At 38.4% G+C, this 68064-nt stretch overlaps 1 protein-coding gene across 2 annotated transcripts; it reads left to right on the forward strand.

Annotated features, from left to right (window-relative positions):
• Positions 1–9313: 9313 nt before the first annotated feature.
• On the forward strand, positions 9314–45230 carry ZNF366 (zinc finger protein 366). Of its 2 annotated transcripts, XM_030467535.1 has the most exons (6): positions 9314–9430; positions 24580–24649; positions 28720–30045; positions 31997–32188; positions 37547–37721; positions 40174–45230. In XM_030467535.1, the coding sequence occupies exons 3-6, from the start codon at positions 28750–28752 to the stop codon at positions 40707–40709; spliced, it is 2199 nt and encodes a 732-aa protein (XP_030323395.1). In that variant the 5' UTR covers positions 9314–9430; positions 24580–24649; positions 28720–28749; the 3' UTR covers positions 40710–45230. The 2 variants fall into 2 exon arrangements, with proteins under 2 accessions (XP_030323395.1, XP_008501709.1); XM_008503487.2 differs by lacking the exon at positions 24580–24649 and having other exon boundaries at positions 9349–9430; positions 40174–45226.
• Positions 45231–68064: the final 22834 nt, after the last annotated feature.

A 68064-nucleotide genomic window follows, 5' to 3' on the forward strand; every position in this document is an offset into this window, starting at 1 on the left:
CATTCTAATTGTCCTGTAGTTTCAAACTGAATACACTTTTCTTTCTTTCTTTTTTTTGTTTTGTTTTGTTTTGTGTTTTTTTTTTTTTTTGTGTGTGTGTTTTTTTTTGTTTGTTTGTTTTAACATTTTTCTTCTAGAAAGCGGCTGTACAACATTGCTTGTACACAGCTGCTGCTTTGGTTACATCAGTCCCAGACAACAAGCCTCAACAATGAGTGGAACAACTGATGAAATATTTTAACCCTTAAATATTCTGGAGAAAAAGAAAAGGCTCTGTCCAGGTAAAAATTTATCAATATAGATTTTTTTTTTTTTAAGTGCATATTTGTTTATAAACTTTGCTCTTCAGAAACCTGTATCTTTCCTTGCCTATATTAAGCTTACCTCTGGCTTGATTTTGGCAAAGTCAGAACAATACCAGCTGATACCCAAAAAGGGCAAAGCGAACTTTTAGAACACGAAAACCTACAGAAATATAAAGGAACTTTAAAAAATGCTCGAATTTGAAATTACCTGCATTTAAAATGTAACCTTGTCTTAAGAAGTGACTTGGCTTTAAAGCACACCAAAGCTTGATACCAGCACTTGAGTCTAAGGTTTGTAAACTGAGTTAACAAAAATTTATGTGAGTTTCCTGATTTTTCCTGACTGGGACAGGGAAGCACAACATAACTGAGAGCCCAAGCAAACATGGCCTTTGTTGCCTTCTGCATGGCTGGATTTCTGGATTCATTTCTAGAACTTGGGCATGGCAAAGAGCTTTGTGTATCTACCTCCCCCAGCTGGTTTCGGAAGGTAGGATTTGATGGGCAGTAATGTGATGGTGACCCTGATTTCAGGGTGGGTGAGGAGAGCACAGGTCCATCTCCTGGGTTCTGCAGATGGATTGGGCCACTTTTGTGGAGTGCAGGTGGAAAACCTGCTTCCTGTTCTACCTGTGTGTTGGAAAGGGCCTTGTCTGAAGAAAAGCAAAGCAAGCAAAGAAAATTTGAGGCCCTATAGAAGGTATGGATGCAAAACAGGTATAGTAGTAACATTTTTTTTTTTTTGATTGCTTGGCTGCAATGTGACAAGGGAAGCATGCAAGGGCTGAGGCAAATATCTGGGACAAATTGGCTTCTCATGTGAATATTCATAAAGCTTTACTGGTAGTAGTTTCATACTGGTACATTTTAAACAATTTTTTGCAGTCTACCATGACGACCTATTTCTGATCATAATGGGTGCCCTATTGATTCCATGAAATTCCATCCTGAATAGGAGAAAGCTTTACAGACTGCCAGAAGCTCAATGTTTCACTATTTTCTGTCCTTAGAAGTGGGTTTTTAAAAGGAGTTACATTTTCATTTTGAATGATCAATTTATCTGTATTTAAGCATAACCTATTCCTAAAATCAGAAGGGCTATAACAGAAGGATAAATATTAAGCTACAGAGCTTCTACCGAATATCCATAGATTGCTAATTTTAACAAATATGTTTTGGTACAAAATACACACCTGATGTAATAAAAAAGCCAGATGGTGCAGCTCACCAGAGGCAGATTAGAGGCTGAAAGGATTTGTCTAGGAGTCTCATACAGACCACTTCTACTTAATATGCTTTTGTATTCCAGTAAGTAATCATATAAGCATAATCTATGTGTTTGAATGTTGATTTTAACATTTCAAGTCACAAGCTGAACACATTTTAAAATCTGGTGACTAGGACTTGGCTAGGGAATCACAGCTTAAGCAAAACACTCAAGCATGGACATTTGCTGAGGAGATGAAGACAATGGTTTTGAGGAAGTAACTTCAGCAGTTGACTCTTTACACAGTTTCCCTCCTTTAGGCCTTGTGGCTGCACATCCTCACTTCTTCTTTTCAATGAGGATTGGGGAATTCAGTACCTTGCAAGAACTGGGTAACATTTAGGGAACCACACTGTTGTGTTTTATTGTAAGTTGCTGTAAAGCTCATAAAACATTCCTTCAGTAACTCATAGTTAGGGAATAATTTAATCATCCAGCAAGTCAATTTTTTTATGGTGTAAGAAGTAGGACTATTTTCTGCAACCTATAGATCTGGAGTTTTATCCAAAACATATTAACAAAATTTACAGATTCATTAGGCAATTCAACAGAATGCACATTTCTCCATAATTTGACAAAATATAATTGTTTCGCTTTAGCAAACAAGGATATAGAAGAAAAAGACTGCAATATGTCAATATGATAGTGTTCACTTAAGGCCATGCTTTTCAAAAGTAGTCATCATAACTATTTGGCTTATGCTGACAGTTTGCTTGCACCTCTGCAATAGCAAGTAAAATCATATTTTAATAGCTTTGAGCCAACATAACACAACCAGACATGAGAGAAAGTAATGGAGATATTAAAATAACTAATTTGAATTATTGCCATTAAATTCAAATTTATAGCTGTTGTAAAAAAAAGAAAAAAGGAATGGGGAATATGGAATGTGAGAAGAGCTTTAACTCTGGTTAATCAGGAGCATTGAAAGAACAGTTTCCACTATGCTGTTCTTGCCATATGGGCTAGGCAATGGACATGCAATGTACTGAACATTGGTTTTAGAATACTTTACCTGAGATCTGCCCTCTCAGAACACTATTTATCTTATTGAAAGAGTACTCAACTCTCCTAAAACTCTTAAGAAAGATGTTGCAAAGGCTGAACCCCGCCATACTCAGTTTGTTTTATTGTTTCCAGCCTGCCATAGTACAATGTGGATGCAAGGAATCACCATGTGGGCAACAGTTTGTCAGAGGCTGAAATTCTCCCTCAGTCACGCTGCTTAGCATGGAAGAGAGCTCATAAGTGATTATAGCTGCTAAAAAATATATTAATTTTTTTTCTTAAGTCACCTTCTTTGAGTGTTTTCTTCATTCTCTGCTGAATCATATTCGGCATTTTTTACTGAAAATGCTGTACTACAGGAAGAGATCCAAATCATGAGCTATTCCAAGGACGATCCTTCTTTTGCCTGCAGAAGCTTTCCTGATCTTAACTCTCCCTCCACCCTTACAGAATGACTTGATTTGTATGTTCTTTAAAGATCACATTCTGATATTTTTCTTTGGTTACACAGATCCTGCAGATATTCTGATAGTGTTGTGGAAACTGAATTTTGATTCTGTTCTCCTTCACTCAGGTTTAGGGTCTGTTCCAACTTGCTTCGTGATAATTTTCGCCCACGGAGAATCTGTGTCCTAGGTTCTGAACCAGAATCAGTCCCACACAAATCAATCTTGACTTTTATTTCTGTTCTCAGTAGAAAATTCTAAATCCCCTCCTGGGACCTTCCCTCTCCCATGTGTGGGACATTTAAGGCTCCAGGTTTTTTCCAGCATGACTCCAGAACTGTTCGGGTTTTTTAGCACAAAGAAAATCAAGACATAACTAGAATCAGGCATTCAGTTTCTGACTTGATTTCATTATCAAAGCTGACCTAAGCTGACTTTTCATTAAAATAAGCCATTACAGTAAGTCCAGCTAGGTTTGCAACATGCTCACTGTCTAGGCTAACAGTTGGAAAAGACAGGTCAATTGCTATGAGTAGCTGCTAGCTCATATATGCATTGGAGAATACTAAAAATAGCACAGAGCTCTTCAGTGTGTGCAGTCACCATGAAAAGCAGACATCCAGACTGGCCAAGAAGAGGTGTATCATAAATCTGCATATGCATTTGTCTTGCACACAATTCAAAACTCTTGGCTGGGAATGGACATTAATCGGGAGATGAAGCCTACATAGCAACTCTGAAATTTTATATATTTATGTTTTAGTTTAAGTTTTCGCTCATCTCATACTCAAAGACAAAAAATTAAACAGGAATAACGTCGTAAGTGCTCTAACAATTTTCCATTAGAAATAATTTCATTCAGAGACAACAGAAATCTGGATGTATTGTTATTTTTGCAGTGTGAAAGAGGGTTTTAATATCTGTAATTTTATTTCATTGAAAAGTGGAGAAAAAAAATTATTGCAAAAAAACAATTGAAGAAGGTTTTCATTATGGTCTAAGGGAAAAGTGCATCCAAAAATACCCCATAGATGCAAAATAATATGCTGGACTTCATAAGATTCATGCTGATGTATGAGATTAAGATCATCTTCACAATTTTATAGGGCTGGGTGGAACCAGTCTTCCTATGGATTACAAAAATCTCAATCTACAACATATATTTTACATGTGGAAAATTAACAAAAGCAATATTGCAGTTGAGCATGAGAATGATGTCACCCCCAGCTTTGACAGGTATTTACAGCATTGTCCTGAGGCTGCTGGTTCACTACCACAGCCTGAATGATGTTGCTGAAGTTATTAAGAAAAAGAATAGAGAAGAAACCAGCTGCTTATATTATTACTACTGTTTTAAGCCATCTGATTTGGAGCCTCTTGGCCTTTCATTGTACAGATACAACTTCTGTACAAGGACAGGTGCCAAGCAGCAGAATGACTGTCTTGTACCAGGGTATGCTTTTAGACTATAAACCAAAGTGGGCAGCCCTGTTGAGCAAAGGGGGAATATACAGCTAAAGAAATCCTAGTGTCAAGATTTCTAGTGTAGTCTGAGTTTTTTCCTGTAAATGGGTTTTTTCCTGTGCTTTAAATTATAATCAAATTCTTTTTTTTTACAAAATAATATCAGCCTCTGCAAAAGCGTATTATTAAAACAAAAAATAACTCCCCCCAAACAAACAAATCAACCCCCACCCCAAAACCCAGCAACAACAAATTCCCCAAAAAACAACCCCCCCGGTGCCTCAGACCCCCCCCAAAAAAAAAACCCGAAAAACAAAAAACCCCAAAAACCCCAAGAACCAAACCCAAAACCTGTTTAAACTTTTTGAGGAAAACAGAGGAGAATATGCAAACATTTCTCTTTTTTTGTATTTTCTGTAGTGAAATATTTTTATGGTATTAAATGCCCAGCTTAAGTCTCTCAACCTGTTAAGTAATATTGGGTGTTACAGTACTCTAGTACATGCACGTGCTTAATCAAGATCACCAAAAAAGACCAGAACAAATGCTGGATTAATATCTCAGTCTAACTAAAGGTAAAACTGCAGCTTTTGTTGTTATCAAATGAAAAGCTTGGACAAACTACCAAGAAACTTGGTGAATGATAATTGAAAAAAAAAAAAATAAAAAAAAATAGTAATACCCTGGCAAATCACACATGCTAGAGGTCTTCAAACACACACCAGATTACAATGTACTGACCAAAGCCAAGTTCTTGTCTATCTCTGACTGACCTGAAGAGGGCTCACAAACCTGCTCACATAACTTTCCATATGTTAAAAAGATGAAAACACATCCTCTTTGTGATACCATCTCATTTTAAAATATGTTTTGATGGCATTGTTTTATTAAAGGCATTTGTGATGATTACATACAAGGTACAGGAAAAGCTTGTCTTCAAATGACTGCAGTCAGTGTCATTTACCAGAAATTAGTTTGGCTCAGGATAAGTTATAAAGGCCACCTTAAATTGTAATAAAGTGTTTATTGCCAGGAAAGCACCCCTCTTTCATATAAATTCCGACTTTTCTCTCCACAAAGTGACTAGCAAATGTGGCTGGTCCAAAGGTTGTAGTCTGCAAATTCTAATAGTTTGTTGAAGAGGAGATTAGAGATTACCTGACACAAAAGTAAAAAATATGTAGATATTTTTACAGAGCAGTAAATATAGCTGTCCGAGCACATCGTCATGAGAATACTCTAGACATGTTATGGTCATGAAAGACAGATAGTAGAAAAATCTTTGGCGTATTTTCTGATATCCTAGTGGTTTCCAATCTGAGAAACTAAATTAAGTACATATAATATGACTGCAATTATAAAAAATAAAAATAACAACTATTGAGACGCATTACAGTGAAACAGTATATACAAGCTTTATATGTAGAAATGCAAAAAATCACAATGTATAGGACTTAATCTGGTAATTAGAGATGAATTATCTACATGCTGCAGGACAGAAGAGGAGTCCTTTAGACTCAGCTCTACTTGTCTCTGGTCCCAGCAGCATTCTGTCAGCTCATTCCTGAACAGTCTTTGGTAAGCATTCAATGCAGAAAAGAAATCAGGAAAGCACAGTGCAGGATGAATTATGGAAACCAATTTAGCATCCTTCAGGTGATTTTTTTTAATTTTTTTTTTTTTTTTTAATGAGGACTGTATTGTTTTTACTCAATTACAATGCCACATATATACTGTTATCCAGAGGGAAACTTGATATTTTTTTTCAGAGACAGCTCAGATGTATATGGTCTTAAAGCAAACAAGTAAGCAAGTAACTGTCTCTGTTTTCTCCCTCTGGTCTTATTTTCTCAGAATAAAGTGGAATACTATTGCTGCTTCTGTTACTCATGTGTTTTCTCACATCTTTTCTGGGTAGAGGCTCAGATTATTTTTAGCATACTGAACTTTTAAATTTCATTCTTATTTTTAACATATAGGAAAGCATCCATGCTGTCGTTGGATAGCACCTTGTGAAACACAGTTTACTCTCTACCGGAGTTTAAAAAAAAAAAAAAAAAAAAAGTTAAAAAAAAAAAAATCAAGACCTTAACATATTAGATGTCAGTCTGTTTGGAGAACTAATCTGATCAGACTGGTACTAAAGAATCTTCTTAGTCGTCAGTATTTACCCTGACTATGATCACAAGAATGTTTTTATCCTGGACATTCCTTACAAGAGATAATGCACTGGACATGTTAAGCAGGACTTCCAGGTCCATTGAGGTTATTTTGAGGCTGCCACTGTAACTTTCTTTTGTGCTGTTTTTGTAAGAAGCACAGTTGGAAAAGGTAAAAAAAAGATAGGCTAACACTTCTCTCAGAAATCTATTCTGAAAAATTGATTAACTTATCCCTTAAAAATTATAAAAATTATAAATAGTATTATTTGTTTTGACTTGATTTACATGACTCTAGACACCAAAGATTTGAGCCGTACTTTTTTTTTTTTGGTCACTGTTTGCACAGGCGATGACCTTGCAAAGTATTTTTCTGGCTTTAAAATCAGTTTCTGTGCCTCTTCCTCCTTGGGGTTTGATTTTCTGGCAGCAGGTGGGAGAAACTAGCAGAAGTAAGAGTAAGTCAAGTACTACCAGGTCTGCGTGGAGTAAAGCAAAATTGCTTTCCCTGTCCTTAGATGGGGCAACCAAGTCCTGAGCACCTGGGTGGAAGAAAGGATGGTCCTGAGGTAGGATTAGCAAAGACCACCCTGACCTACTTGCTGAATAAGGGGACTCCCACAGACTCCTTCAACCAGAACAGCAAAACCTCATAATTTGTGGAAGATTCCACATGGATGTTTGTGGTCCTAGTTTTGCAATCCTCAGTAAGGGAAATCTGCCATTTGAAGTATGGGATATTGGTGACAGTTAAGCCCTTGATAGGGAGCTACACACTTCTATCAAATACCATTAGTGACTTACATAAGAATGTTCCTAATTTTGTCAGTATAAATTTTTGTTTAAACTCCTACAATATGTTCCCAATAGAGAGAAGCAGAATGGTACATAATGGAAGCCTTCAGGGTCTCATTAACCTGGCACACCTGACAGATAAATAAATAAAAGAAACTTTAAAATCCTGGAAGCTGCAAATATCTTGATAAACAATTTCAAAATAAATAATTTTTTTTTTTTTTAGCTTTTAGATTTGCCCCAAAGGACAATACATTAATTTGGTGGCTTTCCATGCTTCTTTACTTTCCTTAGGTTTGGTATAAAATAGAGATCTATGTGGTTAGGGCCTCCATTCCCAAGTGACTATCAAGGACTTCATTTACTGTACATACCTGTGTTGCATTTTTTTTAATTTAAAATTAATCCTCTGGTTAAGCTTTCATTCATTCCAGAAAACACTGGTGATGCTATAAGGCCAGAGATCACTCTTAGCATCTACATTGCTCTGTCAGCTACTGATGTCTCTGATAAAAGCTTTCAGTTTTTGAATATTAAAATAAAAGTTTCTCCAGCCAAAATATTGCTATACATCTTCTGGACACAGAAATAATACAGGTCCTAAAGAAATCCTTTCTCTGCATGCAGATGATCAATTCTTCTTATTATATCATAAAGGAAATAATAATCTTTATGGGATAGGGTGCCAACTTGTCCTTCCGTTAACACTGAATTTACAACAATAACTCAAGTTTACTTCAGCAGGATTCATCAAGCTGTTGGTCCTAGAGCAGGGTCTGGATACACAAGTTATAAAAAAGAGTAATTTAAAAAGGTTTTTTTTAATGTTTTCACAAAGCTCAACACAGAACTGCAAGTCAATGAACAGCCCCATCTTCAGTATCACATTAAAAGACTAACTGAAAACACACCCCCAGAGGCAATGTGAAGGTCTTCACTAGCAAGAATATTATAATGAAAAAATATGGGTAGAAAAAATAAAGAGATCATCTAATCCCTGAGTGGGCTTCAGACAACAGACAAAGTCAGAAGAAAACACACAAGTGAGCAAAACCATGGCGTACTCCAGTGGATTAACTTATCCCAAACATAACTTCAGTGAGCTGGCCAGACTCTGGTAGTCATAGTATGTTTAATGGGTAGAGAAAGAAACCAACTAAAATATAAAAACTGTCCTAGAACATAGAACATTTGTTTTGTTCAGATATATTAGGGTGCTTTCTGTAATGCAATTCATTGAGATAAATTACTTATTGCTGCAACTCCAATATTGAACTATGATCCTTACAATTTTTGAGACTCTTTTCATGCTTTTTTTTTACTTCGCAGCATTCTATAGGTATCTAATGTGATATTTGTGTTATTTTCTTGTAATCACGGGAGAGAAGGGTTTTAGGAATTTTTGGACTTACATCACCTTGGAAACAAGACATGTACATACAGTAAGATCACTCCTTCTCTAGAGTAAAAGCTGGCATCATCTCCGCAAGCTTATGGCTAATTGTTCTGAATAAGATATGGATGTCTTATTCCTACCCACTACTTAGGAAATTAATTTGTTTTAATGTATTTGCACATAGCAACTATAAAGTAGGTTTTATGAAGCCAATAATGCAGATATAATACTTGAGGAATTCCTTTTAGTTTGGATATATTTATTTTTCCAAACATTTTGTTTGAGAGAAAATGAGATTGCTATCTGCTGTTTCCTTATTTTTTTGCAGGAAAGCAAAGGGTTGTTGACTTCCTCTCCCCTCCCTTCCTTCCTTCTTTCTGAAGGTACTGTACTCATCTGAAAAAAAGAGAACGAAATGATTGTTCCTGTTCTCTTTCTTAAGTCATTTGAAACACTGTCCCTGCTAGTTTTCTAAGTTTACTGCAATCTCTGCACGGGGGGAGGGAGAGAGAGGGAGAGAGAGACAGAGATTACCAACATGAGAGCAGGTAGAAAGTTTAGGGCAAGAATCCTTCCAGCTTCAACAACTGGTAAGTTAAGTAAAAATGCTTTTATGGTTAACTCTTTAACAGTACAATATATGTGCTTTTGTATTAAGAAAAGGCATTATACAAGAATCACATTTATTTGATAAAAAAAACCTATAATAAGCATCTGCATTGACAAGCCGTATATTTACGCTTTAGATACCTATAGTCTGTTTTTTGGATACTGGTGATAATAGCATACAGTTAAACCAACACAGGCAGGAAACTGTTTCCCAGTGAGGCTGATAATACTCATAACATGATATGCTATGAATTTCGCATAGGTAGATTCTGCTACAAAAATCCTGTTACAGGCTTCATTAACTTTATCCTGAATGTCTCAGCAAGATTCACAAGGCCGTTGCTGAAACAAAAAGAGAAGCTGTGTCATGTGCAAACTGATGTATTTAATGTATCATCTGCCACTACTGAAGTTTGCTTCAACCCATCAACCTGTGCTATGGTTGAAGAAAGATTACTTGGGCTTTTTTTTTTTTCCTTTTATGTAGTGTTGTTTATGATTACACATGTTTATCTCTACTCATCTGTGTATATGATTAGTCTAGGAACAGTGACATTTAAGACTTGGTAAATGCAGTTCACACTTGAAGAAAAAAAAGCAAAAAATGATGTCTAATATAAAATAGCATCAAGGATGGACACCAGCATCAGTAGCAGGATGGATTCAAATGTTTAGTTGTTGTTTGAATTGTTGCAGGTACCAGTAATATTTTTCATGTGGGCATAAATGTATGAGTGATCAGTAGTGGCATGTCAAGTGAGCAACTGGATGCTAGAGTGTGTTTCAGATATTGGATCCGAGAAGTCTCCCCCATGCTTTTATGAAAGCTGAATGCAGAGGTGGGTAAAGAGGTAAAGATTCAGGATAGGTGTCCACTTGCTAGCAGAAGGAGAGCTTGGTCACCTTCTGATCCAGGATTTCTTCAAGTTGCAGCTCTCTTAAGTGCAGGGTGCTCTGCAGAGTGCCTGGAGCCTGAAGAGAGCAGCTCCCAATGGCTGGCAGGCAGCTCCAGCTGCCCTGCTCCCTCTCCCTCTGGGGCACCTGGGCTGTGCTCCCACCCTAGAACAGCCCTCTGCTCCCATCCCTCACTGAATCAACTAGCAAAAAGGATTTTCTTTGCTCTCTATCTTTCTGCAAGTTCTTCCATACGAAGGAGCAATCCACCCCAAACTCAGCCCGATTTCTGGGTAAGTTGTAGATTTCCTTCACTTTAGAAGCAGCTGATGGGTTCTGCCAAAGGACATGGAAGTAATTTGTTTCTCAAACTCTGTAGCTTAAATTTGCAGCTTGGTCTAACTTGGTATCAAGTATTCGGTTTATATCGTTATTCTTCACCCACAAAGAATCCTCTGCTAATAGCAAGTAAATGCCAGGTGTTACCTTGAAAATTACTTGCCACGTCTTTAACTTTATGTTGTGGGCTTATGTTTTACATGACTAAATTCTAATTCAAAATTAAAAAAGAAAAAAAAAAGCGTTTGGACAGCTATTTTGGCAGTTACACATCAAACATCTATAGAACCACTTTCTACTCCAGGTGAAAAGTAGAGGAATTTCCCATACATTAAAAAAAAAAAGTGCATACGCTCTGTATTTGTAGTGGTATTTTGCTCAAACTGCAGATTGTTAGTCTTGATTGCTGTCATCTGTATGTTTAGATCTCATTAGTTCAGAAGTTCAGTTTACCTCATAGGCAAGAGCCAGTCGCAGCCTTTAGATACATGTTTTGTTTCTGAAGATACTACACAATACGTTATTGGTTTGGGCTATGTATACAGGATATTCTTCCTCTGAGAGATTGTCTGAATCACATTATTAAGAATGTATATGTTCATAGTAATAGTAGGTGGCCAAAAGCAGTACAGGCTATTCTTAGACCCATGTCCCATTAATAAGTACAAAGAAAAAGTATTATTAAAGGAATGCTTAGTAATTTAGCAGTAAGAAAAACAGACCTTGAATTTTGAATGTCATGCTTAAATTTCAGCTATTGGGATAACTGTTCCTTCAGATAATACGTCTTTGTAATCATTTGGAGTTAATTTCTTTTTACATTCTGTAATATACTACTGATACAGCTGTAACATTTAATATTACAGTAGTTTGTAACACAATTAATATATTTCTTGAGATGTCAGGACAATGAGATTTTTGGCAGATGTGTTATCCTTGTCTGGCACTGCTGAGGTATTCCTGAGCAGCAAAGGGTGTACTCTGAGGCAGGATTTAGTATAGATTTACTAGTAGTTTATGGTAGAAATTAAATGTTTGTGAGATAGATTTTCAGTTATTCACCTCAGAATTACTTTTAAAAAACGCAGCAATAAAAAGAGAGAGGCTCTGTTTATTTTTATTGCAATCTTACTGTTTCTGTTGTTAAGAGCCATGTTTATGTATATAGCATATAGAAGTAAATGGTCAGTCAGTGTATATATTTTCCCAGAGAATTAGTTAAAATAAGTTTAAAAGTATTTCCATTTAATTTATTCTCAGTTATAATGAAATGAAAGTATAGGCAGATTTTACTTTTTGTTCTGAAAATTATAAAAAAGATGGCGAAGATGTTACAGAAATAAATTTTAGACCGTGGAAATCCCAATGTAATGGGTCTGATGAAAGAAAGCATAGAAACTAATGGAAGTATTATGTAAATGTGCATCACCTTTATATATTTAGGACTATTTTTTTCATGGTGAAAAATGAAGACATGCATTTTGGAAGCAGAATAGAAGTAAGTTATATTCCTAGCAAAATTTTGGCATCTCTAATACAGATTTTTGAGCAGAAGGGAATTTGAATCTTTGAATTTTAAAGATATTGTTTTTGTTCTCATATCCTTTTAATAAGTACATCAATAAAAGCCTGGCCTTACGACTCTCTGTATATAAAGCAGACAAACATGGACTGGAAGGCACAATGTACATCTCACAGATTAACATTTTAGCGTGTTCTTATGTGCCATTTCTAGTAGCAACTGATAGATATCCTGGTTTTGGAATGGGAGAAGGATAGGGGGATGTCTCATGGTAGCAATATGAAACAAGCCTCATATACAGAGGCAGAAGACTATGGACTGTCCCATAAAGAACTTATATTGTTTCCAGTCCTAGATATTGCAAAGCCTTGATAATGAAGAAAGGCCTCTGTATGAATGGATGACCCCACTCAGCCAGGCATGTAATCAGAACACCAGCCTGAGAAATAAACACAGTAAAAGCTGCAAAAAGTAAGAGTTTTTCTGTGGCCATGGTTTAAAGACCCAAATCAGAAAAAAGGTGTGTGAGTAAAGGCAGCTTCCTATTAGTTGATAAGAAATGACCCATAGCTTCTGTGCACTAATGCCAGGTTTCTCAGTAGTAACTCGTCCAACGAGACAAACTTCTCCATACAAACCTTACAAAGGCTGTGTTGACTGCTACAGACAGTTGTGAAATTATTCATTTGTTTGATGCACGGATCTTATAACCCAATTTACTTTAAAAATAGACCACCTAAACCAAATGAGCATTTTCTTCTTAAATGCAGTAGTTTTCCCCCCACTGGTTCAACATCTTAGAAGAGCACTGACAAGGAAGGAATGCCAGCTTGGAGAAGACAGAGTAATAGAGTTGTAAACATTATGAAGCCTTTAAAAGGAATGAAACAAGTACTTGGGATTATCCTCTTTCTGCTGAAGCCAATGAAGCTGAGACCATTGTCCTCCATTGCTATTAAAATGCAGTGGAATTTTATGGACAATATTCAGATTTTCATCCAATGAAGAGGCCTAAGTTAATATGTTTTGGTTACTTAAAACACATATTGAACTGCAGGCTGGATGTCTGATTTTACTTTATTTATATCTGTGAAGGAATAGTCCTTCTCGGACTCCTAAAATACTACGATCCAATGAAGAATATTTTATTTTTGTTATAGGTCTTTCCAATGTTAAACATTTTGTGACTTGTTTTTGTACAACAAATACCTTTATACTAGTGTTATCCTGATCTTCATAAGCAGAACACAGTGTTATCCTTTACAACACATTACACATCATTTGTTTAAAAGAGTTCCAATGTCACTGGAAGAAATTATGCTAGGTAATCGTATATGAAAAGAAAACATATTTGTCATTTGAAGGTTTCTCTAAGGAATTATGTGAATATTTGCCTTGATTTTTTTTAACTTTCACTCCTTATTTCCTTCTTTAGAAATGATGTTAGAAAGACACATTAATTATCTGAATGAAAAATGAAAAAAAAAAGAATTATCAGTTTGTTTTCCCTCTCTAGCTAAAAAAGCCAAAACACTGACATACTTCTCTTCTATGCTTTGGGTGTGCATGTGATTTAAAGGAAAAAACTCAAAGTAACTGTGTGTTACCTGAAAATCTATTTTTTCCCTCACAGTATTCATAAAAGGTGTACCTGGAAATATCCACCTTTCAGGTACCTATGCTCATCAGTAGCCCTGGAGATCAGAGAACACTGAAAAATACAAGTGTTCATTGACTGTGAAGGTTCATTTAGCTACAAAAAGCTACAAGGTAGACTGAGTCTCATACATTGATAGTATTGGTTCTTGTTTATAAATGAGAAAACCACAGCTGATTTGAAATTTAAAGCAAGGCTATGAGAAGGATTGTACTTTTTTTTTTTCTTCTTTTTTTTTTTCCTTGTTACTTGTGGAATATGGCTGCAAGGAATGTTAATGTGTAGCAAGCAGGCATTACCCATGCAGTCTGAGGGTGGAGGAGAATGTTTGGTGGCTCTGAGATGGAGCACGTGGTGTTCTCAGGGAGATGCCTCTTCTGACACCAGGCCCATCAATAAGCTACAAGTGTGATGTCTGAGAGGGACAAGATGACTTCCAGTCTTCCTCCTCACTGGTTAGTTGCTATTCCTGACTGTGAACAAGCCACTCATACTTTAGTTTTCTCTGGTTAGGGTTGTGATGGGTTAGATTCTGGAGCTTTTGTTTCATGGAAGGCTCTATTCTGGGTCTGGTACTAGAGACTGTAAGCTGGAAAGAGTACACTTAGGCTCTCACCAACACCAAATACAGTACATTTAATCTAAATACATAAATGTACTCTAAAGACATCAAAGAACAACACATTGGAATATAGTTACTATTGCAGGTTTAGTCCTCTCTATGAGGTTCACTCTTAAGCAAGTAGTATTTCAGATACAGGTAAAAATTATTTGAAAGGGGAACGTGTTTCACACAGTAGTTCCAGGCAGCACAGTATTTTTCTACCTGTCTACTTATTCTTGAAATTCTTAGTATGAATGCATGTGTAATGTAAACAATATCAGGAGGTGAAAAGAAAAAGAGTGACCTGTTTTTAAAAGTGTCAGTTTCTAATGAACATCAAAACTTGTTTGAACTGCCAGATAGGTAGCAGCCTACGTTGGGCTGGATCCCTAGTGCAGGTTTCTGAAGCTATGGAAAGTGTCCTGTATCTGCTCAAAACTATTTTCCTGTGACAGGAATTCCATAAGACTGTAAAGGACCTCCTGGAATAGCAAGTTGACAACAATGTAATACGTTTACCAGAAATGAAACCCATCCATTTCTATAGCTGCAGGAAAATAGCATTTTTTGCACAGTACCACAGCAAAGTATCTCACCATCATGGATGTTATCTCAGAGAGTTTTTTTGCATAATGCTGTACTCACAATGTGAAGTCACCAAGGTTTCCAGAATAATTTTATATGTCTGTATGTAGTATTTTGTCAGGGTGCTATGGAAGCAGTCACAAGCATCAGAGAAATGATGCTGACTGACTCCTCCTCCACTGTATTCTCATCCCTCTGCCTGAAAAATCAAAATAGCAATTAAAGACTTTTAATCTGAAATGCATTAATTTCTTTCCTCGTGTCCCACAAAAAGGGAATCCACTTATGCTTAAGACACAGGTAAAGAAATGCAACTGAGCAGATGTCACTGCATTCTGTGGGAAAATGATCAGGACTTGGGATTTCCTCTAATGAGTGTAGTGAGGATTTATTTAACCAGCTCATTCACTACAGGACACAGAAAAAATGAGTGAGTGCAGGCCCTGGGTGTGGTGAGGACAGTAAGTCAGAACAGTATTCATACAATTATTTATCCTCTGGGTAGCCTTCACCTGCCCATATCACAGCCGTGTCTACCATTCCTCCCCAAACAAAGTGATAATTTCTATAAAATTTTCCAGTTTTTTATATGTGACACTTGAATTTTTTTTTTGGGGGGGACACAATCACTGGATAGAATGATTTGTGGGGTGGAAATAGAGGGTGGGGACAGAGAGAAAGAATTATATTAATATATAGGGGGGGTTTCCATAAGTTGGTGAGCTTTTTTCAGTAGTACATAAGTTTGATATTTGGGGTTTTTTTGTTTCTTTTTGTTGTGATTAAGATCTGAACTGAGCATCCAGAACAAACATTTGGTGAAGGATTAGTACTGGAGTGGTTTGGGAGATATTTAGAAATTCAGATTTAAAATTATGTTGAGTTTCTTCTCACATTTTTTTTCTTTTCTTTGGTAAAAAAGTATTTTCTTTTGTAGAAAAATTTTGTAGCTCTAGTTTCAGTTCCAGTACTGATGATGACATTTGGCTAAGTCTAAGCTGACATTCCTACTCCTTATGTTAGTTTATTGAATTCTATAAAACTGGTATTTTAAATCTGTTTCAGTTTAAAATAATTAACTTCGGGATTTTTTCCTTGTTAGATGATTTACATAAAGACTTGTTTTGCAGTTAATCAAAGTCACAAAAGCAATATGAAATTTGTTTTAAAATTCAGATTTTCTTTAGTTGTGTCGACAGAGTAATATTTATTTTTAGATCTTTCTGAAAGTTAACAAAATAAAAGCAATATGCAGGCTGCATTTTGGGGATAAGATAGAGAAAGCATTTGCTTTTTGCTCTTCAGTCAAGGAGAAGACTCAAGTTTGGCATCAAGGAGAATATTCAAGTTTGGAATCACAGACGAAGGGCAAAGCAAGAAAGGAAGTTATCTTAATTTACTTCCTTACAGTACTTCATATGATTAAAGGCACCATTTTATTCTAAAACTGAAGAACACGTTTCTCCTTAAAAAAATAAACTGATTTTTAAAATTACCCCCCACTTGAATGTGATTGTGAGATGTGAAGGTGATAATTTCTCTGAACAAGAAGTTCATATTCAATATTGTTTCAATGCTTTACCACAGATTTTATGTTCTGGCAGTCTGGAAAGCAAATATATCAAAAGCAGCTTCCTCCAGTGCCCCAGTAATTTGCCCTAAGATCCATTTTTAACTCATTGCTCATGATTCTTAGTTTTTCCTATTTGGATATCAACGGAATAAACACAGTGGTGTCCTAGAAATGGCACTGACATCTCTAATTCCTTTGCTGTGTTTCCTATTGAACTTATCTTCAGAGAGAAAGATCTGAGTCACTACTGAGCCAGCTTAATTGCAAGTGGGTACCAGTGGTTAACAGGGATTAATCAGTCCTTTCAGCCTAGCAGCTTTCACACCAATTCTGCTCAAACTTCAGCTAAAATAAAATTTACTGTTATTTCCTAAGTGATTAGGAAAGCATCATCTGGTCATTACTTCTAATGAACTGGACACCACAAGAACGATTCACTAGCAGATATATTTTTCTTAATTCTTTCAGTTTCTGGATGAAATCCTCTTCTTTCAGTTCTTGTAGGATGTAGCATGTCTTACTGGAACACACATTACCTACCAGTTTAGCACACCTCAGTCTTGTTATGAGTTTTTTATTGTGTGAAATGAAGAACTAAATGCAAAATAAATACAAACTAATAATGTTAAAGTAAAACTAGACTTAGTAAAACTAGACTTTCATATAAACCCTGATCTGTTTCAGAGGCTTTATGTGAAAACTCTCCCATAAAATCCTTTCTTCTTTGGTCCTTTTCCAAGCATACATGTATATTTCATCTACCAATTCAATTTTTTTTTTTTTTTTTTCCCCCCAGGTATCTGAGGCTTTATGCATGCAACACCTGAAAGGTGCAATTAAATGCTAATGGTGTAGGAGACTGCCAGCAGACTGTCTTGCAGTGGGCTGGCTGAAAGTCCGAAGGTGGCCCTTAGCTACCTTTAACTTAACAAAGAGATGGAAAGAGACCAAACCATCTCTCTGGCCTCCATAGAGGTGATAAGGAAACTGGGACTGCAGTAGGAAGAAAAGCTCAACCTATTTCCTTTCAAAAGGTCATGAATGCCAGTGAAAGGTTTGCTTTCAAAACAACAGCTCAAACAGGACAGCATGAGGGTTATGGAAGGGCATACATTTTCAATCATTCTAATTTGGGGTGTTCTGCATAGCTCCATTGTTTCTTCTAAAATAATACTGATGTACAGCTCAAACTCCCTCTGTCTCCACTTCACTCTAGAGTGTTAAACAATTGTGTTTTGTAGGTGAGAATATAATGTCTGAAGTGTTCTTTCAAGGACTCCAGGGTCTCTCCAATACTACTATTTTATTAGTCGTCCTTCCTAATATTATTTAATAGGTCTCCTGTTCAACCTGTCTCATATAATATCTGCATGGTGGGAGAAAAAAAAATATGCTAAAACTGCATGAGTGTTATTTGATAATTTTCCAGAGGAAAAGCTATTTAACACATAGTATGCCTATGGTGCCAGAACTGTACTGTTTTAATTTGCAGTGGCAGACATGAAAGTAGACTGAAAACAAGGATGGAGTGATAGGATTTCTCTAAACAGTGATTAAAGTGTCTCTAGATATTTTATAAAGGCAGGGACAGATCTATAGTTCCAGCCTTTGACATGAGTGCTCCTTATCCACTTAAGAAAAGGAGGAAATTTAACTTATTGGCATCAGCTGATAATATCCAAATCCCAAACCTTGTTCTTAGCTACTCCTCAGATTTTCCATCATAATTTCAGTACAATATGGATGATGCCAGGGAGAAAATTGGGACAGTTACTTAGGATCAACTACTGCCATTGTTTATTTGAGTAATTAACTGAGCTGGCCAAACCATTGTTAATTCCAATAACTAGTGAGGGCAGGATCAAATTGCATTTCCATCCAGTCTGCTGGCACCAGTTAAGCTTTGCACATTTGAAACTCTGCTACTATGTATGGTCCCAATGTCATCACTGTAGCCAGTCTGGTTCTGTCAGCCCTGAACTATGGCCAGTGTATAGCTATATAAGAATATGCAGAATACCTATGCCCATATACTCTAGGAGACCCAGTCCTGTAAGATTATTTATGAGAAACTGAATACTCATAAATGACAAAATATTCACTGCAAAACACAACAGCCATGAAGTTGGAGACTTTGATTCATTTTCCTCTATCCTCCTGAGGAATCTGGACCCACAGCTCCAGCCTCTTAAGGCAGTGCCCAAACTAAATGGGCCATTATATAGACAAGAATTGCAAGTGCCAGTGGGCAGAGAGCAAAGAGAAGTCCCAGGGATAGTGTAGTCAGCTGCTGCAGACTGCATCCCCCTGGAGGTAGGTCTGGGTTCCCCTTCAAGTGTCATCTCCCAGGTTTATTGAAATTTAGAGGCACTTCACCCTCCTGAGTGACTGCATTAATGGTTTGGCTATAGTGTCAAGTTCCTTTTAGTTCATTCTACCTTGTAATCCCTCGTCTGCAGAGAAAAAGCCTCCAGAAGAAGGGACTGAGGGCCCAGTATGGGTGAGTGCTGTGGGCACAGATGAGGCAGGGCTGCACTGTGAACCCAGAGACAGAGATCTTCCAGCAATCATTCCCTCTCCCCTTTGTCCCCACCCCAAAGCAGCCTTGACTTCCCTGTTGGTGCAAGAGAATCAGGCAGGTGGAGGTGCTCAACTGAGGACATGCAAACTTTGTCCCCTTTACACACTTTCAGACCAGTGCCTTGAATGCTCCCACCATGTGTTAGCTGTGGTTTGGAGTCACTTTGTGTAAACAGCTAACTTCAGCACCTGAGGACTTAAGCATCCACTTCCTTATCCAGATTACCTTTGTGTTGCTGACCATTTTAGCAGCTAGAATAGTGAAGCAGAGGGGATGAACAATATATGGAACGGAGACGTGAAGAGGGAAGGAAACATAAGATAAATAAGAAAATTAACAAAAAAGGAAGAAAGAAGGGAATAAAAAGAGAAAGGAGGAAGTAAAAGAGAAAGGAGAAAGAAAGGGTAAGAAAAAGTGAAACAAAAGGCCAAAACAGCAGCAAGGTTAAACTGTAGGTAAAGGACATTTCACATGTACATTGTAATGACTGGCCACTATTCATGATCCCTAAGTACTGCTAGGAGCATCACCAGAAAAGCCCTGTTGCAGGTTCACTGTTAGGGCAGCCACACTGCTCTGTGGCCTTCACCTACTGTCTTGTAGGACAACAGAAAAGTTACAAGAATGATAGCAAAGATTTTACTACAGTAAGGACAGGACACACATAAAAGCAATACGAGGGGCAGCAAACCATTTTGATAAACGGGAAACACAGTATTCATACTGGAGAAAAGGAAATTATCTACAACTACCTCACTACAGCACCAGACAAATTGTTTTTAATCTAATCAGTGTCACCACTAAGAAGCAAATTATGCCATAGACTATTCTGTAAACACTATCTGATGCCACAGATAGTGCCTCGGCTTTGTCAGGCTGGGGGGTGGGGCTGCTACAGACTTTCAGAGGGAAAATCTCAGGATCTAATTTAACATTTTCAGTTATTATCAAAACAAAAATGCTCTATAAGCTATGGAAAAGTGAGTGTGCATTCACTTTTACGCTTCCTCCATTACAAGAAGTACTAAAGTAACTATACTCCTCTTAAAGTGTTCATATTATCTTGCTTCCTGAAAAATGAGTACAAAATCAGGATCCAAGATGAAATCAAAAGCCACTCTAGGCAGTACATGCAAGTGGATATTTTTCCTAAACTTCTGTATTTCCCAGATAAAATTAAACAAAAAGTAACGTAAGTTAAAATATTAGTATTCGGGGAAAACAAAGAAAATGCAGGGAGGGTATTTCTATTTCACAGTTTTCTAAGACCCATTACTTCTCTGGTGTCATTGCCCAGACAGTATTAATGCAGCTACACTGCACAGAAAGCCCTTCAAGCAGAAGGAATGTCTAAAATGACCAAACTTCAAACATAAAGGAAATTAAACATGCCAAAACAGAGACAGTGAAGTAAATAATAGATATATTATATATATATGTATATATAGAGTATATTTGAAAGTTCGTTGCTTGTTACATCTATTTACTGTGTTATGTTAAGCTGCTTAAACATGTCAGATTTTTAAATCAATTTTATATTTTAGGTGCATAATTGCATGGTTTCCATTAAGTTACCATCTGTTAGCTTACTATCTCAGAATCAGTTACTTATTCCCTGTGTATACATCTTTGTTAAAAGTATCAGATTTTGGTCACAAATGGTGCATATCTCAGTGGACAAGAGAATCCATAACAAATGGTGAGGAAAATTGTGAAGGATTAGTCTGAGAGTTTACTAGAAATCTTGCCATTAGACTCACTGAGTTTTGGTTGTGTCCCCGAATGTTACTGCCAGTTTTCAATAACCAAGTATTTGCTGAGAAAAAATCCCACACTTGCTGATGGAAACAAGTTTTATCCTGAAACCTGGTACCATCAGATGAAGGTGGTTTCCCATGGAGAAGTGAGAAGACACCAAGCTCCTCAGTACTATTATACTAATATAGGAAGAAAAAACTTGATCTGGTGCACTTCTCCTTTTCAGTTATTCCAGATCGTTATAATGAACAATTGTTTCCAATTCCAATCCTATTAATGATGGTAATCTAAATGGGGAAGAGAAATCTATATGGCAATATATTTGTCCTGATAGTGTTCTCCATTTAAGCAGACTTATCTGTCTTACAAAAGGCATGGGACAAGAAGCCTTATTTCAGAAGACAATTAAGTTAATGGTGAAATCATGAACTTCATTTGACATCACGTCTACATAGAATCATAGAACTGCTCAGGCTGGAAAAGACCTTCAAGATCAGTGAGTCCAACCTTGTCCTAAGCCTATTACCCTATTTCTGATGACCCACCACTAAATCATGTACCCAAGCACCACATCCAGATGACTTTTAAACTCACTCAAGGATGGAGACTCAACCATCTCCCTGGGGAGCCTGTTCCAGTGCTTAACAACTCTTTCTATAAAGTTTCTCCTGATAATGTCACACACGCATGTGTGACAGAGAAAACAAGTGTTTGTGGAAGTAGTATTGGAAAGGATTTGACTCACAAATGGCTTTTATTCCCATCTCAGCACTGCTTTTTTAAGGTTTTCCCAACATTTGTGTCTCTGTGATCAGTATATGCACTCATTGATTTTGGGTACCTTCCCTAAAGCCTTTTTTATTTTTTTCAGGTAGTCTAAATTTCTGTCTTCTCTTGGTTCCACACTGTGGCAGAAAAAGAGCTCTCTTAATTTAAAATACATATCATCATTTCAGTTATCTTCAAATAATGTATCATAAGGACTTCAAAGATGATTTGGGTGTATTACAGATATACAGTTTACATACAACATGTACTCAATTTATATACTCGGCCTGAGTTTATTAACATAGAGTCATCATATGTTAGTTAAACCCATTACTGAATAACAACTCTTGAGTTATTGAGTGAATCTGTATTGAAATAACTCAAAATCTTTGAAGTATATTTAGAGCTTCTGCATCATTCAACAAAGCAGCACCTACAAAGAAAAACCTGCCTGTAAAATTGACATAGATTTTACAAATATGAACATAATTATCATCTATATTATCAAAATCCTTAGTCAAGACAACCCATGAACCCAGCAAAACAGACAAGGTAATATTGAAAATGGAATGTTAAAAATATCCATATGATGGCTTTCCCAATAGAAAGCAAAATGGGGAGAAGCAATGTTACTACACAGCTTCACTCACACACTGGAGGCAGCATAAAAGGCTGGAAGGAAAGAAAAAAGGGGCTTATGGGGGTTTCATGGTTCCATTGAGGGAAACAACTGGGGAAAATTGTGTGTAGGGATCATACATGTTTCAGCTGAAAATACTTGGTTACCAGTAATAGACACGTTCACAATTGTGTAAGCGTTTCTGGTATCTTTAAAGCCTGAGAAATAACTCAAAGCAATGTAGATTCAGTATGGAACACTGCTTCACTGCTGAAATGAGCTTAATTTATCATAGTAAGATCCCTTTTTTCAGATCCTGAAACTGAGACCGACTAAGTAATGAATATGTTGCTTAGTTAAACATCTGTAAGACAGAATCCATTTAAAACCAAAAACTATTTGGAAGTTTGCACTGAATGAGGGAGATCCCATGAAACCATTTAAGGTAACCATAGCCACCTCTATAATAACAATTACAAAATTAGCTACTGAAAAAATCCCCAGCCAGCTGTTCACTAAGACTGACATTCTCCAACTTTAGCTCAAGAAATGTTTTGGTATGTCACTTTTCACTGATCTTCTCCACATCCAACGCAGAAAGAGCTGTTAGATTTCTTTCCTTGTACATGTCCACGTTTCAGTCTCCAAGAGGAAAGTAGTAATGTGCTCTTACAGGGCACAGTTTCTACAGTCATGTATGCTCAATTGTACATGGAATTCCTCTTCCAGGTAGGAGAAGTGGTTCAACCTATTCAGCCTTTAGACTTCCCACACTTTTTTCTGTTTCATCTTCTAAAATAGCAAACAGAATTGCAAACCTCGTTACATTTTTTCAGAGGGTACATATTACTTTCACTCATTTGGTCTCATGTCTGTTTTTAACATTGTGTTGCCCAACAGAAAAAACAGAACTGTAGTAGACATTTTTTAAGCTTGAGAAACTCCAAAACTTCACATTTTAATGGCTGTGCTTATTATAAGTCTATGGACAAAAGGCATTTTTTAAAAGAAGCAGAATCTTGGTTCTACAGGTCTAAAGAAAACTGGGTGTTGAGTTTGGTACAGAATATTAAGTGGAGACTGTAACAAAGTATTTTCTTGTAGATAGAATAACGTGATTTTCATACTTTTAAAAATCCTTTTTTCTGTAGAAATATGAAGCTTGGAAACAAGAAAGTAGCAGTTAACAGTTAACAGAAAGTAAAGTTAATAATTTTTATACCTGCTACATAGGCTTTATATTTTGAAAATACCGTAATGACTATCTGAACTTGCTATAGTTTTCTATTCTTTTCCTTTTCCTTTCCTTTTCTTTTCTTTTCCTTTTCCTTTCCTTTATTTTCTGAAGAGCATTTGTTCTATTTTTCAAAATACTGCATTTCCAAATATACTTACTTACATAAAGAAAGAAACTGTGAGGATTCGTCTTTAAAGAAGAATCTCTTTTAAAGAAATTAGCTTTCTCAGAAGCTCTGGAGTAAAAGGTTTAGGGTTTTTTTTTATGTTTAAGTGTTAATACAGCATGGAAACCTTTAGGTAAGTGAGCTTTCCAGATGAAGTTTTCAAAACTGAGGAGCTAAAATACTACTGACAAATGATAAACTTTTAAATGTCTTTCTAGGTTTAAGCTAACCTCAATATTTAGAACCACAATTGCAGTGCTACATAGAATGACATTTTAAATAAATAAATAAATACATTTAAAAGTGCTTATATAGGAAACACAGAAGATCACTAGAAGATATTTAAAATTAAAAAAAAAAATTCAATTCACCTCCTTGTATTTATTGTTGAACGTTACAAAGAGTTCAGCTGCTCCAGTGAGAGAGAGAACAAAATTATTTTGGAATTGTGCTACTAAAATCTTTAAAATTCCCTACTGGAAAAGGACTTCTTAAGTACTTCTTGAATGGTGGTCGTATCCATAGTCTCTTCTATTGTTCCCTCAGAGCCTCCATTTTTATGGAATTAAGCTCATGCCTCCATTCCACTGAGCAAGACTTTCTACCCACATGAAAGGAGGTGATAAGAGAGGCTACATTTAACCTTTCCTCATTTAATTTCTACATCATGGGGTTTGGTATATTTAAGAGAAAAACCAACAGCAATGTTATACATATTCAGACTGAATATCTGTGCTTTCCCTCCCCTTTTAGGTGCTCTTTTTTTGGATTATGTAGCACCTCTCTGATGTGCTCTTCACTGACTGTTTAAATACTTCCCCTTTTAGGCTTGGTCCCGTGATGTGTGTAGCCATGGAGAGTGGAATAAACCCATGCACTCTGTGAAAGCAGCCAAAGGTTAGTAGTGCAACAAATTACATCTTTCTAGTAAATTCAAGCATTTCTGCAGCCTCTGCCATGATTTTGTATTATAGAAAGACTGAAATTTTGCATAAAACAGGCTGTTGAAGAAGGAGGTAACAGGCAGCCAAGAGGCAAGAGGGCAATTAGACACAATTCACTGTCACTTCTGTGTGTTTTTGGCAGCATTTCAATAGTCTAACAAAAGAAGTAAATAACATAGGTTCTCAATTGCTATGGGCCTTTCTGAAGCATTCTGAAGACTTTAATTGCTGGGAAAGAATCATATACACAAGCTGGAAGGTATTTGAAAGGAGATTTGGGTCTACAGGTATATTTTACATTCAGATTATGAGTTTAACTTTGCTTAAAATCTATTTTGAAAATAAATCTTTTTCCCTTTCAGAAATAAGTGGAGCCTATTTCAGAATTCAGAAAATCCCCTGTTCCCTTTTGAATAATTCAAGTCCTTTTCCTCAAAGAATCTTCTAGGTTTAGCTGTTCCTTATTTTGCCCAGGGATCTAGGGTGACAAGAAAACACAGCAGAATGCATACTCCCAAGCAATCCTCTCTGATGGAATAAAAACACACATATAATACTTATCTACACATACACACAAATGTAGTGCATATCTACAATGAATATATATATATGTGCATTGTTTCAAATCAGTGAGCTAAGGACAGAAAACCACATCCAGATATAATTATTAGATGCTTCTCCAGTTCTAAGCAATTTTTTTAGCCTTTTCCAGTATCACAGGTTTTTCTAGAATCATTAGTTCGAAGTTCCTAGAATTCTTGCTTCAATTACTACTCTTGATCCTTTTTTCTAAAGGGATTTTTTTTTTGTCAGTGGGCCTTTTGCTTCACTCAGTATCTTAAATAGAATTCCACAGTCTACCATGTTAGAAGGAAGTGGTCTGTTTGCAAGCAGTTTTTAAGATGCCTTCTGTTCACAGCCTAACTAAGTCACAGAGATGTTTTTTTGTCTATCTTTAGAAGCAAATTTATCCAGCATGTAGCTTCCTGAAAAAGAAAAGAAGAATGTCTTAAGTACTCCAATCAGCTTCATGCTCTCCACCAAACATTTCCAAGAATGATGTTATAAATAGCATCAGCATGTCACAGGTGACATGGGGAAAAATGTGTAGTTTTTCAACCTAATCTCTGCCTGTTTGGATAGATGAACTTACACAAATACACACATTCAGAAAAGTACATCCTTCAGGAGGACTAGAAGGTTTTTGAGAGGTTATGCAGGGAGAAAATGATAATGGCCAAAGCCTGCTAGAACTTAATCTGGCTTCTCAGTAAAATGCAAAATGTTTCTATAAATACATTAACAAAATGATGGCTAAGGAGAATCTACATCTTTTGTTGGATGCAGAAGGAAACATAATGACAAAGGATGAGGAAAAGGCTGAGACACTTAATGTGTTCTTTGCCTCAGTCTTTAGTAGTAGGACCAGTTGTTCTCCGGGTACTCAGCACCCTGAGCTTGCAGACAGAGACAGGAATGACAATGAAGCCACCATAATATACAGGTCATTGATCTGCTACACCACTTATATACAGATAAGTCTGTGAGGATGGGTGGGATTCACCCAAGGATACTGAGGGAGCTCGAGGTAGCGCTCACCAGAGCAGTTTCCATCACTTATGGGCAGTCCTGGTAACTGGGCAGGTTCCAGTTGACTGGAGATTAATACATGTGACCCCCATCTACAAGAAGGTGAATCAGGGGGACTATAGGCCTGTCAGTCTGACTTTGGTGCCAGGGAAGATTATGGTGTAAATAATATCCAGTACCATCATGTGGCACATACAGGGAAAAGTGATGAGGTCCATTCAGCATAGGTTATGAAAAACAGGTCCTGTTTGCTACCCTGATCTTCTTCTATGATGAGATGACTCATTCAGTGGATGAAAGAAATTCTGTGGATATCTACCTAGGCTTCACTAAAGTCTTTTACGCCATTCTCCCAGGAAACTGTCTGGTTGTGGGTTGAATGGCTTCACTCTTCCCTAGGTAAAAAACTGTCTGGATGGCTGGGCACAAAGAGTTGTGGTGAATGGAGTTAAATTCAATTGATTGTCAGTGTAAAGTGGTGTTCCCTGGGGCTCAGTGCTGGGGTCAATTCTATTTCATATCTTTATCAATAATTTGACAAGGGGATTGAATGCACCCTCAGTAGGTTTGCAGATGATACCAAGTTGGGTGAGGATTGCTGTTCTGTTCAAGGGTAGGAAGGTTCTGCAGAGGGACCGAGGCAGGCTGGATCGATGTGCTGAGGCCAGTTGTATGGGGTTCAATAAGGCCAAGGGTTGAGTCCTGCACTTGGGTCACATCAGCCCCATGCACTGCTACAGGCTTGAGGAAGAGCGGCTGGAAATCTGCCCAGAGGAAAAGGACCTGGGAGTGCTGGTTGACATCTGGCTGAGTATGAGCCAGCAGCTTGCCCAGCAACAGCATCCTGGTTTGTACCAGGAATAGTGTGGCCAGTGGAAGAAGGGAAGTGATGGTGCCCTGGTGATTGGCACTGGTGAGGCTGCACCATGAGTGCTGTGTTCATTTCTGGGACCCTCACTACAAGAAGGACACTGAGGTGCTGGAATGTGTCTAGAGAAGGGCAATGAAGCTGGTGAAGGGTCTGGAGAACAAGTCTTGCAAGGAACAGCTGAGGGAACTTGGTGTTTAACCTAGAGAAAAAGAGGCTGAGGGGAAACCTTATCATTCTCTACAGCTACCTGAAAGGAAGTTGTAAGGAGGTGAGGTTCAGTCTCTTCTCCCAAGTAACAAGCAATAGACCAAGAGGAAACAGCCTCAAGTTGTGCCATGGGAGGTTTAGATTGGAGACTGGGGAAAAAAACATCTCAAAAAAAAGGTTTATTAAGCATGGGGACAGGCTTCCCAGGTAAGCGGCTGAGTCACCATCCCTGAAGGTATTCAGAAGAGATGTAGATGTAGTGCATAGAGACATGGTTTACTGGTAGACTTGTCAGTGCAGTGGTAGGTTCACAGGTGGACACGATGCTATAAAAAGGTCTTGTCCGGCCTATCTTATTCTGTGATTCTAAAGAGCCAAGGGAAAAGGCAACAGCCTTATTTAAGATGAGCCAAATTTCATAAACAATATTTTAGTTGAACCCCAAATTCAGGAGAGGCTCCCTGTATGACCAGTGGAATACAAAATACCAGAAGAAAATTATCTGTCTGCTTTGTCACACTGAGCATTTTTTGGTCACTGTTATTCTGGAGACCTGGGGGGCTGCTGACATTATTTCTATATTTAGTTTTATTGTGGAGATTTTGCCCACCTGTTTAGAGAGAAAAAAACCCCTAGATTAAGTCTATAAACTGACTGTAATTTGGAGAGCTGTCAAAGGTCTTTCCTCCCCCAAATCTGCCAGGTAAATACCTCTGGGTTTAAAACAAAGAAAATAAATTACTCTCCACCTTCTTATTACAATACAAAGTGAGAGAAGCCAGGAAACACACAAAACCTGATGGTACACAGTGTCCTTAGATCACTTGGCCATTGTTTTCTCTCACAGCAGCACATGTTAATGATACAAAGAACTTTAACATTTTTTGGCTTTGGCTTTTCATGTCACAACCATAATAAATGTGCACATTATTGTTTGTATTGCTATATCCTTTAGAAGCACCGCCAACCTCTAGAGCCTGCACACGCACATCCAAGAACAGGATTTTGCCCACAAGTATCTTGGCTGAAGTAAGCTAGGCAGAAGCACTACTATGCAGATTCAGCTGTGAAGTTGTGTGTCATGGTACAGCGTGTTTGTGTTGCAAAGATGTTGAGTGTGTCAGAATTGGTTTAAAACGCTAATTCATTCACAGGAAGATCAAGGATTCTTTGCTCTTCATTAACCAATTTAATTCTGCTTTAAAAGGCCTTCATTTTATAGGGCCCTAAGACAACCTTAGTTGTATTTAGTTAAAGACCCCAACAACTTCCAGAACAACAAAGCAGACAACAGAATGTTGAATCCAGGAGTGCAGGAAGATATAAAGAGATTTGGTTTTTTTGTTTGTTTTAAGGAGTTTGGGCAACACAAAAAACCCTCAAATATGATGAAGAACGAAGAAACAAGTTTTAATATGGACAGCGCCAGAGTCTCTCCCTTCTCCCACTGCCTGCAGCCTCTGAGCCCCACAAAGCCCCACAGAACAACCCCATTTGGTGGAGAATTCAGATCACAACTCTCAAATTTCCGCTATGGCCCTCCTCCTCTTGGAGACATAGAAACATTCCAGGGGTCCTTGGAAGGAGGGTCTCGGAAACGCAAGAGCATGCCAACAAAAATGCCTCCTGCTGTTGCCCTTGAGGGTTCCTCATCACCACTAGATAGACCTGAAGATAACAATGACATAGGCTCTTCCAGTCTGCCCTTGGTGTTCCAACAGCCAGCACAGCCCAAGTACAGTTCCCAGATGATAGACCTCTGCAACTTTGGTTTCCAGTTCTACAGAACTCTGGAGCATTTCGGAGCCAAGCCCATTAAGCAAGAAGCAGTGAAGCCTAACACGGCATGGCCCAGTAGCCCAACATTCATGCAATCTCCTTACCCTTATTATCCTAAAGTCCACCCTGGCTTAATGTTCCCTTTTATTGTGCCACCAAACTTTCATTTCAGGAACCCCTTTCAACCAAAAAGACCTCCAGAAATACCCTTCAGAAGGTCTGAAGTAAGAGAAAGTGGTGAAAATAAGCAGAAAGTGGAAAGAGTTGATGTCAACCTGCAGATAGATGATAGTTACTATGTTGATGTGGGAGGTGAACAGAAACGCTGGCAATGTCCCATGTGTGAGAAGTCCTATACATCCAAGTACAATTTGGTCACCCATATCTTGGGGCACAGTGGCATTAAGCCACATGCTTGCACACGATGTGGCAAGCTTTTCAAGCAGCTGAGCCACTTGCACACACATATGCTGACACACCAGGGCACTCGTCCACACAAGTGCCAGGTATGTCACAAGGCTTTCACTCAAACCAGTCACCTTAAGAGACACATGATGCAGCACAGTGACATCAAGCCTTACAACTGCAGGATCTGTGGCAGAGGTTTTGCTTACCCCAGCGAGCTGAAAGCACATGAGTCTAAGCATGAGAGTGGACGAGAGAACATCTGTGTGGAGTGTGGTCTGGACTTCCCAACCCTGGCCCAGCTGAAGAGGCACTTAACAACCCACCGTGGCCCCATACAGTACAATTGCACCGAATGTGATAAGACCTTCCAGTACCCAAGTCAGCTGCAAAACCACATGATGAAGCACAAAGACATCCGCCCCTACATCTGCACTGAATGTGGCATGGAGTTTGTGCAGCCCCACCACCTCAAACAGCACTCCCTGACTCACAAGGTAAGCCAGCATGAATCATGCTCTCACCTTGCACCAGAACGGAGCATAAGGACGACAGGTTACTAAAGATGCATGTATGTACCTCCTTGGAAAAAAGTTAATCCGTCTATAGAGCCTCATGGTGGCTCTTTGCCAGCTGGGGAGTTTTGTGCAGAGCAAAAGCCCCAGCAGTGCTGGCAGGAGTACAAGTTAGATGCCTCTGTCAGCCTCAAGAAAGTACAAACAAAACTCTCTTTGTTATAAACCAGAGTTCAATTAAACCACCTGTATTACTTCCCAAAACTGTATTCACCTCTCCAGCTCTGGGTTTTATCTTTAGAATGACCTCCTGTAACATAACATAGTTTTGTAGAGCTGTATATCACACCTCCCCACCCCTAAATGGGAAGTAGGTGAATTTGCAGTAGACTTTATGCATGCAGCAAAAGAAACTATATTATTACTCACTAGTCTTTGAGGAATCATTATAACGAGGCATTTAGGAAAAAAACCAAGCCAAAACAGAGAAAAATTCCTCTTTGTGTGGAAGTTATCGATAATGCCAGTCACCTGTCCACAAAAGTGGACAAGAAGGACCCAGCCAATTTGTATCAAGCAGCAATCCTGCCACTGCTGACAGAAATGACAGCAGTCAGCTTAGGCTAGGAGCAGCCTTTGTAACACTTCAAAGATAATTTTCAAAAATAGGCAAAATATAACTTCTGTTACATTTCAGAAGAGTGTCTGAAATTGGCTTATACATCTTTACACAAATATTATTGAGACAAGTCAAACCTAATAGCTTAAGATTTGGTAGTTTGGGTTTGTTTGGTTTTTTTGGTTTGTTTTGGGTTTGGGTTTTTTTTTTTTTTTTGTCACAGGAAATTCCATGCCCTGTAACCTTTAAAGAGCTCCAGCTTATTTGTCCACAGCTGCAGGTAGATTCAGCTGTGGATGTAATTAACAGCATTCAGCTGCCCAAATGCAAGCTCACAGCAGATAGGCTGACACTTTAAGCTGCTGGTGGTATTCACAGTTTTAGCTCTGAAACTAACTGTGAAAACAATGGAAGGTGTAAAAGTCAGATAGTTTCAAGCCTTCTTTGTAGTGGGCACCTGTAGGAGGAGTAATTGCTTTCAGTAGTCCACTGGGAAATCCTCGGTGTCTTCAACAACTTACACACAACATCTTTAAGTGTTTAGTTCTAAATTAATGGATTTTCATAGCATCTAAAAGTTTTTTTGAGCAGCTGACAGTTAGACCTTGTGGGTGTGCACAAGAATGTTGAATTATGCAAGAGAAAATAGGCTGAATGGTACAAAAGGGGCTAAAAAAAGTAAGTAACCACAAAGTAAATAAGTAAGCACCACATGAAAAGATAGCACTCAATCAGGATTAGTAGAAGTCCCAGTAGGCGTGAGCAATTTTTTCTCTTCATTGAATGTTAGGAGTGTATCCTTATTTGGTGACATTGCTTGACTGCTTCTTGGCTCCTTCTATTCTATTTTCTATAGCTTTGTTCAAGACATGGCAATGCCTTTTATAAAAGCCAACGATGTTCAATTATCTAAGTAAAGCACTACTTTAGTCTCTAAATGTTTAGCTTTTATTCTTGATCAATAAGTGTACACATTTGACTGATATTTTACATGGGCATCAGAGTAGGACAAAGAAGCTCTGCTACTGACTATGTCTCATTGATTTGTAAGCTCACTGATAGAAACAAAAATCATGATTTCATTAGGCTTACATTTTGTTTTCCTTCTCTGCTTCTCATAATAATTTAAGATTTTTCTAGGGGAAAAAAAACCCCACCATAAGTATTTATGACTTGAGTAAATGGTGTTAAAAGACAAATAATTTACTACCTGCTTTGCTAATGCAGAATGAATAATTCATGTATAACTTACAGAAGATGATAAAAAAGAATTTCCACCTACAGATTTTTCTGGGTTTTTTTTATCTCTTACAGGGGGTGAAAGAGCACAAATGTGGAATTTGTGGCCGGGAATTTACTCTGTTGGCCAACATGAAGCGACATGTCCTGATCCACACCAATATCAGAGCATATCAATGCCATTTGTGCTTCAAGAGCTTTGTGCAAAAGCAGACTCTCAAGGCCCATATGATTGTTCACTCTGATGTTAAACCCTTTAAGTGCAAGGTCAGTGCATGTAACAGCAGAAGCATTAACCCACTGGGTATTTCTCTGGTATTATCATCTCACGATATGGTAGAATAAGAAAAACAAGACTTGCTAACAAATATTGTGTTTGCATTTAAATTAGTGTAAGCCAGCCTGTTTTTCTTTTTTTATTCAGGTGCTACTCCCTTCCCCTTCAATATCCATAACTTTAATTCTCAAATCTGTTTGTCTGCTTTGTCAGCATTTAAATGCCATGGCAGAAGAGAGCAAACATACCTGCCACTTGCTTAGTACACACACCCAAACAGAAGTCTAAGTGCTTGAATAGCTTGAAACACTGACTAAAAACGTAAATCAAGCTGCATAGCCTATGAAGGGCCATGAAAAAGCATCAGCCACAGCTTCACACAGTGATGCTATCTGATAGTTCAGGGAAGGACTCAAAAGCCACAGCAAAACACAATTGCAAAAGGGATTTGAATGGGCCAAGTGTTATTGCCAGACTGAGTCTCAGACTGGGACATCAGTATCCTGGCCCTTTTATCAGTATCATCTGTCCCTTGTAGGATCCTGTCCAAATTCCAGTTTGCTGTCCCCTTCACACTGTTAGGACTCTGAAGGTTGACGTTCCCTTTCCATCCTCTCTTCTCTTCCCCCTTCAGAAACTTTTGAGCTTTTAGCTTTCTTGGATGCTCTCATCTCTGGTATCTTCCTTATGAATTATTCAGGTTTACATTATTACTCAGTATGCAATACTATATCTGTTCCCTTCACTGCCTATGTTGTTCATTACTGTAGTCATGCCTTGTGAAGTCAAAGGTCATAGGTTTTGTTCAGAGTTTGATTTCTACTGAGAGGGCTACAAATACAGAATGGAGCATGTTACCTAGTTTATGCATAGGTAAATGAAAGTTGATCTGGAAGCAATTTCTAGAAAGTTTTCATCCAGTATCATTATAGATCTAAGAATTTTCTTAAAAGGGATGTTTCATCAAGAAGCAGAACTTGATGAAAAATTTTAAAAGGAATTATTGAAAACTGTACAGCTTCAAAATATCATAGGAAAATATAGCATTCAGTGATAATTTTAATCGGAAAATGTAAAAATTAAATCTTTTTTACTTTCTCATTTTGCTTTTACACCTTTGAAGCTTCCTGTTAAAATGTTATTTTGTATAATGGGACTTACATTATTCTATATTGATAAAATAATTTCTCTTACTGAAATGCTTGAATAGTTTCATGTCAAGTTTGCTGCAGACTTTCATTCTCTGTGAACACCAGTAAACCTGTTTTTGCTCTCACTTGATCAAAGTCCTCCTCTGATCCTTCAGTTTTCAGAAAAGATACTAAACTGTTTGATCAGCTATTCTGGATGTAGTATCTGGACCCACACTCTTTGCTAGGTATTTGCAGAATAGCTGGAAGTCTGTGTTCAGGTTAGGGTTTGATGGTGACAGCCAATTAAAACTTGGGGATGGCAACAGTTTGAACCAGGAGCTGCAGTACCATCATTCTGTTTTCCATCCAGTAACAAAAACTTTAAAGTAACACCTATTTTTCTTACATCTTTTTTATTTCTCTGTCCCCACCCAATGTTCCTAGGAGGAAAGAAACAAGTAAGCACAGTGAGACAGTTTCTTCTGTGGCTGAAGGGTTATGGATCAATGTCAGCACCCCTGAACAGAGCAGAAGTTGCAACAGTGAGGGAAGGGAGAATCAGGAATTGCATTAGGAGCATCCCTCTCCTCTCTGGCAGAGCCCTTGAAAGACTCGAGCAAGTGCTTCTGGCTGGTGTTCAGAGGGTTAAAGCAATGACCAGATAGCAGCCTTTTGGCACCAAGCTCCTCCTCAGCAGAAGGAAGGATATAGCTGTATGAACAGCCTGCTTAACAATGGCTCACATGTCCCCGGGGAACCGCCTGCAAATAGATTTCATCTTGCTTTCTCTTGTACTTTTCAGAGCTTCCTGTTTTCTCACGGTCCTTTTGGACAGTTTACAGTCTTTCTCCCTCTCCCTCTCTCTTTGAGGAAAGGAACACCCTTCTTATGAAGAAAAAAAAAAAAAAAAGAAGAATGCAAGGGAAGGAGAGCACAGCAGTAGCCTTTCAACTTCACCACATGCAATGGTTTTCTTTACCTTTTTTCTCACAGCAAAAGAAAACATGAAGTTTTCCTATGTGTCTAATCACAGCTAAGCACAGACTATCTGAAGTGAGAGAGTCTCAAATCGTTGTCCCTTCTGTTTCCTTATCCAGCTGCAGCCTACATCTGTGTTTGACTTTTCTCTGAAGAGTGAACTTCTCTGTGGCATTTAGAGACCTATGCCTGTGATGCCTTGTTTATTTCTATTTCAATAAAAACACTGAAGAGTTCTGAAAGAGTTGCACCCACTGGTGAAATGGTGCTAATTTTGATTTGTAGAGGAAGCTTCTATGAAATTTACAATTTATTTTAATGATGAAGACATCAATGTTTCAGGCCTCCAGTAAAGAATGCAATGAAGTTTTCTGTAGCCCAGCTAAATATAGCTTGCAGCAGATGTTTTGAAATCCTTTTTTTGTCTTATTAAAAATCGTGGGTTTAGATCAGAACTCAAAATCAAACAAAATGAGAGAGGGAAGTCCCTTGGGAAAAACCAGAACAGACTGAAAAATCTAGAGGGGTGATACTTCATGTAATGGCTTAGGACAACAAAATCTGATGTTGAACTTATCCAGCTTTTCTAGCCAACTGCAGCAAAGTCCAAAGTAAACCACGCTGATCCTCTTATCCCAAGATCTCTCGCCTGAGATTTCTGTGTCCCTGAGTGCAAAGGTGCTTTGTGGTGAGTTTTGCTGGACCTCCCTCCCATGCAACCAGCTCAGGGTGATCTTCCACACTCTGCTCATCAGTGCTAAAACCCCTGCTCTGTCACAGAGAAAGATTTTTTACTTCCTAGTAAAACAAACCTTCCTAGTTTGGTTTGCTTACTTAGGCTGTTCTTCAAGAACTATCTGCGAACAGAAGCTAGGCCTGCACTGCTGTCTTATAGCACATGAGCCCAAACCCTCCTCTGTTCACTCTCTTTACCATGAACTTTAATCTGAAAGTCATCTTCAGCCTTCCAAAAAGGGTATGTTATCCACAGACACACAGAGCCATCGCTCTGAAAAACAATTTTCCTATCTACATTTCTTTCGTTTTCCTGCCACACCTCTCCACTCTAGTACCATTTCCTCATGTCCCCAGAGGAGATTTCAGGACAAGAACCCATTACACATCCCTAAGACTATGCTTGACTTTGGGTAATGGAAAACCAACACCCATCATTCAGAGGCACACATTTTTCATGCTGTAAGGACTACCCTTTATGAAGTCCCCTGTCTTTTCATTACCAAGAAAGAAAAAGAAATGTTGCCTTGACAGCAACTGAATAAATGGTTCTACGATTCAACACTCAATACCTTATAAATATATTTGCATGAAGTGCTCTAGCCATGCACTTGGTCAGCCTGATTCTCCTATCAGAAAGCAAAACCTGGTGAGAACAATATAAGGAGATAACTGGAAGCCTAAGAGATGTTAGAGAGGTATTATTATTGGCATTCTTGTAGCCAGAGAAATATTGACATTTCATATGTTGTTCCAGGGGCTGTCAATGTATAATCAGCTTCTGTTCTTCCTTGCAAATTTTCTGTGCTCCTAAGTCCTCCTTCTTTCCTCCTTGTTCCCTCCTAGCATTTTGAGAGTAGGTTTTTTGTGCATTTATTTCCACGAATTTTTTTCATCGGGCGTATCAGCTTTCTTTGAATGCAAAGAATAGACAGTCCTCTTTCCTAAGTGGATGGATGACTCCTGGAATCAGAGATCTTCAAAGACCAGTCATTCCCTGTGACTATATCCTCCCCCTTACACACAGTTTGTTGGACATATCGCTGATAAATTGATTTGCTAGAATGTTCGTTTTAGCAGAATTGTAGAGAGCAAATAATGGAAGAGGACTTTTGTAGCTTAAGCAAGTATTTTTTTACAAGCAAGTGAAAATTTTGAAACCCTCTTTTTACAATATTGACTCAGCTTTAATTTTTATTTAAAAACAATAATCCTATAAATTTTTATATTAGTATACTCTTTCCCTTTTGCCTCAAGAGATGGTTTAAAATGCAATGGATCCACTACTATTTCACCAAGGATCATTCTACTATCTACATTCATCCAGATATTTGAGGTGATGGCTTTGCAATGTTGAATCAAAAACTACTGTAGCAGGCCTTCTTTGCTACCAAAATATATTAAATCAGAATTCAGATTAGACAAAAAAGTTGGTGGAGTAAATAACTCAATAAATGCTCTTTAGTAATTTTCTCCCAGATGAGTGCACTGCTTGATGAGTTTCAATTACTCAGCCAGTGATTCTGGCTCATATAGTAATAAATAATGTTAAAAATACTAAAATAATTTTGTCTAAAATAATTTCAAAAAAATAAAGAGGAAGTAGAAAGCAAACACAGAAGTCTGCAAAGGATGGAAATAGTGACTTGAAAATGAATAAAATTGTAAATCCTGATTAGAAAAGACCATAAGACATGTTATAGCAGAAACTTGCAACACAGATGTCAAAATCTCATGTCTTGAGAATTCATTTGATTTATAAGGGACCAGACTATAAACAACAACAATGAAAAAAAACAAAAACCAAAACCCCTTATTGTTTCATCAAAGGGAAACTTGCAAGATCAATGGCTTGAGCTGGCAGAAGCCTGCTTCAGGGAAAGCTGAGTCATTCCTGCAGCCACATGACTGTTTAAATTCCAGCTTACTCCACCAGAGACTTCGAAACACAGAAGTTGGTAAACAGAAGATAAGAGAATGAGATAAAAATGGAGGAGCAAGAAACAAAGAGAAAAGGACTTTCGTTGTCTAGCTTGAAGTAAAATGTTCAGTAAAATGTGTTTCTGCTTAAGGAGAATTAATATTCTGCTTGACTGTTTCACAGTAATCTTTTACTGGTTTTCTTTTGTATCTCCGTCTCCGCCTGGTGATATTCTTGATTAAAGGCTAGATTTATAAACGACAGACTAAATGGTTTACCAAGGCAGAAAGTTACACTTGGAAATTCAAGCCTTACAGTAACATTCCCTGTTCTAGGGGAATCTTTGACTGCATGTTCCAGTCAACAATACAAAAGAAATAACAGCAGTGCAGCAGGCCCTGGATATATCAGACTCAACCACACAGTCTTTTCTGTAGGATTTTTATTTCTATCTTTAAAAAATGCAATGCAGTCAGAAGGTGTTAGGGGTAAAGTTTAGATGAGTAGGTTCTATTTACTTTTAAAATGTTCTTGCAGTACCTTTTTGAAATAATAATTTTCATTTTTCTTGTTTTTTACAGCTGTGTGGAAAGGAATTTAACAGAATGCACAATTTAATGGGACACATGCACTTGCACTCAGACAGTAAACCTTTCAAGTGCCTCTATTGTCCCAGCAAATTCACCTTGAAAGGAAACCTAACCAGACACATGAAAGTCAAACATGGAGTCATGGAAAGAGGATTTCATTCTCAAGGTAATGTTTTTCAGTAAGGTTATTCTCTAATAGATTAGACAATATATATCAATAAACCCAAATCGTCTTCATACCACAGATTCATGACTTTGCTGCATCCATACAATGCTACTGGAAGGGATTAAAACCCATAAGCCTGGGAGGTTGTTGTTAAATACCTCTATTACTCCCAGTACTAGAGATCAGGGAGCAGACTGTCGTGGCCCTTGCCTCAAACACCTTTCAGATTGGATATAACACAGTGGTACAGACCAAGATGCAGGAGTAAATGGATTCAAAAGGAGGCAGTAATTATGATCACAAAAGAAATAATTTTAGCTCACTAAGCTGCTGTCATCAGGTGTTTGGGAGAATCAGGCCAGCAGTGTGGGAGCAGAGGATTTATCAAGCCATTCTTGTAGTTAGGACCAGGCATCTCTATCCATCACTGTGAGAAGATGCAATACCTACAGCACCACCAAGCATCTCCCAGCATGTATGTGGGTACCTTGAGACACAAATGGGAGTAAGCTGGGAAGACTCAGCCTTAGTGAGAATGTGATACATACAGCTGACCCGGAGAACTTTTGAATGACACCATCTACCTGGCTGAAGATGTAGTTCCATTACTTTAAAAAAACTGTTCATGTTTTAAGAGTCTTGACTCCTGGAGGCTGACAGATCATAGTATAGCAGTCATATAAAAGCAGACATTTTTCCCCCAGACACATCTATTAAGGAGTTTATAGTTTTTCTCTCATGTTTAAGACACGCTACAAATCATAAATTCATTCAAAGCTGACAGAAGCAAGAAATCTAGAAGATTTCATTAGCCTTGCTCCTTGCTTGTTGTATTCCTTTCTGGAATGAGAATGGAGGCCTGAATGGTTCTATATCCAGGAGCTTTGGTTTTTCTGTATCATATTGACACAGATGATGTTAGCCAAAGCCATAGGTTTAAGACCCATTTTACAAAGAATCACATCAACAGAAAGAGACATTCTCCCTCATCTTCCTGTCCTCCACCTGCATTTTGTAAAATTAGTCTTGTGTTTGCACACATGCCATTGCTATCTATAGAAGTAGGGGAATTAGGGAGCATTGTTTTGAGAGTTTGCCTATCCAAGATATTTTGCTTGTTAAGACTTTCTGGATAAATAATTCTCTCATGGGAAACATTTCTTGCTTTTCCTCAAATTCAAGCTTCAGGGCATCTGAATATGTTTGTAAAACATATGTCTTATGACGTTTGGCATAAGATTTACGAAGACCCTAACTGGTAAAGAGATAAATGGTCCTTTTTTTCCTTTAAGTCTCCTGCTGCACCATGCTAGTTACACAACTACTTGTAGTTAGAGACAGACTTTTTGAGTGCACTTCAGCCCTTGAGTCTTATCAGACAAAACACAATCTGTAATGGCTGCACCTTGCTCACAGACCATGTTGACAAATACAACCTGTTGCAAAGGATAAGCTTTATCAAGTGAGACTACATACCTCCTGCAGAAACTGGATTCATTACTGACCCAACACCAAACTAAAATCAGCAAGTGGATTAGTAGTTCTTGTAGATAATTGCTTTTGGGTGAATTTTACACCTGGTACTGTCACTGTGCTTTTAATTAGGATGTACTACGTCTGCAGTGTGTGAATATTCTTTGGTTCATCCTAACGCCCAGAGCACATTAGAGCCCAACGATTCCTCCTAGGTAATGTCTGGATTTCCAGCAAGAGAGAAAATTGTCAAACACAAAACCAAACCAGGTCCAGGACTACACTCAGACTTGTACTGCACTGCTGAAAATCGTGATTTGTTTAGAGTGATTCCCTCAAGGCTAAGCAAAATGCTTAAGCATGGCATCCTAGTGCAGAGATTTTCAGTGCCACGAGTGTCTCCTTGGTCAATGAAAGAAGAAAAATTAAGGAGAGCAGAGGCTGTTGTAGATTGTTGAAACTTACTTGTCGTTTCGTTTTTAAGTAGTAATTTTGAGTGAGTGTGTTCATAGAACAAACATGTTAATATATTATTAGTCTCATCCACTCCTCTGGGAAAAAATGTTCAAAACTTGGGACCTTTTGTATACTCTGTGATGCTTTAGATCAAAGTTTTCATTATAAAAACTATAGCAAGGAGGAAGTGGGTCCGTTCATTAGCAAAAATAGTTTACAAGAGGCCAGACCACATCACTTCTATTCCTCGGCTCTTTATCAAGTGTCTGGCATGGAAAGCACTAGGTTTTGTGTCATTTGACCTGGCCGTGTCTAGTATAGAATAGTACTTCTTTCAATATCATCTCAGAGGAATTGCCATGAGATATAAACAATAAAGTACTTGTCCATAGCTGAGTGGAAGACAAAGGTAAAGTATGAAACAGAAGGTCTTCTCATGCTTTGTTTTTTTAACCAGGTATCACATAGTAAATTTTCCTGTATGTAAGCTGTTCCTTTTCTTCTCCCCTCGAATCACTGAAAGGTTTTGGAAGAGGAAGAATTGCTCTGTCCCAGACAAATGTCTTGAGAAGCTTGGAACAGGAAGAGCCCTTTGATCTTTCCCAGAAAAGCCAAGGGAAGGGAATCTCATTTCATTCAGATGGAGAGAGTGCCAAGGGAAGCTCATGCCATGAAGAAGAGGAAGACAACTGCTATGAGGCTGAGCAGTACAGCCCTGCCATGTACCACCATGATGACAGCAAGATGTACGTGGCTCAAGATCTGTCTGGCAAACCTGAGTGCATGATGAAGGACTTTAGAGAGTCCTACTGCAAAGAAAAGGAAGAATTGCTGAGTGGGGGAGGACTGGAGAAAAGAAGAGGAAATTCAGACAAACAGGAGGGCCAAGGAGAGCGAGACCTTGCAAACAGCAAAGAACACCTCAGCTTTAGATCCTTGGAAAAGGCCAGACTAGGCCACTCTCTCTCTGATTACTTGTATTTCAAGCACAGGAACAAAAGTTTAAAAGAATTGCTAGAAAGAAAAATGGAAAAGCAAACAATGCTGATAGGCATTTAAAATGGGCATTTCAAAAGATCTGGAAAATGGGAACCAGATCATTTTTACCGTAAGCTATAATTTACCAAAACCTGGAAGTTTGTAGTAGTCTTTAGAAAGAAAAGAGCCAAATTAATAAAAGTATTTTAAGGTGGACCACAAACATTAAAAAAGTAAAAGTAGTCCAAGGTCACTAAGAAATGCAATAGATAGAAACCAATAACATTTTTATGCTTACATTTTGATGTACAAGCAGACGATGGGGTGGGTATAGAAGTTTATTTTCTTTTATCTGGGGTGGTAGAGACATATACGTGATTCTCTAGTTCTCAAAAAAACAGTTTGATTTATTATCTGACTAAATATACATGAACACTTCTAACCATATGTCTCAAAAAAACCTGAAAATACTAAATATTCCATGGTATAAACCAGAGTACTATTACGTACTTTGTGTGTGTAATGTGGATGTGCACAAAGGTGCTGTCACTTCCAGAACTAACACAGTCCAAATACTTTAATTTGCTGAAGTGACTGTTAGTTCTGTAAGTTACAATGGGAAATGGGAAACAAAGTAAGAATAAAATCTAATGACTTGTGAGATAGTGAAGGGCAGCTCTCTGAGGCTTTGCAAGGACTGGAATTTATTATGGTCACAGAACCTTTTTGTCTTGCACAAGAGATGTTTATGCCTTGCAATGTTTCAGTTAGTATGGGAGCAATCAGCAGTTCTTCAAGAGAAATAGCATGGACTCTGTTGATATTTTATTTTACTGTCTGCTCAGACCAATAAATCTAACGAGCAGTAGAATGTAAAATCTGCAAGTCTTGCATGAAGTAATATGAGTACTGTAATTGAGAAAAAGATGCAATTTTGCCACTTATGTCTTCAGTTTATCTTGGCTAGTGAGGATAATTTTGAAATATACAGGCATGATCAGGTTTTATTTTAGAATGTATACAAAAAAAAGAGCCCTGACAGGGCAAGCTGCACCTCACAGAGGAAAACTGGTTTTGGCTTTCCTCTTACTGGAGACAGAATTTTTATCTTATCAACATGGCTTGACAAGTAAGCTCGAGGCCTTTATGAATAATTCTACTCACTTTGTTATTACTGAGTGATTCCCAGCTTTTCATCCTCTAATTCCCGTATGATTACATGTTCATAACAAAGATGCATATTCCATTAAGCACAGTCTATTAATTGATGAATAATTTCACCACCATCTGTATCTTCAAGACAGGTGACAAACAGCCCCATACCATCCTTATAAAGAAATAAAGACTTAGCCAGTAATTTAATTACATCTATATCACTCTAGCATTCCTCCTCAAACAGTTAAAATCCATATATACGGCACCTTTTTTTCAAATATTACTTCCTTCTGCACTTATCTATGAATTTCTTGATTTGAAATGCCTTGCTATCATTCTTGCTATATCTATAGCAAGTTATAATTAAATATAGTCATATACTTAAGGCTTTCTAAGGCTAGAGACAAGTAACTGCTTGCTACTTGTCTGCCATCATAAATAATAACCTAATGATGCTCAGACCTACCACTTAATCAGTGTTCATAGGGCAGAAGCCCTTATTTGTCATATAAAACTAGCTTTGTGTAGTCTGAGATTGCAGAGAGTGGTTTCATTTTTCAGAGCTTAAACATGACATAATGAATAATCTGAATGAAAAGCAGAAAAAGCTATTGATAAAGAAGCCATAACATATGGGTGACTCTTCTAAATGTAATTAACTACAGCTGATGTACATACTTCTTTCAAATAAAAAGAGTATACCCTGCTGAAGCTGAATGTAGGTCACTTCAGGCCTAGAATTAATGGTATCTTTCAAAATGAGGTGCATTTCAGACGTAAATAGCCATGTTTTTCAGAGATTAGCTGTTTTATTACGTACATTCCGCTTTCTTGCTTCCATAGCAAGATATTGCCTCTTGAAAAAGGAGCCATTTTCTTTCAAGGAAGACACTGTGATCAAGCAGAAGAGCACAATAACTTTCAGAGTAATGTGTGTAACTGCATTCTTTCTTAACCCAGAAGGGAAAAGCTGAGCTAGAAATTCAGCACGGTCTGAGATTGTCTCTTAGAAATGGGAGAAAGTCCTTTTGTTACCTTCTTGGTAATATCTTTTCTCTGCCAAACAAAGGCTCCAGTTTGAGAACATGTACAATCAAGAGCTGGGAGACATTGACTCTTAGAAGTGTCTCTCTCAAGGTGTTACATTTTCCACCTGTATATGATTCAAGATCAGTTCGCTCCACCTTTGCAGCCATAATTGTTCCTATAGTAAGAGGAATAAGCAAAGAATCAGGAACTTGGTTGCAATTTCTAGGATTTCTAGATTATGTGGATAAATTGAACTTAACAAGTCCCTTCACTTTTGTGGTGGGTAAAGCAGAAAGGCATGCAGCTCTTCCTTTGCAAAATGCTGTTGTCTATGCATTGGGGAGTGTTATGGGACACCTAGACAGTCCTCACCAAGAAAGAGGTAAATTACATATCAACAGCACTTCAGGCAAATGAAGCAAAGGAGACATTTACAGCAGATCTCATCCCTCAGTAGATAATATCATAACCACAAAAATTATGTCTACTGGAAGTATTCAGTCCAGAGTTCCCCTAGAAACTATCTAAGAGAAAGTGCCAGACATGTTCCTAGGAGGAAATAACTGCAAACAGTTCTGGGCTGTCTGAATAGTTAACCCACTTTCAACACCATCACTGCAACCCATTTGTCTACTTCTATAATCCCACTTCTCCTTAGAGCCAAAGTAACTACCAACCACATACATTCAGGTGAAAAGGAGTAGACATCCCCAGAATGGCAATACTATTTGGGAATAGTTCATAATGTGAATCCCTTTGAGTGTATTCTTCCTAGAAAGCTGAGAACAGTCCATCACAATGAGGCCTTTGAGACTGTGCCCAGTCATAGTCACACTAAGCTAATTCACAAACATTCAAGCCTAATTCATATTAGAATAGTAAAGAACTCATTTAAAACCTTAACTCACCAGTCAGAGGAATTGCAAACAACAACTATGGTTGAGGTAAGGAGACAGTGCCAAGTGACCCCAAGCAAAAAGATTAGGAGATGATTGTCCTCCCTTCTGCAGAACATAATGGAGCTGGGTCTAAGACACTTGCTACAAAGAGGCCTCTAGGGACAAATCAGAAGTGAAATAACAGTCTTTATTGTGAAGCACCTTGCTTTTCAAACAGAAGTTATTTTTCACGCTATTTATATTGGCACTGTTTCGGGAACAGACAGTAACAGCCTTTGCTTTTTAATAGCTTTGAAAATGCTTTATAGAAATTTGCTCTCATAATGAAGTTATTTCCCACTTCTAATTTTCTAGGGATTAGCTTCCTTGTTTTGCTTTGAACAGAGGTCCTGCAGGAACGCTGCCTGTGTCCTGGACCTCAGGGGATATTTTTTTCTTTTTTTTCTACTTCCTAGTCTGAATCTATCTACCTTCTTCTTGCTATGCTGTTATAAAAACAACCCCATGGTTATCTGTCTCTTCTCTGATCCAAAATCTATTTGGATTTTCAGCTGGTAACACATAAAATTAAACCCTGTCTCCTCTTGGAGAGCACCAAAACAAATAAGAGTGGCCACAAACTCACACAACTGAGATGCTTTCCAGACTCAGAGAAGCTGAGATGCTTCAAGAAGTGATGCTGAGGAAAAATAAATTGGCAATTTCATAATGAGTCTGAGCAAGTGAAGGCATGTGGTTTGTTATAATTAGAGCTTATCCACTGTTAAGGGCAGAAGGGAAAATTCTGCAAGAGTATAATAGAGTAGGTGGATGAAAAATAAAAAATCTGCCTAGTAAAACCTAAGGGCAAAAAAATACAACATGTTTACTGAGAAAGTGAGGTTCTAGGTGACACTGGAATAAGCTGTTTTGAACCTGGCCACTAGGACTCAGCAATCTTTTTGTGAACCAGAGCAGTCCAGGCTGCTGGGCAGCCTTCAGTCTGTGAAAGCAAAGACGGGTGCTCTGTGTTAAGCATCTCAAAGGATAAAACACTTAATGACAGTAGTGTAAGAGAAGTCTATCCTGTGTTTTGTCCTGCAAAGCAAGTTTCTGGAAAGACCAAGTAATGCTACTGCACCCACCTTTTTTCAACTCTCTGTTGGTTTACCAGCTATTCTCCAATTTCTCTCTTCATGTGGTGCTGCTGAACTCTGCTGTTATGAGTGTACAATTAAGAAGTAATATAAGTACTATATTTATTATTTGAAGAAGGTTTTAATAATTGTTAACCATTTTTGGAAATAATCATGCCTGCTTAGCTGGACAAGATGCAACAGAGCTAACACTTTGTACTCTTAACAGATTCTGCAAATAATGTGGTGTATATTTATTTCATATACAACAATGCATTCCTATTTAAAGCCCTGACTCAAAAAATGGATCAGCTGTCTGTGATTAGTTAGTTTCTGTCTTTCTATCTCAATAATACAAGCATGTACGATGTATTGTATTAATTTAAGCAAATAAATATGTACTGAAGAAGCTGCTGTGCTTTGTATTGAAATGGGTCTGGAGTTCTTGGCACTCTACTCTACTCTTTTGACACCGTCTCCCACAGCATCCTCCTGAAAAAGCTGGCAGACCACAGCTTGGACAGGAGCACCCTGTGCTGGGTTGAGAACTGGCTGGAGGGCCGGGCCCAGAGAGTGGTGCTGAATGGGGCAGCATCCAGTTGGCAGCCGGTCACTAGTGGTGTCCCCCAGGGATCAGTGTTGGGCCCGGTTCTGTTCAATATCTTCATTGATGATCTAGATGAGGGCATTGAGTCCATCATCAGCAAATTCGCAGACGACACTAAGCTGGGGGGGAGTGTGGATCAGCTGGAAGGCAGGAGGGCTCTGCAGAGGGACCTGGACAGACTGGAGAGTTGGGCTGATTCCAACAGGATGAGGTTTGACACGGCCAAGTGCCGGTCCCGCACTTTGGCCACAACATCCCCAAGCAGCGCTACAGGCTGGGGATAGAGTGGCTTGAGAGCAGCCAGACAGAAAGGGACCTGGGAGTCTGGATTGACAGGAAGCTGAACATGAGGCAGCAGTGTGCCCAGGTGGCCAAGAAGGCCAATGGCATCCTGGCCTGTATCAGGAACAGCGTGGCCAGCAAGTCCAAGGAAGTGATTCTGCCCCTGTACTCAGACCTGGTGAGGCCACACCTCGAGTACTGTGTCCAGTTCTGGGCCCCTCAGTTCAGGAAGGATATCGAGGTCCTGGAGCAGGTCCAAAGGAGGGCAACCAGGCTGGTGAAGGGACTCGAGCACAGACCCTATGAGGAGAGGCTGAGGGAGCTGGGGCTGTTCAGCCTAAAGAAGAGGAAGCTCAGGGGAGACCTCATCACTCTCTACAACTACCTGAAGGGAGGTTGTAGCCAGGTGGGGGTTGGTCTCTTTTCCCAGACGACTTTCAACAAGACAAGAGGGCACGGTCTTAAGTTGTGCCAGGGGAAGTTTAGGTTAGATATTAGGAAGAATTTCTTTATGAAGAGAGTGATCAAGCATTGGAATGGGCTGCCCACTGAAGTAGTGGATTCTCCATCCCTGGAGATATTTAAAGAGAGACTGGATGTGGCACTCAGTGCCATGGTCTAGCAACCACAACAGTGGCTCAAGGGTTGGACTCGATGATCTCTGAGGTCCCTTCCAACCCAGCCAATTCTATGATTCTATGATTCTACCTTTTTTATCTAGTAAACACATGGGGCTGTTCTGACAAGGTCATACTTTACTCAGCTACACTGCAAAGAGGTCCTCTTCATAAAGGGAAACTTAAATCAATGATGGAGAAATAGTTAGAAGACAAGGGAAGGAGAGCTCAGGAGAGCTGCCAGATGCTTTGAGGTAGAGCAGTCAATTTATTATTACAGGCTTCAGGAAGAACATAAAGAATGCTCTGGAATGATGATGGTATTTATTAAGTTGGCCTCCAACAAGCTAAAAAATGAAGATGTAGCCCTTATTGTAAAGATGTTTCAAAGATCTCCATCATGTGAAGAAAAAACAAAAAGAAAACCAAAAACCAACCAAACAAAAACCCACAAAAAACAAAAACCAAAACCAAACCAAAAGAAAAAACCCCGTAGCTCTCACAAGATTGAAATCAACAAAGTAGGAAGTAGGAATACCTTTATTACTCTAGGACTAAGCAGAAAACTGAACTCAGAAGGTCAGAGTAAAATGGAATCATAGAATAGTTTGGGAGGGATCTTAAAGATCATCTAGTTCCAACACCTCTACCTAGACTGGGTTGTTCATAGTCCTGTCAAGTCTGGCCTTGAATTCTTCCATGGAGGGTGTACCCACAACTTCCCTGGGCATCCTGTTTCAGTATCTTTTTCTAGTGGAAAGCATCACTGATAATTGATGAGTTAACCCTTGGATTTTTTTGTTTTAATGAGATCCTGGTGGAACTGGCATCATCACATTTCACAGAAAACATTTTAAGCTGTTTCTGAGCACTCAGAAAAAGCAACTGGAATGATGGCTGTAAAATAACTCTAGTACTGAAAAAAATAGAGATACTCAATTTCTGATTCCCAGTGGTACACATTTTAAAAAACACTTGAAGGCTTACACAAACACTAGAAATACATGTAAGCGGTGATATGAAGGAGAACTAAGATTTTTTTTCTTTCCTTACTTTGTTTTTCTCTCTTCTATTTTGATTACAGGTAGCAACCACTATGAAGGTTATAAACTACCTCTGCTTGAGGAGGATATGTTAGGACTACTGTCTTAGGACTGTCATGTTCCAAAGGCTGGAAATGTGGAGGCTTTTGTTGGATCCCACCAAGACAAAATAAAGATAACACATTATTGGGTGCAATTATACAACTTTATTGAACATACACAGAACTTGTAGGCATTAAAATTGTAGCTTTTACAGACAAACAATAACCACAAAACCTAGTTGTATAGAGAAATAGAAAGGAAAATAAAATAAAATAAAATAAATAAAATAAAATAAAATAAAACCAAATAACAAAAGAGAAAGAAGGAGAAAGTTGTAGAAGTAGATAACAGAAAATTACCTGTCCTAGATCCAAAACTGGATGAGCCTATGGGGGAGGGAGTGAGGGAGGCAGAGGGTATTAATGAAACTGCCCTCCAAAGCCCAACATCCCAGCTTCTTCTTTTATAGGCCTTTTTTGATCAAGCAATTGTTTCACAATGATGAGTAAGGGTGGTTGAGACATATCAAATCAAACAACTGGAGCAGACCTCTGGCTCCTTTACTCCTCAGTCGTTCTCTCTACCCTTGTCTCCACATCCAGACCTTAGGCTATGTGCAGGCCATTATTTCCACAGGCACCAGGCAGTCCTTTAGTAATGGTAGCAGCTATTAGTTTGAGGCTCACAATGGTGTTGCCACCACTCCCAGTGAGCCAGTCCCTTAAAATTACAGTGGTGGAAGTGAAAAGAGAGAAGAAGAAAGGGAAATAAGGAAGTTAAAGTGAAGTTACCAGCCAAAGATCCAGCAGTATAAAGTTCTGCTGGGTGGCTACCTCCCCTGCAGTTTGCACCTCTGGTGCTCACTTATGTCTTAAGCAAGCAGAAACTAAGTAGAAGAGAAAGATAATCTCCCAGATGTTCCCAAATGGTTTTCCTATGGCTGTAGTGCAATGGTGAAAGGCCCGCTATATCCGAAATACTTTCTTGGAGACAGCCAGATTAATATTGATGGTAGGACAAAAAGTCATCAGCCATTTAAAGGAAAAACAACCCTAGTTACATACAAATGACATAGTATATCCGTGGGAAAAGTTAGAAAGTTGCTGTCAAGTTGCAGTGCGTTAGACCTTAAACAGATTAAAATTGTAGTTCAGGTAACAAGGCTGCATATACAACCTCTTGCCAAATTTGCCTCATTAATACAAATTAATTACATTAATGCAAATTAATTAATACTATGGCTTATATAGTGTGATGCAGCTAAATGTATTTGCCTGCTGGCTCATGGTACAAAAATCTGATCTCAAAACACACGCAAGGTGCTAGTTGTTTCAGCACTTGTAATTAATGAAACACTAACATCACAACCAGTTTCCAGATATGATATGAATGGTTTGTTGGCTCATACAGTATATATATCCCTAGTGATCAGCCCACCAGCTGAACAGCCACTTTGTGAATACAACTTCTGGTGCTCTACCATTCTGTTTACCCTGTCTGAAAATATACTGTATATCCAATCCAATCATAGAAATTATTTAATTTGGATTGAATCAGACACCATTCCCTTTCAATGGATTGTTTCTTGGGTTGAAAAAGCTTACGTAGTGTGAGCTTTTGCTTTCAATAAGCCTCTGTAATTTTAGATCAGTGGAGAATGCTGGTTTGTGTTCTGGGAGCTGGGATTGTTGGTACTGTACTTCTTTCAGTACTTAAGTACCTTTACAGTTCTGAATGGAAAATCATGAAGGAATATGTTATAATCAGGACACTAATGAGCCAACTGAAAGATGGGGTGCAATAAAATGAGAATGGTGGAGTTGTGTGGAAAGAAGAAATGTGTTTCTACACAGCAGACACTTATTATAAAATTAGAGGAAATGGGAACAGTATAAAGGTGACAGACAAGGCGTCACAGAAATGTGTCTAAAATAAATACAGTGGCACATATAAAATCAGAAAAAGTAACTATAAATACAGCGTGACATTTTGCCAGAGAGTTCTGCAAGTTGCTTAATCCATTACAGAAAATTATGTTTTCTGCTACAACTATAGGACTTTTCTAGAAACGCTAACTTTTGATCTTTTGTTTCAGAGGCCAAATAATTTATAAAAGTTAGTATATAAAGCATTTGTACAAGAGAGAGGTTCAACTTTCCAGCAAGTCACATAAATAGAATGAAAACTAACAACAATGCTGAAGTTTTGGTGTGAAAAAAGTTACATGAAAACTGAAACAAGGCCGTGCCTAGTGCAATCTATCTTAGAACTCTGTGAGAACAACAGCAAGACTATGTCTGATACAGGTCTGACAAATGCCCATGCAAACACCATGTGGGAGCTTAAAAAGCGATGTGATGTTACTTAAGTGAAAATAAACTAAAAGTTAGCTCCTAATGAGAGCTTTTATTAAACAGTGAATTACTGCACTTCAAGTTCTAAAGCCATAGCATGAAGCAGATTTCACATGAGCAACCAGTTGAGACTAGACACCAGAAGAACTAATGCTACTCTGAAATACTTCCTACAGAAATATCTGATGTTCTTCATGATACAACAGCAGGTCTCAGTCTTGTTACCTTCGCTCTGCAGGAGGCATCCACCCCACAGCCAGACAGGAGGATGGATCATGGGAAGGGGTTTGCAAATCTCACCCACTCCAATGCAGTTAGTCCCTTTTAATAATATCCCCAGGTTAAGCAAACCTGCCTAATTTCACTCTGAAAGGGATGAGGAATGCTTGTGCAGCCTCTTCCACCCACTCCTCTGTAACATGCAGCTGCAGATCAAATACATTTTAAATAGCTGCACCCATTTTAATAGTGAACATATGATGAGGACATCCCCTAACCTGCCTGATTTCTGCAGTGAGGTCTGTAGGCCTTCCACCTGAATTATAGCAGCACCAAACCCTATACAGCATGAAACCATTCAACAGCTCATACCCCGCTGGAGAGAGTAGAGTTTTTCATTTCCATTGCAACAAAAGTGTCATTGCAGGAGTCCAATAACCTTGCAAATGGTTTGACCTGGTATCTTCAGTTTCTTCCAGTCACATACTTCCAGGTGTGTTTTTCCAGTTTTTTAGCTCTGCATTTTTAGGCTTCTTCATAGAACTAATTTTTGTGTAGATCTTACCATGCATTCTGAGGGCATTAATTACAAGTGATTGATTGTGTGCATTTCTGACAGATGGTGGCAAACCAGCATATTATGCTTTCTTATGCCTCTATTTTTTATTTTGTATTTTTAGAAAATGTTTCCTCTTTTCCATTTTACTTTTTCTGATAAACTCTCCAGGGCCCTAGTGCATAGACCACTGATCAGTTTCCTAAAGGAAATCCTCAGTATTCAAAGTTCTCTATTCTGAGACCAGTGCTCCAGAGCTATTTCCATCCTTTTCTTACAAAATGCTTGAAAGAAACAAGACTATCCCAGCGTGACAGCCAGACAGAATGACAATCCCAGGTGCACTTCATGTAATTTCCAAGAGTCAGCACCATGACTACTACACATAAGCCATTTCAAAGCAATATGCTGTTTTAAATATTTTATTAAAGTCTTCTGGGGTTGGCACTTTTCAGGTTATGAACTCAATATGTGAGTAATAGCAAGCAGTATGAACATGCAGGTTTACTCATAGTGGACAAAAAGTGTTCATCTCCCATTTATCTTTATAACACTTTCAGCCAGAGTATATTCATAATGCAGATAATTACAATTGTGAGCTCTTACAAAAGCACATGGAAAAAAGATCCCTTCGGGTTGACAGTAACCCCAGAGTCCTGCCAATCAGTCCAACCAGGATATGAAAGGTGGTCTTGTCTCATTCATGTAATTCCAGAAAAACAACTTCATAAAACAACACAGTCAGCAAACCTAGACTGACTATTGTTGTGGAAACGTGGGTTTATAAGTGCACAGTCAAATATCCCTTTGACAAAAATAATCTGCCACCTTTTTTCTGCAGCTCAAGCACCTTACAGGGTGGTCCAAAGGACAACAGCATTTTCTTGTATACTAGAAAATTTTCCCCTTTTAAAGTTTCTGATTTCAACTGTCTCCAAATTTTGACCTTCAAATGTCAACCTGAACTGCCATGAATCAAATAAAAAAAAGTTAGGAGATCAGGTAATGACAGAACAATAATTTTGGAGATCTAGATTGATTGAAAATATAGATATTCTTCCCAATATTAAACACCTTTTAAACTGTATATTAAACATTCCTAAAATTTCTTTCATTTTGGAGGTTCTTTGTAATGTTAATATGAAGAGGCCTAGTTGCCCAGCAAGTAGAAGGCTATCCTACTTTGTTCAAACCTGAAAACCCTCCAAAATAATTTAATATGTAGATCTTCAAGCCTTACCCTGCAGTTATATTTTGTTAAATTATGCTTTCACATTACTGACCCTCCTTCCATTTTCTAAGTCATTTAAGAAGGACCATGCTTGGAGGCAAGGCCACCAAAGCAACCACATCTCCCTCACACTGCACCCCTGCCCTCTCTAGCCAAAGTGTCTCCGCAGCTGGTAGCCCCTAAGGGTTGCATTTTGCAAACTGAGCAGTGAGAAAAAGCATTCCAGCTTGGTGTTATGGGATGCAAGCCATTGCAGTTGGTTTTACAGGAGCAATGTAATGCTTTCCCCTACCATGTTAGAGAGTGACAAGCTTTGAACAGGGCCAACATATCCCAGGACCAAAGTGTCCACACCACAGCTGCCAGGTTTGCCCAGCAGTCCAGAAGAAGACTCCCACTGGTGGGAGAAGGGGATGCAAAAGGTGTACAAAAAGAGAATACACCATGTCTTTGTGTCACCACCACTATGAGTAACCACTGTGGGGCACAAGCCCTTCTCATAATGCCTCCATTAACCATCTGAAAAGGACAAACAGCCCCTCCACTCCTCACTTTTCACTACAGATTTCCAAGACCTTTAACACAAAGTTACATATAAAAACCTCAGTTTTCCCTCCAAGAACTGCAGAAACAGTACTTCTTCCCTTTGGACCCCTGCCTCTCTCCACCTTGTTGCTCCCACTGGCAAATCTCCCTCTCTGAATGGGTGAGCTCACTTGGTTTCCACACTCATGGATGAGCTCAAACCCTTTTTTCTCCTGGTCAGAACCCTCCTTCTCACACTTTGTGTTCTGCTTAATTTTGGGTGTTTCAGTTTAGAACCTGAATGATGTTCTGTAAGGGTGTACAGTTTGTTATTACAGAGCTCTCCTTTGTGAAAGGTGGAATAACACCACTGGCCTCAAGTGCCATCAGGCTGTGCTCCTTGTCTTCTCTAGCAATCTTTTTTTTCCTTCTGCTCTTCTTCCTTTTGATTGATTTTTACTTTTTCCTCTTGGCAGATGCAACTGGCACATCCTGTGTTTAGATGGGAAGTGGTAAGTGGTTGTGTCAGTCAGACTACATGACCAAAAAAAGCATATAGCAGAACTGCATGCCGCTCTAGCTGTGCATCTGAACCATATGTTAAGATTTACTGTGCACAAAAGTAACTGCAGTTTCACGTTTATGGCAGATGTGATTGCATTCTTCATCTTTAGATGAAAGTTTTAATTCACCTGTCTTGAGCCATCCCAGAGATGTTGTTTGTAAAAGGGTAAATATAAAAACCATGATCCACACAAAGGTTGAATTGATGTTCAGAGAACACTTTCACTTTACCATAAACCAATAGTGACAAATATAAGAGTAAAGAGGATTTTATGGAGCCAGGATTTTATTTCAGCACACGTGAACAGCATCCCAGGACTGCTTCTGTCTTTAGTCAACAATAGACTGGGTCTGACAGCCAGAACTGTGGTTGCTTCATCTACTGGCGATGACAGTATCAGCCCAAGCTATGTGCTCACAGGCAGGGCATATACACAGAACTTAAAAATCCACCTAGACCACCTCACAGCTGAGATGGAAATAGCTTTAGCTGTCAGTAAAGGCAGTTGCCTGATGGTTATGCTTTGAGGCCATTAACTGAGGAAGGGATGTACCTAAAACAGGTGCCACTAGACCTTTCAACTTTGAATGCCTGACCAGCTGCCAGGTGGCTATTTACAATAAAAGATAAAACAAAGTTTCTGACAGCCAAACTTCCTTTGCTCTCTCTTCCTCCCCCCATGGCTGAACAGACTCTGATTTGAAAATGCAACTATGCCAGTGTCTGGCTAGACAGCCTTACCCTGGTAAAGTGCAAATCTGACCCAGTTTGACTTGGTGGTTCAATTTTGAATGGCACGCAGCCAGCTTGCTACCAGTTGGGTTATTCATGCTGCAATAGGAAACAATCTTCCTGACATGCAAACTTCCTTCTTCTTCTGCCTGAACAGCAGTGCAGGCAGTCGAAGATGCCAAGCTAGATAAAGAACAATTCGACCCTGTAAAGACAGGGGTCTTGACCCAAGGCTGCACTGCAGCCTCATTGGCTAGCGAGCAGCAAGAAACATCATTACCCATGTCAAATCCTGGAAAGACAGAAAGGAACTCTTGCAACAGACAATTGTTGTTACAGCTACTATGGCTGGACTTACCTCATATTCAGAAGCAATGTGTAATCTCTGATTCTTGGTAAATAAAACGGACCATTGATGTGGAGACCTAAACTGGAATTCAAGGTGCCACTGCAGAGCTTGATTACATTAATCTTGCTGTCAAGATTTCTCACCTGTTAGAAAGGACTTCATCATCTCTGGGCTAAACTGATTATAGAAGACTGGGAATGTTGATCTGCTCAAGGGTATGAAGGAACCTAGACAGGCTGGAGCAATGGGCCAAGGCTAATTCTATGGTGTTCAACAGAGTCAAGTACTGTGTTCTGCACTGCCATCACAAAAAACCCTGGATGGCAGGACCCAGAGAATTGTGCTGAATGGAGTTAAATCCAGTTGGCAGCCAGTCACCAGTGGTGTTCCCCAGGGCTGTTTTGGGGCCTATCTTGTTCATTATCTTTATCAATGATCTAAAAGGGACTGAGGGCTTCCCTGCAAGCCTGCAGAAGACACCAATTCAGGTGGGATTGCTAATCTGCTTGAGGGTAGGAAGGCTCTGCAGAGGGACCTGGGCAGGCTGGATCGATGTGCTGAGGCCAATTGTATGAGGTTCAACAAGGCCAAGAGTTGAGTCCTGCACTTGGGTCACATCAGCCCCATGCAATGCTACAGGCTTGGGGAAGGGTGGCTGGGAATCTGCCAAGAGGAAAAAGACCTGGGGGTGTTCATTGACTGCTGGCTGAATATGAGCCAGCAGTGCGCCCAGGTGGCCAAGAAAGCCACCACTATCCTGGCTGGTATCAGGAATAGTGTGGCCAGCAGGAGAAGGGAAGTGATGGTGCTTCTGTATGATCACACTGGTAATACTACAGTATCAGTACTGTGTTTGGTTCTGAGTTTCTCACTACAAGGAAAACACTGAGGTGCTGGAGCATGTCCAGAGAAGGGCAACAAAGCTGGTGAAGGATCTGGAAAATAAGAGTTATGGAGAGAAGCTGAGGGACATGGAGAAAAAGAGATGGAGGGGAGACCTTATCACTCCTTAACTGAAAGGATGTTGTAGAGAGTTGGGGCTCAGTCTCTTGTCCCAGGTAACAAGCATTAGGAGAAAAGGAAATGGCCTCAAGTTTAGACTGGATATTAAGAAAAATTACTTTACTTAAAGGGTTGTCAAGCACTGGAACAGGCTGCCCAGCAAAGTGATAGAGTCACCATCCTTGGAGGCATTTAGGAGAGGTGTGGATGTAATACTAAGGGACATGTTTTAGTGATGGATATGGCAGTGTTGGGTTAACAGTTGGACTTGATGATCTTAAAGGTCTTTTCCAACCAGAATTAATCTATGATTCTGTGTTCTTCTGGAGGGCTGCTCTGCATTCTCAGGGAGCAGTGCAGGAAGAGAAAGATACGATAACTCCTTCTGCTACTTACATAAATGCACAGTTTGCAAGGATAAAAAAACAAGCAAGTTTTAGATTCTTGAACTGACTCTTTCTGCCAAAGACTGAGATGGACTCGTGGCTGTGCAAAAGAAGCTGCCTTAACAAAAGCAACAGATTTTAGAAAAACAATAGCTAGGAACTAATTATCAGGCATCTCAGGCATATAATTCGCCTTCAGCCGAGACTTTTGAGGTAAAACAAGTTAAACCTGAAGAATTTAGTATTTAAGGTATTAGAGCTCTCTGTTTACAAAGAAAGTAAGCAGAATTCTGTCTCTTTGAATACAGTAGGGACAAAAAACAGGAGACAGTTTCTTTGTTCAGAAAATCAAATCTGTTCTAAGCCAGCATTCCATCCAAAATTAGAACTTTCTTTCCCTCTTTGGATGTCTTCCAGGTCTGTGCTCCTGGTACTTCCTTGTCTGGCCCAGGCTCTGTTTGAACTGCATTTTTGTTAAGTTCACTTCACAGTCACGCGTATGCACCTACATGATCTCATCTGAACCCATCATCTCTATTTGCAAAATATTCCGGAGAAAGATTTTTACTGGTATACCCAGGCTCTACTTTGCTGGCCTATGACTTGGGTAGCAGTTTCTACTATTTTACCTGTTGCAAAGCAAAAGGTTATTTAATACATTTACTACATACTAGCTAATACATACTAGCCAGCTAGTCTCAGGTTTGAGATTATCAATATGTCAAAATTACAAACCCTGACTGCTACTAGCAACTTCAAGACCAGAAGTGTTACATTTATTAAAACAGGGTAGATTATGCAGGAATTCATCTGGGAGTTTGACATAGTTAGAATTGAGAAGCTGAATCTGAATTCTAGATTCATCTATTCTAGATGAATTCTAGAATAGTGTGCATTTAAAGTGGAGCATTATCACAGCTTTAGAATGTTATGTGTTAAGGTAGCATGAATTTGATTTGATGAATTAAGCTACATAAAGATTTACTTCTTGAAAACAGTAGAGAGGAAGGGGTTAAATATTGTTTCCATAATCTACTTTTAAATTAACTTGGCTTCACATCCCCTAGAGTCACCTTGTATGTCAAAAACATAAATGCATTGCCTCCCTGACTCCTTTCATGACATCCATGAAAATGAAATATGGCTGGTCAGTGTAGTATTAATATGTACTGACATGCTTCAGCCAGAATGTAATAGGTTTTCAGTACTGTTCTGAAAAATAACTCCTGCTGATGACATACAAAACAGAAGGGTATAACAATGTGATTCCTCTGCCAAATTTGCTCTTAACAGCAGCGGTTGTTACATGTGACTCACAAACACCGTGATTTAAAAAATGCTTTGCTGCTTGGGAACACAGCATATCCCTAGCTAGTTCAGTTGAGGAATCAAATAGGAGAGTGGACCTAATTCATACACAGGAAAGGGGCATGAGCAAGCTGCTTGGTTGGTACCACATCTGTCTGAGATCCACTTTAATGTGAGTAGCAGCTAGCTGTCTGTTTTATTGTTTGTGTTGTTGGAGAACAATTTGACACATTGCTTTAGAAAAAAGCTTTCTAAGCTCAAGCTTTTTTAGGATCCTTTCAGCAAATGGAGGGCAGTAACTGTCTCAGCCTGCAAATCTACTTGCCTTGTTCTTGTGAGTCACCATCACAAAAAACAAAGACACTTGTGTCTCTTTCTTTGCTGGCTATGCAAGGAGACTGGCTTCCTAGTGAGCAGCCAGTTTACCTGGCTAAAGGTAAGTAGAATATATACCAACTTCTTCTCCCCAGGGTGTTTCAGTATAAATCAAATTTAAGTCACGTGTTACACTAGTCAAATTAATAACTAGTAGTGGTAAGAAACATAAGCTTGCAGATGCCCAGAAAAACATTTACAATCACAATTTGTGCTGTGGTGCATGACATGTTGTATCATATTGCTTGTGTATGTATTACTAACATATTACTTATGCATCATCATCTAATGACATCTAATGACTTTTATTTTTTTCAGAATAAATTCCAAAATGCAATTTGAATCTTTTCTGAAGTAAACCCTTCCTGACTGCAGAAATTTTAATTGAAACCAATATAGTCTTGCAGGAGAGAAATACATTGGTTTGAAACAGGTTTTTTTCTGAGAAAAGCTACTCAAAAAGCATTTCTTAACTGGAGTTACTCCTAACCTTATAAAAACTTCAACTGTTCTCTACAACTTGAAAGCTGTGATGGTTACATCTGGAGTACTGTGTTCCTTTGACTTTGACTTTTCCTCTTCCTTTAAAATGTAAAACCAAGACAGATCCATCTGTTTGTTTATCTTTCACAGTACAGAGCCATGCACATTTCTTGTCCTATACAAGTGATTAATAATGTCATGACTTTTTAGCCACTGACTATGAAGAAACACTTTGCTTCTTACCCTCTGCTTCATAACTTGAAGTCTCCCACCCCCATCCATGACACACAGGCCTGTCATTCTCTTTCACTGTCATTTCCTTCTATTTTATCTAAGTGTTTCAGAGTTTTCCCCAGGAAATTCTTTTCTATTCATTTTTAGTGTTTTTAAGGGAGCAAACAAGATGAAAGCTTAAGGAAAAAAAATGTTGTCTTTCTTGACATTGTAAATATAGCTGATGTTTTCCTTTCTGAAGCTATGAGGGATGCAATCTGAAAACTATTAAGGTAAATAGCAGTTGTTGAAGCATTCATTTTTTTCAGCACATCAGGCATTGTTGAAACAGAGTATTTTCTAAATCAGTTAAAAAGCAACACAGAATCAGATCTGTGGAATATCATATCAGTGGAATATAGTATCTAAACCCTAATTGCTTCTCTCCACCTCAAGACATGTTAAATGTTTAACTACTTGTTGGTTCTTATTAGTGTTTTTCAGCCCAGGGATATCACTTGATTATCTTCTTATGGGTGACATACATACACAAAATATGCCTTTTTGTGGTGTAAACCATGAATAATTCTTTTGTTGCTCTCATGTGCAAGGCTGCTATTCAGACACTGGTAAAGTAGATAAGAGTGATTTCATTTTCTCTAGGTACTTCTGTGGAGTAAGCAACATTCAGAAGATGAAATATATCTCCACATTTGTTACTGGCACCACCAGTGACTATGCTGGTATTTAACCAAATCTCCATTTAACAGAAGAACTGAACAGTACAGCATGGAAAAAAAAAATCTGTAGTAATCAGGAATTCCTCTACCTTCAGTTAGAACTTCTTGAAAAAAGGTAATTATTCTAACAAGTGGGAAAAATGGAGAAAGAGGAATTCCCTTGTTTCCATGAAAATTACAGCTTGTCTGACTGATGAAGGAAAAGTTTTGTTGTATTAGTAACTTCAGCTTCTGAAGAGGACACAATATTTATAGAGCTAAAAAAATTAAGGAATAAGTGAGGTTTGAAGGGACCTCTGGAGGTCATCTGCTTAGTTAATTTCCAGCCACTCATCCCACTGTCTGTAGTGGTGCTGAAGCCTGTTCTTTACAAAGACTTTTGACTTGTCCTTGTTGATCTTTCCGAGAGTCCTGTCACCCCATTTTTCCAGCCTGCTGAGATTTTCGGTTTCCCTCCAGCATACCTGCTGTCCCCTGGCTTGGTACCATTGGCAGTTTTGCTGAGGATGAACTTCCAGAGATGTTAAACAGTATGGATATCAGTATCTGCCCTTGAGGGACACAGTGAGTAACTAGCCAACAGTTGGACTTTGTAGTCGTGGTCACACAACTGCTTGAGCCCAGCAGACCTGACAATTTTCTGTGTACTTGACCATCTGCATGTCTAATCCTTGGCTCACCAATTTGGGTAGAAGGATACTATGGGAGACCATGCCAAAAGCCTTGCAAAGTGAGATGCAGCTATCTCATTGTAGGAGTCAGACAGTTTTGTGCCAGTGACCTTTGAACTGCTAAAAAATTGGTATTGTTTATTGATTTTTTGACAGTTTCTTTTCAGGCAGTAGTTTTGACCCTGGTATTTATACTCAGTTAAAGCTTTTGGTTTCTGTCATCCAGGCAACCTGGTACTGTCTGGAAAACTCAAAGATTGTGTCAAATGAGGGAAAAGAATAATAGAAGCCTATTAAAGGACACCTTCACTGTCGTATGGCTCTTCCTAGATGTTTCAACCAGCCACATTTTAAACAGATTTTTTGACTCAGAAAGCTATCTTTCTCTATTGCTTTATTAATTGTTGATAGACAGCACAAGAAAGCAAGTCTTTAATTTAATCTGAAATATAATAAACTTCAACCAAAAAGAAGACCCATGCTGGTTTTAAGACATTCCATGATTTGCCAAAACAAACAAACCCCCCCAGAACAGAAAACTTATTCTTTCTCTAGGGAAATGAGAAAATCTTTGAGGAAAATGAGGAAAATCTTTGAGGAAAATCTTCATCAAAACCCAAAAACTTAGTTTTCTTCTGAAATGCAATTTAGTTAGAAAATATTTCCAATGTACCAGCTAAGGCTAGGTGTGATGAATCACTTTTAAAAGTAAAGCTTGAACAAATGACATTCATGCACATCTTATAAAATGCCCCAAATTCCCTCATTATAGGCAAAAAAGTTCTATCTATACTCCTCTATGTGTTTTGTAACAGCAATATTGAATGTTGGGTATTCATAGATATACTTGAATTGTGTGACATTAGGGGAGCCAGGAAAATAACTGCCAAAAATCCCTGATTCATCAGATGGCAGAGCTGTTTGCCTGTCTCCAACATCCATCTGACCCGCTAAAGGCCTGATGTGCTCTTAACAATTTTCTACTGCATTCTTTCTCAGGATATTGTATTTACTTCCTTTTACCTTACAGTAAAAGTATTAGTAGCTCATGTATCATCCTTGCATGACATTAGTTCTTGCAAATACCATCTTAGAACCTATCTTAATGGTTCCAATTTGCATTTGTGTAAACACTTCGTGCTATTGAACTAGAAGTCACTTAATTTTGCACCTGTCCCTTCCTCAGTTTAAATAATACACACATATTTCTCCTTCCTGCTATTGTTCTCTCATATAGGAAAAGTAAGAAGATCCAGAGTGTGCAACTTGAAAAGGAAATGACAATAATGTATATTGCAAAAGAATATCAATAATAAATGAGTTAGCAAATGCCAAAATTTGCCATAGAAAAATCCAGCTTTCATTATCAAAGGCATCTTTCCAAAAATTACAGATATCTAGTTTTCTTTGCACATAGACGAGTCCAGTTTCTATTTCACCTTACTGTAATGGTCTTGTTTTCTTCCTTTAGCACTAACAAAATCTGTGAAGAACAAGTAGGCAAATGATTTATATATTCTGCTTATTGAAAGTCCCCACGTACGTCATTAACCACAAGAGATTATATACTGTGTGGATGAGAGGAGGTTTAAATCAATTGTCCTGGAGCTGTGGGGGATTCAAAGGAAAAGACCTCTAGACTCAGGGACATTTTGAGAAACGTAATTGAAATGTGGGACTAACCAAGGTTAAGTTACATTACAGACACCAGAAAAAATGGTTTTATTAGCAAAACCTAGTGCAGCACTGAAACAATCTGCCCAGGAACCTCTCTCAGTCTATGGATGTTTTCAGGACTTGGCTAGAAAAGGCTTTGGCTGATGTAACAGTCTGAGGAGGACAGTGGGAAACTGGACAACATTACCACCAGTGGCCCTTCCAGCCCACATTTATAACATCCTGTGAATTAAATTTGCCTGAAATCTGTCCACCTTAATGACATGCAAAAAGAAGTGAAAATACATACAATGATTTTTGCTAGATGTTGTAATAGATGAAAAGCTAACAGCGTGCTTGGAAGCTAGTGAAAAATGAGGAAAAGCAAGGTATAGGCAGGAGTACTTGGAGATTTTTTTCATGGTATAATGACAGATTTCAATATTTGCTATTGTGAAGACAAGCAGAATTTGTCAGTTAATGTGTTTTGGTATCTGTTTTCCTCTTTAGTGGAGAAGGATGACAATTTGTTTTTCACAGCTGCTTATTTTGAGGGAAACCACCAGCCTTCCAATCACATACACCAGAGGAATAATTTTAAGAAAACGAGTTTCAAAAAATTTAATTTCAAAGTACTTGTCGAAAGTGGTTAGAATTGTTAAGCTTTTTGTTGTGAACTCTAAAGCATTTCTAGTTGCTGCTGTATAAAATGCATGAGAGGACACCAGAACTTGTCTAGACAAGTTGCAGATTATAAACATCATTATTCTTCAAAACTGAGCAGGAGAAGTGTGATGGAAATTACATTTTCATACCATGATGTGAGATCTCATAAAGGGTACAAGTAGCATCGTTCTTTCCGTGGTGAAACTTGCACAACTATAGTGATACAAGAAAGTCTATTTTCAGTTCTGTGGCACAGAGAAGGTGCAAGAACTGGTACCTTTAACTTTCCAATCTTGCAACCAGTGAAGTTTCAGTGGTGTTCACTGCAATGCATTGGTGTGGCAGGTGGACATTTTTAGATATTTCAAGGGTTTTTCTAAATAAGTGTTGTTCAGGTAATACTAGACTTCAGGCTGCTGTGTTACAAAACCTGGGATACCGATCCAGAACAATGTGCTCATATTCAGAATAGAAAAGTGTATCATGTTTGATGTTATCATAACTATGCTGGGATGTTTATTTTTTATGTAGCAATTTGGTAATGGATGTATTATGATTTAAGAGTAGAAAATATGTTTAACCACAAAATTAATCTGATTCTTCTTTTATGAGTAGAGGTGAACGTATGAAGGTCACTATGACCTCTGAAACTTCTTTAAAACTGTACATAAATTATTTCAGCATTGTTCTTTTTTTCCGCTACTCTTTGAAACAGTTCCAAAGATTCTGTCTCTTTGATAGAGTTATAGTTTGTGAAGTTCTTGAGAGTTAGCATTTCACGCTGGAAATGATAGAGGGCTTATTTTTCTGTATCAGTAGGGCAGTAAGACATATTTTATTTCTTTGAATAAAACCTTTTCACAGAGGGTGTAAAAACAAGGTGTTCCATCAGTGTTATCTCCTATGATAGCTGAAATTAATGTCATAGTCAAATGAAGTTGAAAATGCAGTGGTGAAATTGAAGCAGAGCATCTTCTGTGTAGCCTGTAGATGCCTATTCTTTGTAAGAGTGCTGGCAAGATGCAGTCCAGAATTCAACAGGTACGCAAAATGAATCAAACCACATACTTGGAAAGAATCTATAAAAGAGATTTTGTCTCAAATATGTTGAACACAAAACAGAATTATGTTGAAAATACCTAAAATACAAGTAGTTGGACTTAGTCAAACAGTGCTTATAAGGTCAATGACAAACTTGCAGTTATCTTCTGATACATCAGAAACACTAGCTATAGACTTTACTACATTTATAGTATGTAAGAAATTAATTTTATTTATGTATAATATACACTTACAATGGACTCAGTATGTGTTAAATAACCATTGACCAAGTGTAACATTATCTGCTATCAATATATTCTTCTTTCTTGTAGTATATTCATAGTTTTTCTTTTGTGAAACGGTCAGCATAACTACAACTTGCTCTCTAGATTCCCAGCTGTAGAAGATTTCTCCTGTGTATAACGAGTTTACTTGAACTTTTTTCTCTATAATCAACATAGAATTTTGAGCTATAACTCTTTTTGTAATGCTTGAAGAGTTCTTGCTTTAGCCTGTCTTAATTTGCCTCCTCCTGTTGCTGATTCAGCATGGTATCTGTGTTACCAGGTTGGATCACAGGCATAAATGCTTTGTAGTACCATGAGCTGGTCTCACATAATTTCATCTACCATGCTCAGAATTGCATGTGCAGCTATCTGGTTCCTGAAACAGCAAACTACTGCTCTGTGTACTTGCCCAGTTTCTGTCCATGCTCTTGAAATTTATTGCCTACAACTACAATATATAGTTTACAGACACAAAAAGCTGTTGTATGCCAGAAGGGCAGTATCACATTTAGCAATAGTGAGAGGAAGTGCACAAAGCAACATCTGGTTTTCAGTGGAGTATGCAAACAGAACATATCTTTTTCTCAGAAAGCTCTTGGGCTTCACGAGTTGTCAAACATTTGAATCCATCAGTAAAAATAATTTTTGTCTTGCTCTAGCTTCACAAATATGACACAGGTGAATACAGACTTAGCAAGACATGTTTGCCACCATTTTGCTGAAGAAATGGTGAACTGGGTATGTCAGTTTATTCAATAAATGTAAAAGAACAAGAAACAGTAGAGAATGGCTGCAGCTACAGGCAACAGGAGTTGTGAGACACAGAAAGTTCCATCTATATCAAAAGTAAAGGCCCCTGCCTCCTGTCTCAGCTGTCAAAGCAGGAGGTGTGTGCTCAGAGGTAATACTGCTCCACCACAGAAAAAGAAAACTACTTGCATAGATAAAGATCATTACAAGGAGAATGGATTCCTACCAGGTCAGGGCACAACAGAGTAACTTGGTCAATCGCAAGGCATAAATCTTACAAAACACATGGGACTTATTCACTTACACAGTGAAGAAAATAAATTATACAAAGCCAAAACTGGCTTTGTGAAGTAAATTGCAAAATTATTTTGGGTTTGTCTACATTTCTGGACTGAATTTATGTCTATTACTCCAAAAAAGTAACTTTAAAAAAATGTCTGACATTCTTAGTTTTATACCTTCACTTCTTCCCTTGAGGTCATTTAGGGAAACAGGAAGCATTCTCTCATTATGTTTCTGCTTATTGTTTAAACAATAAAATTCTTTGAGCTGCCCTTTTAACCACATTTACAAAGTCTACAGTCTGGGTGCTGAGTGCTGGAACCCAGCGAAAAATCCACTAACACCAGAAGTAATCAGAATTGAGGTAAAGCACAGAGACACAAAAATTTGTATCAGTGGAGGCCTGGCTTCTTTATTTACTTGAGATTCTACAAATGCTCACAAACTTCACATACCCTATGAAGCTTATTGGGATGCTGTAATAGAAAAAGAGTTCTATTACAAATTAGGTATATTTCATAGAAAAACTCAAACATCTTGATGTTTGTGAAGTTCTCAAGGTAATTATGCTGGAATTAAAAAACTGTCAAGATTTCAGGATCCTTGGATTTTCAAGGCATGTAGGAAAATTACAAGATCACATTGCTTCTCATCCTCCTCCTTCATTTCTATTTCTGGCACAAGGAAGGGCTTTAAAAGTAAAACAGCTTGGCTAAGAACACTTAAGAGTGGGCATGTGACTTGACTACCAGGAGCTATGAATTCATTTCACAGCTGAAAACCACCAAGATCCTGTATAGCTATCAGCCAAAACTGTCAACATTTACAAAAGTCATCCAGCCTGGGGTTCCCCATTTCAGGGACACCTTACCTCGTACCTGATTTTCAGGGCTTCTAGACAGCACACAAACCCCATGTGAAACAGTACCTGAGAATCATAGAATCATAAAATGGTTTGGGTTGGAAGGGACCTTAAGGATCATTTAGTTCCAATCCCCCTCCATGGGCTTGGTCACCTCCCACTAGACCAGGTTGCTTCAAGCCCCATCCAGCCTGGCCTTGAATGTTTCCAACAATGGAGCCTCCATAGAATCAGTCCCTACATTTCCAGACATGGTCTCTCCAAAACTGAGGCAAGTATCACAAGTTTGGCTGTAAGTACATATTTGTCTACAAAATACATGTAATAATCTAATCACCAAAAATGTCACTTCTTAGCCTCTTCATGTTTCTGACTAGCAACTCAAGAATCAGGTTGGCTAAATTATCTCAAGTGGTCCTAAGGAACAGATTTCAGGTATCATTCAGGTTATTGATTGCTGTCACTGCATCATTCAGAGGGTGCACTCTTACTTGAGCTCATATTACAAGAGAGATGGCAGTCCCTCATGGCATTCAAAGGAAATTCTATAAGTTATTGCATTACATAGTGAAACTGACTCAATTATTCAGCTTTCCAGTAATTTTTAATGTGTTTTCTTTTTAAAAAACACATTAAGCAGAAGCATATTGGGTTACTTAGTAAGATATTTTGGGCATTGAAACAGCTGAGAAACATTATCAGCATAGCTATGAACCAGCTGACTTGTTGCCACCCTCTCTCATTTCTCTGATTTGCCATAGTTGCCCTAATCAGCAATTGTGACCGCATCCAGGACAGGAAAACAGCACTGGTGCAGCGAGCACACACTGATGTAGTTTTCTCCTGACACAGAGAGGCAGTTCTCACTTTCTCTTCCCCATCACTCTGTTTTCATGCACCTTCTTGGTGAATATGTAGGTTTAAGGAAAGAAATAGTAAGAAAGCAAGAAGAGGACCAGCACAGTACAACACCAATGTGCAGCTTCCAAGCTGCTCACATAATGTCCAGGCTAATGAAATGAACAGTCTTGCTCAGAAAACGCACTAATGGCCTGACTCACTATTTATAAGACTGACCTTGAATATTTATAAGATAAAAACCACATGTGTAAATTATTCCCCACAGCAAACAGGAAGACCAAGCATTTATGCAAGCAAAATGTTATAATAACATGCATGATATTCTCATTGGCAAATTAAACACAGTGTTACACCTCTTTCTAAGTGACAGGGTAGGAACAGGACCAAGCAGAACACAATGAGGTGGGGAAAAAACCACACCTGGCTTTATATGGGGGCACAAAAAAGAAGAAGCATACATTGGCATGTCATCTTGGGAAGACAGAAAATGTCTGACTGTTCAAGCTCACCATGGGAAGAAAACAGTCTGCTCTTTGGACATTCAAATCTGGGCAATGGAGAAGAGACAGAAGAGTAAGCCCGGTGTTGCTTGTAAGCCTTATGCACAACATACACCTCACACAGGAATAACCACAGCCAAACTGGGATATTGCTTCCTATTACTCCTGTTGTGGCAGTCTGCAAACCCTTTCCATGATCTGGACATTTCTAATTATGTCACCAAGCTTTGACAAAAGGTCTTTAGACAAATATCCTTGGGAAAAACATCACTACCAACCCCGTATCTAGGATTTCTAGGAGATTAAAATGGTTAATTATATAGGTACTCCATTAAACAACTAATATGGGAAGCCCTGACATAGTTCAGGAAGTTGTACATCCACCTTGACCCTATGAAAAAGACATTTAAAGTGTAAATATAGAAAGAGCATTAATTAAATAAATGAGACTTCAAATTGTATACTAGTTGACAGGAAATATTCACCAGTGGTGAAGGGTGAATGACTGTGATTTAGATCATAGGCAAGAAGTAAACTGTGGGCAGAATAAAACAGTGCAACAGAAGTGAGATATTTAAAATCCTCTGTCAATGGAAGAAAACTTCCTTATTCCATTCTCTGAAGGTCAGAGGATATTTTTAGGCACCCCTGTTGAGTAAGAAAAGAATTATAGCAAGTTACTACTACAGGCCCTGATTCAGAGAAGTTCTCAGCCCAAACACTACTGATTCTGGAGCACAGTCCTTTTATGAGTAGGCAGGAACAAGAACTATCTATAACCAGCTATAAAGCAAGACAATTTACTAAAGCCATATAGCTCTTAAAGTGAGAAAATAAATAAATAAATTAATAAATAAAGGAAAAAAAAAAAAAAAAAAAAAAAAAAAAAAAAAAAAAAAGAAGAAGAAGAAAAAAACCCAGAAAGAATAAGCTTTATTTCACTCGAAGAAAAGGGAGCTACACCCTTATGGCTGCAATTGCAAACACACAAGGACTTTAATTTCCTTCTTCTGATTTAATTTTTCAGTGCTATTCTCTGCTGATACATAATGGGGGGGTGGAACAAGATGTTCTCCCAACACCTGTTCTAGTGTAAATTAGGCTACAGTTCTCTGGTTAGTCTGCAAAACATAATCTACCCAAGATATAAGTGTCACTAATTTTGTTGGAAATACTTGTAAAACCAATGAAAAATCTAAAACTTACTTTGGTAATAGAAATATGACAAGGTACCACACTTCTTTCCATCACACTCTTTAGGGTAGCCAGCTACTTTGTCTGGATGTCCAAGGCAGATACACAGCAGCCTGAGTCAGCAAAGTCTTGCAATCCAGCTACTTCTGCCAATAAAAAAGTGCATTCTGTGTAAACTTTCAGGACAGAATTTTGTCACACTGATGTTTTCATCTGCGTGGTTGGACACAGAGAGCTGCACTAAGCCTATAGCTACCACAGGTTCTTTTCTAAAATCAAGCTTGCCCTTTTTCCCAGTGTTTTGTGAGGCATTTTCCAAAACTTTATTTTGCCAATGCTTACAAATGTTAAACTCTTCCAAAGGGTAGTAAAAGTGCATCAGAGCAGATTCTGTGGTCTGAATTTCCCCTGAAAGTACTCAACCACTAGGGCAATTTTGTAGATGTATCATCCTTTCTCCATCACAGTTCTCTTTTTCTGTCATTCTGGTGTGAGAACTGATAAAGCTTCAAGCACAAAGAAGAAGTTCTGAACAGTGTCTCTGCCTTTTATTTCTCCTTTTTACTCCTCCCTTCCCTTTACCCCTCCCAAAGTGATGGTATCATAGAGAAAGAGGATGAGAAGTTTCTCAAACTATTTTGCTAATGTTCAACCACACACTTAGGACTTTTTTTAGATTAGGTAAAGTGAATTTGGAACTGGTTCCCTTTCCTGTTCTAACAAGTTATGCTGCAGCAGTTCTGCAGTGTGTGGTGCCTGAAAGGAATGCAGGACTGCTCCTTCTGTAAAGGCATTAAAAAAAGAAAATAAAAAATTGAAAACCTGCCATTCGGAGCAAG

Source organism: Calypte anna, chromosome Z (genome assembly GCF_003957555.1).
Source record: "Calypte anna isolate BGI_N300 chromosome Z, bCalAnn1_v1.p, whole genome shotgun sequence".
NCBI classification, from domain to species: domain Eukaryota; kingdom Metazoa; phylum Chordata; class Aves; order Apodiformes; family Trochilidae; genus Calypte; species Calypte anna.

Bases quoted from the DNA above. Each gene is read 5' to 3' on its own strand.
- ZNF366 (XM_030467535.1), top strand. From the start codon at position 28,750: ATGATGAAGAACGAAGAAACAAGTTTTAATATGGACAGCGCCAGAGTC. The intron at 30,046-31,996 runs GTAAGCCAGCAT...TATCTCTTACAG, and splicing joins AGCACTCCCTGACTCACAAG to GGGGTGAAAGAGCACAAATG. The intron at 37,722-40,173 runs GTAATGTTTTTC...AATCACTGAAAG, and splicing joins AAGAGGATTTCATTCTCAAG to GTTTTGGAAGAGGAAGAATT.